The following is a 72,089-nucleotide window of genomic DNA, read 5'->3' as shown; positions in this document are numbered from 1 at the left end:
AGCTGAATATGTCAAAGCAAGAAGTTGCTAAAAAATTAGGAGATATGTAAATAACACCCATTCCAATAAGTGGGAATTTCTCATGATAGAGATATAAACTGAAAAGGAGGAAGGGCATTCTGTGTGTTGTTTCTACTGCAGTAAAAGCCGGGGTTTGTGCTGGAGTTAATGTCCCCTTCCCACAGGGCATCTCTGACTGCTGCAGTGGGTGCCCTTCAGGCACTGCTGGGACACACTTGCCCTGCAGAACCTGTGTTTTCCAAAGGCTTCCCCAGCCAGCCCCATCTTTTCCAGCCCCTAGACAGCAGCCAGGTCCGTGGTCACACTGGGAGCGCTTTCCCTGTTCCCTTCACTGAGGCCAACCCTACAGGAGCCAAGGCAGCTGAGCCCAGTAAAACCAGGCACAAAGGCATGAAGGAATTCCTTGTTTCAGAACCCAGTGTTAACTGCAACGGGATTTTCTTAATCCTTCTGTACATCCATGTAAGAGCTTTGGATGGCCCGACTGTGCTGGTCCTTCCTGTCCTGAGTGGACACAACCTCCTCCCCACGGCCCCACAGGGCGAGCCCTCAACATGTGCAGAGCCCTGCACACCCAGCCTGGCACCCAAGTGCTCCACAAAGGAGCGACTCACATGGTGCTGAGAAGAGGCACAGATTCCATTCTCGGCTACAAATATTTTTGGCTGCTCTAACAAACAGAACAACTCGTCGAGATGACCTAGGAAGCGTTCGAAGAAGAAAACACAATAGAATTTATGGTCAGAGACACACGATGAGGATGCCAAGACTGTAATGCAAGGAACTGGGATGTGCGGATGTCTCCTGGCCCAGGCACTGGGTAACCTCCAGTCCAACACTTAACTGTACTCACTCACCTCTAGAGGATATTTCATTCATCTTGTACATGAAATCAGCATATTTGTGATGTCTAGGAAAGACAGACAGGGGATATCCAGAATTCACTACATCAGTGATGGAAACACTACCAGCAATGTACCAAATTTTTAACAGTTTTTGAAACAGACTTTGTAGTTTTCTTTAAATTATGATAATTTTATTTTTACGGAGACCAAGATTTATGTTGAAATGTTCTCTCTTCCTCCCATGGGAGCAGGATTCAGTCCAAACAATTCCCCAGCAGAGCTGATTAATACAATTTTGGCTGTCCATCAGCTACTAATGCTGTCCTACTTTCCTTCCTTTCAATTCTGAGGGAAATCCACACCTGATTTTCTTAGTAAATGAAAAGTTCATCTATCTCACCTGAACGCCTACACAAGTGTTGCAAATTATTCTAAGGTGGGATTAGAAACCTTTTATGAATTAATCATTGTGCACTGCATTGGTAGAAACCTTAACATTACATCTTGAGTAATGGCTTCAGGAGTTACCAAACATTTCACAGCATTCTCCCAGACTGAAATTTTTCCCCAGCTTCCACAGCATCCTGACTAGGTCTGTGGCTTTTTTGTCACTGCCCTTGCAGCTTAGCTTTCCCCACCAATCTGGAACAAGTTCTGCTGCTCAGGATAAATGTCCCCAAGGAGCACAAGCAGGATGTCACATGGCAGTTTGTGAGGAGCCATTCTGCTGTTTGCAGCCCGGGGGAAGCAGACCAAAAGGATTTATGGTTATTGTTAAAATAATATTCAAGTAGATTTCCTGAAACACTAGAGGTGCAGTGACTGCAGACTGAGAAATGCTCCAGGGAGTTTGCACCACAGTATCTAAATTTTACAAGCAAGCGGCAAAGTCTGAGTTCTTTGATTTCTCATTGTTCAGGTGGAGACAAACAGAGAAGCTGGAGTGAGGGGTTAAGGTGGCTTCACATTTCTGAAAGTTGAACAGACCCGTCTCAGCCTCAGAACTGAGAATCTGAGAATGCCAGGTTCACTGGAGATTTTGGGAATGCTTATGGACGTGGGTACGCAGATGTAGTGAACTGTGCTTCCAGTGAACACAAATGAGTCTTGGATATAAACACTGATGCAGAGTAACCATCAAGTCCTACATGAATAGCAGCAGTACGTGACATAAACACCATGAACCCCTCCTGTACCCATACATGCAGGAACTCTTTTGCCTTCTAAAGATGCCCTTTCCTCTGTGCTGTGCTTCCTCTAGACTTCACAGTTTTGCTACTTCTCAACCAAAGAAGTCACTAATAGCAGTAATAAAAGTCATGCAGAAGACATTTAACGGCAAGGTACCATATCCCTGGATATGGAAATCATTGCTTTGGATTAATATTTATTGTTTACCAACTGCATAATAGGAAGGTTAAATGGTCTGCTTGACTCACTTTGTGAGGATGCATTTACACTTACAATGTTTAAGAAAACATTTGCCAATATCTATCTGAATAATATATACAGATTTTTAGATTCGCCTGTGGGCCAGTCCCTAGAGCAATGTTTCCTATGTTGTGCTGCTGTTTTTTGGTCACTGCTGTCATGCCATTCTCTCTCACACAGACACACTCTCTCCTTAATCACAGCAGAACTCAGTGGTCAGGATGCTCTGCAGGAGGAGTTACATGAGAACAGTGAGTGGTTTAAAATTCACACCTTGTCTTATGTTAGTACAGCTTTCCAGGGCCCAGATCTGTAATTCTAATTCACAGAAATTTTACAGACATGTTTCTACAAGCACTCATACACACTGCTCTGAATTTATACAGAGCAACCTGCATTGTTGTCCCAGAGCAGCTATGCTCTGGCCAGGAAAATTTAGGTTACTATATGTGAAAAAGAGTCCTATTGTTTATCCAAAAGCCAGGATCACATCTGTGCCGACTGGCAGTTAGGCAGAGCCATCTGTCATTTGGGGGTGTCCTAATGGGATTTGGCATCAGAAGATGAGGTTCTATAACCAGGTAAAGATCAAGGGACAAGAATGCCTTGAGGCCTCAATTACCCACAACTTCACATTGTGGTGCCTTCAGAAATCTGTTCTGGGAACCATGTGAAGTGCAATTCATTGATGTTTATGGTTCATATTTGCTGTTCCTGGAAGCAGAATAGCTTGTAAAATTAGCAGCTGTAGAAAAGGGGGAAAGCTGAGAAAAGGGGGAAAAAAACTCCACTTGAAATAGTGGGATTTTGATTTCATTTTTTGGTACTTCTGACTTTGGCACAAATCCAATTTAACAACACCTCTTTCAAAATTCCCTTTATTTCTAGGTGATCATTCTGTATTTACACCCTTTTTAGGGTTTATTTTATACTCTGTGTACAGTCTGTAGACAGAACTCTAGAGACCCCTGCTTCTGAAACCTTTTATCTTTTTAAATCCCGACTACTCTCTATATTGGCAGACATTTTATGAGTTCAGAATTGGATATTTTGTGAAATCAAATAAATAAACAAACGTATCACCACTGAGAATACACAATTCTGGTGGAAGAAGGTGGATAATTTCCCACCCGTTATTCAACAATAATCCAAAATGGATTATTTCAATTAGAAGTGTGATTCTGTGGACAAAGCACTGCACTGACACAGATAGCTATTTGTCCAAATTAGAGCTACAAAGTATCTTCTCTGCCCAGAGAAAAGCAGAGAAGTCCTCAGTAATATTGGTAATGTATAATACGATTTGGAGACAGGACAATTTGTATAAACTTGTCTAGGTGTTATGAAAAAAAGCTCTTTTATGAAAGAACACATTTTTGAGTCTACAGAAATGGAGATGCTACTAAAGCTTTAAGGAAAAACCAACCCCCAAACCTCTGCAATGAGATGCCAAACCAAATATTCCTCCTGACAGGAGACATCAAATCTTCAGGCCTAAAACGTTTCTAATATCTTCTGGTTTAGAATAATTTGTGAATTTGTTTCCACATAACTTTGCAGCTGCCAGTCTAATGAAGACAACACTAGCAACGATGCCTTGATTTTTTTCTTTGAGAACTGTTGAAGTTCCCAGGAGATGTAAAACCACTTGATTGTCACATGCTGTGAGGACAGACTGCTTGGGTGTAATTCACAGCTGAGAAACAAAGGCAGGACACTTGGTTATGTATTTAATTTCCTCTGAATTATTTCTGTAACAATTTTAGTGTGGATTAATGGGGATTTACCCAGAAGTTTTCCACTCAGACCCTTGGGTAAATGCAGCTTTAAGAGGACAACAGCTAACAAGTTCCTAACAAAACCTTCCTGTACATGATTTTTCCCTTGGCCACATGTTTGCTCCCTGCTCAATCCGCTTTCTGGGGCTGCCGTGCCATCTCTGGCTGTGCCCTTCCACCAGCCAGGCTCACTGTTGCCTGTCATCCACTCTGCACCACTGTTGATGCCTTAAGTTTGAGCTTTCATATTTTTCAGATTCTGTGCTGCCCATATGTGCAGTTCTGAGCCTCAAATTAAGTGTTAGCCAGCTCTCTTCAGAGAGTAGGTAAACAAAACAAACCCTGTTCCTGCAGAAGACCAAGGACAACCAGTACAACTTTCAGGCCCCAAAGCATAAACAACAGTGGCTGAAAAGAGGAACAAGAGGGATGGGACCTCACAACCTGAAGCTGTAATTGGACAATTAAACCCCAACATGCTGATGGACCAAAACTTATAAAAGTGTAAGACCTTGTGTCCAGTTTGGCATTTTGTGACCATTCTAAGTATGCCTTAGGTGTAGCCCAGGCCAGGCTCTTGTCCCACCCAAGGTGTACACTAAAGGCCCTTTAATAAATACCTGTTTTCTTCTCCAGCTCTGTCCCGTCTCTGTTCCAGGTCAGCCTTCCTAAGGCATCACTGTCAGGGAGTGTTTTCATTCTCCTGCTCAAGGCCAGCCCCGCAGAAGATCCCTGTGCCCAGCTGGTTCCTGAGGAGCTGTTGGGCTGAGTGCTCAGCCACTCCCTTAGCAGAGCAGTGCTCCCCAGGACAGGTGGCTGCGCGTGTCAGAGGAGGCTTGGGATGTTCTGAGCATCCATGGCACAAACCCCGTGCCAACAGACTGCCCCTTTGGTGCTTGTGATGGCTCTTTTCCCAAGCTAAGCATCACAGGACACAAAGGTTGCCTGGAAACTGGACCAAGCCTCAGGATGCTCAAGAGTTGCAGAGTGGCACTATCACAAGAAGGATGAGAGTTTCATATTATATTAGAATAGCTCAGCCTTTTTGGCATGTAACTGGAACTTCCTGTGCATGTTTTTACTGAGAAATAAAATTTTAAGGTATTCTCTTACCAAATTTTCAAATAGCCAAAGGTCAAAAGTAGAAAAAAAGGTAATAAATTGGAAAAAATCCAGGGAATAAGGACTCTGGTTTTAATATTTTAATACCTCCTGTTAATTTCACTCAGCTATACTAAAAATTAAAAAAAAAAAGAAGTGCATAATTGTGAGAGGAGCTTCCCTCTTTTCTAGAGCACACTGCAGGAAGTGCACATTAATAGGTGCAAGTTAAATCTTTACATACAGCTGCTTGAACAACAGATCTCCCCAATTGAAATATCAGCCCTGACTCTGTTAGAGAGGTGTTGGGTGGCACCTGCTGCCTCTTGGGGTGCTGTCACTTGTGCCCTCCTCCCCCTGCCCACCTGGGCAGGGCAGCAGCAGAGCCACCCCCCTGCAGCAGCAGAAAGGGGAAAGGATGTTCGGAACGGGATGCTGGGAGAGCCCCGAGCTTATCTGCAGGACCCAAGCAGCCCGCAGCCAGGGAGAAAAGCAGGCTGTCAGCAAATACTATTTTCTGTCTTTGAACCTGGAAGAGAATGTGAGGGACTTGTGAATGTTGCAAAGAAAGAGGAGCATACACGTCCAGTGAAGCTTTTCTTCAGGATTTAAATACTCCTTTCCCAAACTTAAGAAAGCTGCATTGTTCGTGAAATTTAATGTTCTAACTTGGTCCATTTTCAGAAGGTAAATCCTAAAAAGCTCAGTGTGGCTTTTTTAAACAACTGCCTCCACAAATCTCCAGAATTTTGTGTTTCTAACCTTGCTTTTAAGTGCTTGCATGACTAATGAAGTGTGACATTGCTGAGATTTGCTAGCATTCTTTTCTGTAGCATAAGTTCTAGCTGACAAAAATATGGCTAAATTTAGATACCTGCAGCAAACAAGAACCTTCAAAACAAAAGCAGGCTTAAGGATTAAAACTGGCTCTGACATGTTTGTGCTCAACACAGGCAAGTTCACATAACCCCTTGTCTTCTGCCCCAAGCGCAGAGTGGCGGGCTGGCTGGGAAAAGCAGTTTGTGAGTGCTGGCTGTAAAAGCATTACTTAGTCTGAAATGCTGCTGTTCCAGCAGGTTGTGCCAGTGTGGCAGGTGGAGCCTGCTGGGTCTTTCAAACACAGATTCCTTTTTTTTTTTTTTTTCCAAGTAAGTCATTAAGTAGGGAAAAACAGATGGAAAAAGAACTCCACTGTAGGTAACAAACTGATGCTAAGAAACATTGCTCGAATGGCTGAGAAGCCTCACACCAGCATCTCAAAACTCTAAATGCATTCAGATACTGCATTTCCCCAGTTTTCTATTGTCTATGTGTTCTTTAAATGGGTCAAATCCAGCTGAATCCTTGCTTGATTATCCTTGTACATTTCCTCACGTATCCCTGAAAGATTCAAACCACAGTTCAGTATTGGTCAATAATTGTCAAAGTGAAGTCAATTGATTTTATATTTGTCAAACAGACAAATATAAAAGGTCTGCAATGGGAATTACCAAGTTAAACCTAGGGGGAAAAAAAAAGAAAGAGAAGTCTGAAATCCTGCAGCTGAATTTCAAATGTCCAATTTCTCCTTTTATCTTCTGACTTCTTTTATTTTGCGTTATGCCAGACAACTACCTTAGCAGCCACAAGAGAATGATATATAAACACCACTGTTTTCTAATACTTCTGCTGGTAGAATTAACCACGTTATTCAAATGTCAATTTACTGCAAAGATAAATTCTTTTAAATCAAAGTACCGTTTCAAATTGAATTTTCAAGCCATTAACTTTACTAGGCTAGTCCTGCTGGCATATTGAATGTCTACTAGGTATTCTCATAACAAGGTCACTTTTTCTAGCTCAAACTTTGCATTAAAGCACCCTAAGAAAAACCAGTCAGCTCATGCAATGGCAGAAATTAAAAGAAGCAGTCTAAATAATCCAGCTGCTGTGGAAGAGCTGCCTTCTTTTTCTTCACAGTAAAATTCAGCCATTATTTTCTGGAAAAAAAAGCCACCCAGAAGATGCTAGGACCTCTCTGTAGGGACAGTGAATGAAAACTTCCATATTATATTTCCTATTTATTTTCTTTGCAACAGTGTTCTTAGTCCTGGAGAGAACACTTCCTGCTCTAAGTACATATTTTGAATTCACTGTCAGATTTAAAAACAAACAAATGAAATACCCAAACAGAACAGTGCTTCCAGAAGCATTTGTAGCCTCTTGTCCTGGAAAAAGGCAGAGCTGCAGCACTGTGGGAAATTCCTGGCAGGTCCGATGGCTTTGTGCTCTCTGTAATCTAAAGCTGTGCACACTCCAACCACCTAAATAATGACACAAAAGTCATCACTTTGGGGAAGTATTTTACTAATGAAACCATGACTTTCCTCATCATCTCATTTTTCTTCTGGCAGCTGTAGGACCTCTGACACTATCACTGTGTTTAATCAAGACATCTCTGGAAGTTTCAGAAATCAGCAATTAAAAAAAAAAAGAAGAAGAAGGAAGGAGCAAGGTTAGGGTTGCTCCCCACCAGCCCATCTTCCTCCTCCTCCAGGGCAGTCAGGCACATTGTGCCACCAGCAGTCCCTCTGGAAGAAGACACATCACACACATCACAATCACTGCTGGTTTTTGTCACCCGTGAGTTCCCCAGCACTGCTGAGCTCCCGTGCCCTTTGGTGTCCCAGGGTAAGTGGACTCAGCCCTGCTGCCCTTCCTGCACGAGCAAACGGCTCCTCACAGCAGAGCAGGCAAAGGCAGACGCTGAGGCCTTCCCTCTCTATCGGGGCAAAGGAGCCCCCAACCCCAATGGGACTAGCAGAGGCCTCAGCAGGCTGGAGATGCCAATGGGAGGATAGCCCCAGGCAAAACATGCTGCCATCCAGGCTCTGGCTGTTCTACTGGCCCAAGAGCTGAGATGAGCTCTTCTCTGGCTCAGTTCCCCTTTAGTACACAGCACATGGACACAAGGCAAGACACCTACTGCATAATCAGACCTCTCAAAAGTGTGAGCAGCGTTCTCAGCAATTCCTGTGATAAGCCAGTGTCATCAGAGACTTATGGCACTGTCATGCCTGGAGCTTGAATACCAGTCAAATTCATCCTACTGCCTCTAGGAAAAAATGCCAGGGGTCAGGAAAGGGCAGTGAGAACGGGTGAAGCACAGAGGAAGGTACGCTGTCCTCTAGTGCACAGGAAGAGCAGAGGCACAGCAAAGAAAAGCAGGGCTAAAAATATCAAGGAGAGGGCAGAGGTGCTCACACGGTGCAGGCATACTGGGGTCACAGAAATGCATTTGCAGCTGGTTCCAACCTGCACTGATGGAAAGACAGGTACTTGTGTGGGGAGAGTTGAAAAAGATGTTTTATTTCCCAGCTCTCTGTACTTCTCCGCCAGCCCCCCTGTTTTGTCCCTGCCAAAAATAAATTAAATCTTGAAACAAGGGACAGAGAACAGGGAAAGAGAACAAAAATGGGAATGGGGAAAGGTCTTAGAAAACCCAGTTTTTCACTGAGATGTTTAAAGTTTAGGGACATCGTTTTGAAAACAGAATATCATGCTTGCTTTGCTTTTAATTGAAAAGAACTCAGCCAGCCCAACTCTTAATTAGCTTCCAAAGGAAGAGATGGTTAAATTACTGATAAGCAGAAGACAGAATAACATAATGTCATCTAAACAAATAAAATCACTATAGGAGAGAATTAATTGTACGGCTCCATCCTCCATGACCACAGCAGAGCAGAAACCCCTAAACCATCGACTCCGGAGATGAGAACTGCAACCTCCTTTTGTAGGGACTGAAAACAAAAGGCAAAGCCGTAGACTCAGGATTAAAATTAGTTTTGAAGCAGCTGGGAGTGCAACACTGACAAGTCAATTCACAAACCAATAAAATTTTATAAAAAATTATATTATTAAAAAAACCCCAACCAGCTCAACCCTCCCAGTACCATTAAACTTCATCAGTTTAGAGTATGCACCTTGCTAACATGGAAAGTAATTAAGTGAATCCAACTCTCAGACACTGGGCTCTGTTTAAGAATGGATTAATTCATGATTTATTTAAATCGATCTAAGATCAGATTACCACTGAAAAAAGTGGATCTGCACTCCTTCCATTCCCTGGGTTTTCTCAGTTGCTCCCTTGAAAAGGCTGCTCGGTGGGACCTGAACTGTTTGATATCTTTCCTTTTACTTCATGGCTTAAATTTCCCTCAGATCAGTAATAGGATAAGGAAGAGAGGTGAAAGAGGAAGACAGGAGGGCTGAAATCTCCCTTTTAGTGGCAAAAGAAATGCAGCGATCCTCAAACCACTGCTGAAAAGGCACCTCACTTTTGGATGGGAGCGTATTGTAGGAAATGTTATGTAGAAAATGTTATGTGGGCTGCAGATATTGGCCATATGCACAGAAGGGTGGAAAGCAGCCCTTGTTTGCTCCTTGCTAACTTGTAAAGTCAAAGCCTATTTCTAAGAACTTCTTTCCTTGTTTGTAGTTGTCAGCAGGTCCTTCACCCACCCTCCCATCTATCTGGTTATGTTTACAGAGACAAGAGCTGCCCAGATGAGCACAGGCACTCCCGGGAGGGTCCCTCTGTTCATCTCTGGACTGTCAATGCTCTGGGCATGTTCCTGGGGGAGGCTGCTCTCAAGGAGTCAGGAGCTCCCTGCCCACTTGTCCCAGTGAGTGAGGAAGGGTTACGAACTCCTCTCTGTGCAATTCGAATATACTAGCAAAATGCTCATTCTAACTGGAAAAGAAGATGCTTTTCATCTTTTATCTTTCATTTCTATTGATGACATTCATGCCATAGTTCAGAAGACCAGCTTGTTCTTGGCTGAGACATAGTGCTTTTAATTTATAAATTATGTCTTCTTAGAAAAAGAAAAAAACCCCACTGCATTCTGCCAGTCATATTGTCCTTGTTTTTTAATTACCACCACCAAAGAGAAAAGACTTTAATGCTTAGAAGAAATGTGCACATATTTTCTACCACAAAAAATTTCATCAGTGTTTAGCACAAGGCATATAATTAATAAATGTACTTTAAAATCCCAGCTAGGCTCATTGTAGTTGTTTGCTAAGAGACACATACACTAGCACTGCCATACAGAATGCATTTTTCCTATTGTTTCTGGTTTTCAGCAGATAGCAAGAATGGGAATACAAACCGGTGTGGCAATGGCACAGCATCACCAGAACAATTGGCTGTAGCAGCCTCTTCCTCTACAAAGATTGACTCCACACAACAGTTCCAGGTGAAAAATGAAAGAAACATTTGTTTCAAGGCAGCCCAGCCACCCCCTGAACAACTGCCTGCTGCTCTCCGCTTTCTGCTCTATTCCCCACCTCGCCCTGCTTTTTTCTCACTTAGAACATGAGGATACTTTACAACTGCACTGAACAAACCCTTTCTTAGGTGCTGCTCCCAGATCTGACCCTTTGTTTTCAAAGAGCCGATCACTGTCCTGGCAAATGGCCGTGGGATAAAATTTGCTCACTAAGTGCTCACTGGCAGAGAAACAAGGCTGATAAACCAAAAGATGCTGTGCATGCACAGCTTAAATGAAGGGCTCCAAGAGACAAGGCTCGGTGGGTTTAGCTGACATTAATGTCCCCCGCTGTGTCAGTCTCCCCTTTCCCCACCCTAGATCTCTGCCCTACTGCAAAAGCAGCTGAAGGCTCACATGCTTACCCCAGTCAGTCTAAGTGTTTCAGTTACACAAATGTTTCCTTTAGGGCAATGAGGGCTGCCAAAATTCACCTCTGCCTTGTGTATCCCTAGAGATCTCCACTCTCATTTGTGTCAGTACAGCTGTGTGGAAGCTGAGCAGCAGAAACCTGTCTGGGTTAAGGCAAGGGGGCTTTGATTTTCATTTAAACCAAAGGGTGGCATCTTGCTAAGAAGTCAGGTGTGAGCAGGGACGACTGGGGCACAGCAAACATTTCTCTGGCATAACAGGAGAAGCACCTTTGAGCAGAGGCTGCACTGGTGATTTGGCAGGGACAGCCTCCGCTGGCACAGTCACATCTGCCAGGTCTCACCTGACACTCTGCCAACTTCCAAGGAAATAGCCCAGGGAAGGTCTGTTGGAAATTAGGCCTCTTATTTACAGTCTGGCTCACTGACCTTAATAACACACAGAGAAAAGGTCTAAAGTGAGTTTTGTTAGCACTGACTGGTAGGGATCTTTCCCCAAGCTGTGCTTGTTTCTCTGCGCTGATGCCATGCTGATGGCAGGCTGACCCATGCTGGAAGCCAGGAGGAGAATCCTTGTCTGCAAGCAACAGACATGGAGGAGAGAGCAGCTTCCTAAACACCATTCCATATCTGAGGAGTTCAGCTGCAGCAAGTTCATTTTTCATGCTGTCACATCCATGGAACCCTGTTCCTGTGCTTACACAACAGATTTGCCTGTGCATCCCTGTGCCCATTCATTCTCCCAGTTGTGCTTGGTGAGGAAGTGGAGGTTGGAGTGAGGAGCTCCCTGTAGTCTCTGAAGCAGCAAATCCCAGATATCATATACAATGTGAATTTTCAGTCCTGCTGCTCACATGAACTGCTTTAGACCAGTGTAACTTGTGACAGACCGATGGCACTTGCCTGGAATACCCTCTCCCAGGAGCTGCTGCTGGTCCTGCAGGGAAGTGTGAAGTAGGTTTTGCTGACTCAGTGGCAGGGCTGACTTCCGACCCCACACGGATGCAAATCAACTTGGAGCAGCCTTGGAGCACCAAAACCCAAACTTACATTTAAGGACAGGCATGGGCAGGAAATGATACAAACCCTGCGTATAGCTAAGCCTAAAAACAAAGCTTATTGTTATTTTCAGAATATTATTAATTCATAAACCAAACTTCAGAAATATGGCTTTGATCTTAAGATGTGCGTAGCTTGAAATAAAATTGGGATCTCCAGCTGTTTACAAATCTGCTAGTTCAGGAAGCAGAAAAACTGAATCAATTATTTGTTTCCCTGTCTACTCCCAGCTCCATTTGTTTGCAACTGCTGCAGAGCAGGGACATTATTTTCTCCCCTGAAGTTGTATAGGACCAAAGAACCTCAGATGCACACAGCAACCCAAGGGCAATTGCTGTACAAATTTGAAAGTTACTTGTCCTATGTACTATTCAATATAAACACAACCCTCAAACTTGTCTTGCCACCTGACACTTAAAGATCCTGACTGCCCATGGAGGGTGGGTTCCCACTCTGGGCTAGGAGGTCTTGCTCTTGTTCTCCAGAGCAGCCAGCCCTCAGCCGCAGCTTTTCTTCAGAAACATAATAATAATCTACTCTTGCCCTCAGTGATGATTGTCTGCTTTTTGTATTCAGTTCTAATTAGTTTTTTTAAAAGGCAAGGCAAGTTTCAAGCTGTGGAGTTTGTAATCCAGAGCTTATTAGCCTAAATAAGAAAGTTCAAATTAACACAGTACTGGTTTTCTTTTTTGTAAATTATTTACATCCTGATTATCTGCCATTCTCATCTTTCTTTAAAAGTGGAGAGTTTGGCTGTTAGTCTTAAATATTGGGAAATCTATCCAAAAGCTCCTTGTCAAGTTGGTCAGACCTGTCAGCTCTCAGTCTTGTTGAGGAACAATACAGAGATTCCACAGAGGTGAACATAGTGTACACATATCTATAAATAAAACCTTCTATTTCATTTGTGGTGAGCTAGAATTAGATATGCACCCACATGCATACAAGGCTATAAATAAAAATTAATATCTTGTTCATGGACTTGATTTGGACTCAGATATGCTAATTGTGTCTCTCTCTGTTTTCACAAGCATGCACGTATTTGCAGTATATACATCCTATATCTAGGACACCAGACTTCTAACACAAATCTTATGGCTCTCAGGTTATGGTCACCTGCAAGGATCTCACTACTTATGGCTCCTTTCCAAGGGGAAATAACAAAGGATGGAGGGAGGACACCAGAGTAGAGAAGGTTCTCACCAAACCCAGAGATGAAACACAAAATTCTCCTTAAAGCCTTTGCCATAACAGACTTCCACCTAGAAAGAGAGGGAGGAATAATTCTGGCCAGCCCTGGTGGGCAAGGCATCACTATGGCACAAGATTCTGCTGGGCACTGGCTGAGCCAAACTGAGAAACCCTGCAAGGCCAAGGTGTGCACACAGGGAAGTGCAAGGGGGATGTGTGGCTGAAGGCCTGCAAGAAGGAGGCTGCAACAGTGCAGCCTCACATGACTGGTGCCACGCCAGGGCATGGTAAAAAAGGCAGAGAAAAGGCATGACATGACTCTTAGCTGGCATTAGCTGCTCTCCCGCCTTCATCCCCAGCAGGTAACATCCAGCACTCCAGTGTGACACACACTTGATGAATAGCATTACTCAGATTGGTCGTGTCATTTCAAGTTGCTCGATCAATACAGCTCGACTTCCCACTGTAGTCCCCAGACAGGTAAAAATCCTTCCCACAGACCTTCAGCCATGAGTCAGCCTCAGCTACTGTGGGACACTTCTGGAACAGAGATCACCACAGGCTAATGTCCACCTAGGCACAGCACGTGCATGCCCGTAATAGATAATGATAGCTAACAGATGAATCAGAGACCGGACAGGCATGAACAGATCAGATAACAGATGGGCATCGTTAGACAATCAACACTAACAGCAATGGCTTTAATGGGAGGGATGGGTAAGGGGAAGGTCAAGGCTATCTCTCCTCTGAGCTGACCCTCTAGTACCTCCATTCCTTCCCATTGGTCTTCCCAAATTAAGAAAAGATGTCTTTCATTAATGGGTGCTTCTTCTGGGAGACAAACGTTGGCTTTGGTGCTGGGTATTTTCTGTCTGTCCCTAACATCAAGAGGACAGAGTGGACCCTGCTCTCAACATCGGGTTTACAAATACAGAAGAGGTTTCAGGTAACTTTTGCTTCAAGCATTTTTCATTTATGCCTACAGGACCTCTTTCCGCAAGATGCTTCTTGTTCTTATCAGGCTTGAATGAACTTAACTTTATCTTTAATCTATTTTATTTCATAGGAGATGAAATAAATGTTAGGTTGTACTGTGGCCAGCAGGAGCCTCCAAACCCTTAACTGAGAGTTAAGGCAGACAGGCCTGTGGAAGTTGCAGGAAGTTGACATTTGCAGAAATCCAACCCTTAGCTTTAAAGGAATTGCTTTGGACAGCTTTAGGTAGACTTGTAAATGTTATTATAATGGCCATTATATTGGCCACACTTAGTGTGGTTTTTAAAGTTCATTCACTCTATCTTAACTACTACCCTCAGTAAACTATATTAATTTGGTTGAAATTACACACTCCATGGTTGCTTGCTAATAAGCCCTGCATTATGGGGATTTTCACCAGCCTGTGATCTGTAATTATGAACATATTCAAAGTATTTACCTCGAATCTTGTTAAATTGATAGCTTTGGCTCTGTTTTGTTCAAGACATTGCTTTTAGAAAAGTCCTTAAGGAAGTGCGTCTTGTACATACAGCACCACTAAAAGAGCAACACATTACCACAATCTGAACTATTGCTCATGCATTGTGCAATCTGGAACGTAGCACAGCCAAGCCAGAATCACAGATGGTGTTTTACATGACAGCAGTCATGACTATTGGCCCTCGAGTCATTTGGAAAAAAACAAAACAAAACAACCAAACCCTCAACATCTACCAGGATCAGGTCATACAGGAGGGGACAGAAAAAGCAGCATCACTAGTTTACAAACATCTGATTTACACCCTAAAAGGTAATTATGGCATAGCTGGTATGAAAATTTCAAACAAACACTTAAATATCCAAATGAAGAATTAACCTAATCCAATCAATATTGCCTTTTCTGCACCACATCATGCCATTTTAAAAGAAGGTCCAGAGCAAAATTATTATCTTGGCAGGTTTTGGGGACCAAGTCAGTCCTAAAATTCCTTCTTCAAGCATTTGCATGTATAGAGACCTGGGTAGCTTTCAAACAGTTTGTGGTGCAGTTTGTTTGTCAGAACAGGTCTTCTATGTGATAAAGGCAATCCAGACCCAAATCTAGGGTGATTCTCTGACATTAAAATGAGGCCCTGAGCAAAATTCATAGACAGGCTAAGGAGCATCTCCCTAATGAAACAGGAATCTTCACAGATTTACCCAAGTCCAAAGCTCCTGGTTCAGGAGCGGCCAGAGCACATTTTGCTTTTGTTTTGCTACATATCTCAGGTTTGAAATTTATCAAGCTGAAATAGATAATTGATATGAGTTAGCATTAGATTCCAGGTCACTGGATCCTGTGTGCTGCTCTCAAAGCACCCAGAGTGTCGGACACTGGTGGATCCAAACCTAAAGCCAAGTCTCTGCAAGGACACCCTCAACACCCCTTACTTGCACAGGTGAGGCAAAATCCTGTATCCATGTTAAAAAGGCCAAAGTGAGCGCCTCTCTACCCAAGTACCAGAGATTTATCCAATTTCTCCAAAGTAGTTACCCAGCGAAAAGGAATCCATGTTTAATCCATCCTCGCCTCTGCCTGTGAATGCCCCCCAGAAACATCCCCATGGAATGCAAATGAGGGAGAATGGTGTTTGTAAGGAGTCCTCATGCCTGACACTGAGGAAAAATATCTCCAATGCAAAGCATGTCATACTGCTAGTGGGAATTGCAGGAGGAGAGGGAACATTTTCTGAGACATCTGCAGGGAATATTTTATGAATTGATTGTGTTTTCTCTTAGGGGACAGTCACATCGCTTCACTTGATTATCTCTGATATTTTAACAACCATTTTTAAAATGGTTTTCAAAAGAATGAAATTTGGAGTCAAGAGGGCATGTGATCCCAAAGGAGGTGTTTTGCTTAGGTAGCCACCCATAACATTGGGGCATCTCAAACAGAAGTAGGAAAAATAAAGGAGTCTATGCAAAAATTAGAGGCTGAAAAACTAAACTGGAAAAAAAAAAAAAATTTCTTATTTTTTGAATTGACAAGCGTTCTGAGAAATTTAAGCTAAGATAATAAAAAAGAGTGAAGGGGCCATTAAGATAATTCCCATAGTATTTCCCTTCAGATCACACTGTCCATTGCAGTGCAGCCCAGGATAACTGGACTAAACCCAGCAGAAGCAGCTGCATTTCCCTGCAGGTATTACTCTCCAGTAAATAATTAAGCCAAAATTGGAGCCCTGAACACACTCACTCTCTGATCAGACCACAAGACTGGTCACTGCCACACTGGCACTGCTCTGCTAAATTCTATTGGGTTTGTTACACTCATAAAGGTGCAAGACCAGGGTAATACCAAGTAAACAGAAGGGCAGTAGCTCAAAGTAGAAAGACTTCTGATCATTTAAAATTTCCTTTCACCTCTGTAGGTTTTTCACCACAGCTGCTGAAAGCTCTTCTAACATAGACAAGGTCCAGGCATTCTGGACACTGCTCTGCAGGTCTCCATGAGCTTATCCAGCCACAACCAAATCCTGTCAACAGCCTCACTCTCACATTCACCTCATCAACAGGCAGGGAAATTGCAGGGCCTGGATGTACAAGTAGAAATAAGAGAGAGCCGCTGGAAACATACTGTCCTAAAGAAGTACACACTTAGTGGATTACTCCTCACGTTGCTTCCAAGTGTCTTTTAATGACAGCTCGAGAGAAAACACCAAAACACTGCAGTCTGATGTGGCTTCTTGATACACATCATGGAGAATTAAGAGACAAAAGGTTGAGGTAGTTTGATGAGGTGGTGAGAACCCATCCAAACCAGCCAAAGAGCAGGGCAGGAAGGTTCCCAGAAAGAGGTGCTTTTCCTTCACTCTCAGGACAGTCCTGGAGCTGCTGGCCAAGGCACAAGCCCTCTTGTCCCAAGGCCAGAAGTACCCTGTTCTCTTACTGCCTAATCTGCCTTTAACTCCTCCTTACCAATCAGAATCTGTACAGGTTTCCAGGAGAGAAACAATCTCAACCCAAGCGCTCCCTGAGATCAATCCAGCTTTCCCAGTTTACTGAAACCCACGTGGTGCCCCAGGGACGGGCTGGAGAGCCTGGCTGCTATGCCCTGCCTGCTGCTGTCCTCACTTGGAATGAAAATCAAACTGCTTCTGCTGACTCCCACTCCTAACCATTTGTAGCAGACAAAATGAGAGCAAAAAAGGGATTTCACTGAGCAAAGAAAACCAGGAGGGCACAGGCGTGGGCAAAGCAGCTGAGGAACAGAAGGCAGCATTTGTTTTGACTGATGCAACCTGACAAAAGGCAAGGAACGTGTCCATTTGCACAGCTGCATTCTGCTGTGGATGTGGCATGGACCACACCAAGGATATTTAATGTAACAAATCGGTAATACAGAAAGGCAAGGTTTTTCCAGTTTCACACATAAAAATTTAATACGTATCTATTTCAAAGAGATTCACACCGCCATTTGAGGCAAAGCCTTTTTTTTTTATAATTAAACATGTGATGGGATTTATTGTGCAGAGTAGCACGGGTTCATGTGGGATCAAGCTGTGTACAGTGACAGCACCAGTTGTTGTGCTTTAGAAAGTCTAGTGGTTGAAACCTGGCTTAGTAAACCACAAAACATAAAGAAATGTCTGTCCACAGCTGGCTTAGGTTCCCAGAAATGTGCAAGGCATGGTCAGAGGAGGAATGCTCAGGGAGAAGCAAGCAGCTCCAGTGTGAGCCTTCACTGCTTTTGGTCCCCTGGGGAAAGCAAATCACCATCTGGTTACCTTTTTGATGAAGGAAGGGTTAAAAACCAGGTGTCACTGGAAAGAAAGTTTAAGCTTCACTGAAGAGACACAGGAAAACAAAAAAAGGCACAAGCCTAACTGCACAAAGCCATCTGGGACTCTCACTGCACATGGGCCTGAAGTGGAATTGCACCCCCCCCAAACAGAGCTGGGGCAACTCTTAACTGAGGCACAGGGACATTGGGCTGCCTACACAGGAGGACTCCCACTGCCAACACAGCCAGGACCAGGCTCTGATCTAGGCTGCCACAAGGATTCAAATTTACTGAGCACTAAAGCAGAGGAATGCTTTAGAACCTCTTAAACACACAGTTTGTTTGTCCTTCCCCAGCAAGGACTGTCAGACCTTACTTTCCTTCTTAACAGGTGAGTAATTGCTTTTCAAATTTACAGCAATCTGTTGATTGAAACCATATAATTTTGAAATTATTATTATGGCAAACTTACATTATGATATTACATGATTCAATCTGCCATTATTTTTCAACAGCAAAATATTTTGATTGAGTGAATCCATTTCCTTAATCTTCAAAACAGGACAGTTGAAATAGCAATTTCCCAAGAACAGCAGAAGCATAAAATATCCTCTGGCAGCTTATCTGCTGGGTTCACTGCATGGACTGCTAGAGCACTGCCAGGGTGGGCTGTTTTCCGTGGACTGTGGGCCTTATTGCATGTGCTGTTGGTCCTTATTGCTTTAGAACCTAATTGCTGCTACACTGTTGAACCCAAGACAGAAGTGTTTTGTTGTGTTTTATCATGGCTTTTGTTGTTCTTGTTGCTGTGGTTTAAAAAGAATTGAACAGACACCCCTCCCATGCCCCACCACATAGGAAGCAACCTTAGACCACAGCTGCACTGAACTAGTACAGAACAAAAGTGTGGCTAGTGGAGAAAACTGACTTTTCAACCACCTTACACACTGTCCCTCCTCCTCGGGGTTGGCAGAGTGCAGTGGGGCACTTTTCAGTCATTTCTCTATGAGAAGAGGCATCAAATTTTCATCGTATACAAATGAGAGGGTGCCCAGCCACCTCTCCTTGCAGTTTCCTCCCATTAACATCCTGTTTTCTGGGCATGATTACAGTCTCCAGGTTCTAAAACATCCTAGGAATACATTTAGGCTGCTTTGCTACAGGACAGCAAGTCCTTGCTCGCAGACTCTAAAGGAGACAGGGCTGAAAAAGGTCCGTGGGGGTGTGTCCAGCCATAGGGCTGGCCCTGCAGAGGAGAGATCACCCAGCAGTGCCAGGATCCACAGCAGCCACAGCTTTGTCGGCACTAAAGCCAACATATCCTTTTCTGATCATTCGTTATAATTAATGTGTCCCATAAAGTCCTGATGAACCACTCTGCCGCCAAAATGTACATTTCTGCAATGCACCGGATGTTTAAAATGCAGAGGATGTTTTCTAATATAACTTTCCTTTTCTTTGTCACAACTGAAAATGCAAGGAGGCCCAGCTGCAAGAGAGTATGACAGCAAATGCTTTTAGGTTAAAAATTTACCATGTTCTACATTCTTCTCACACGAATGGGACAGCATCAATTACTTTTGCAATGTGCAAAAATGTACAAACAGACTCTATTCTCCTGGGCTGAGGCTTTGTACATACAGTAGCTAGACAAAGAAGCTGGCTTGGGGCCTCAAAATGTATTCCAACTGATTCCCAGCTCCTCTGCTCTGATGACATTTTCCCGTGACAGGTCTTTTTTGCACTGCACAGTTAGCTTTGCTGGGAAAAATTGAATTATTAGCTTGTGCACAACTCGCTCAGATGATGTGATATAATATGATATCGCCCTGTCAAAAATACATCTTAATTAGTTAAGACAACAGGCATCTTCCAGACCTGGCCTGTCGGATAACATATCCTAGCATAAGAGAATCTTAAGGGTGATTTCACTTACAGAGCTTCAGTGAGACTATATTTCACCTTCTACATGCAAGTCTTTCCTTTACCTTCTTGAGGGCTGATACAGCTTATCTTCAGGTCACTGAATATCATGAGACATCATTCTTAGAGCTTTAGTAATTTTTGTTTAAATATTTAAACAACAAAACCTCCGGGGATGCAGAATTGCAGTAGAATACCTACCAGAAATTTAAGGTGGAATACATGACAGATCCGTTTTAATTGTTCTTTGGTGGTCCCTGTTCCCTGTCTTCCTAGAACAGCATTATGCACTGAGATAAATCCCAATAAATTTAAACATACTATTATGATAAAACAGAGGGATCACAGCACAAAAAAGTTTATGCTTTCTAGCACCACCAGAGCAAAAAGCCAATGAAGACAACCTTACAAACCCAGGCAAGCAGAACTGTTCAAATGGAGCAGGGACCATGAACCCTGCAATGCCTTTATTGTGCCAACACAGCTCTCAGTGCAGGCCGCAGAGAGGATGGCAAGGGGCTCTGCTGTTTCATTTCTCTTTTTGAAATTAACCTGAATGTCTGGTTTGTTGGCTTTACAATAATTGCTTTGGGGACAGTCAGAGTTGATTGATTTAGTGTTCACTGTGTTACATTTATTTAGTAATGAAGGACATATTGAAATCTGGTTTAAGGTAGCAAGACTTGTACTCAGACAGATGCAATGCCAACAGCATTGAACACCTGGGCCTGGTACCCAGGAACACAACAAGAAATGAATCCTCTGACATCCAACACAGTGCAGGTTTTATTGGGGGGGCGGGGGGGTCAGAGTGTGTGGGTGTTTCTGCTAACTAGGGGAAAGGAGCCACACAAGCTGGACTGCAGCCACTCCACTACTGGGAGTAAACCACCCCAGACAAGCTAGAGCTCCAAAATGATCAGCTTTAGTATCAGGCACTTCTGCACTATATGCTAATCACACTTATTTTGTCCACTCAACTCACACAAACTGCTGGTGTTGTGGTGCTAATAACCCATTTGCTGTTCCTATTCCCTCTGTGCAGTAAATTGCTGACCATTACTCATTCTGTAAGTCTCTTAAAAGCAAGAGAAAAGACACACATGTGAAATGTTCAAAACCAATGCAAACAAGAATTCAACTGCTGTGAAAGGCTGCAGCTGATAAACACTCTGCAGGACTGGCTGAATTCCTCTTGGGTTCCAGTTGTGTGTGACACAGCTCTACCTGCAGGCAGTGCTCAGAAGGTCTGAGCAGCAGCAGCTCTCAGAATATCTGACTTTTGCAATGAATGAATTGGAATTGTAGGGTAATAGGGAAAATGGACGTGAGGAATCATTTGAGCCTAAGCTGCACAAACTGGGAGACCATTAAATGCCAGTTATAGCTGTCTGCATGAGCTCATTAGCCTCCACAAAGCTCATATAGCCAAGAAAATACCAGATACATTGCAAGTATCACAAGTTTGATTTTGATCGTAGCCTAGCTAAGTCTCCTCTCTCTTACATGCACACATGGAGACAACTTCAAGGTGTGTCACATTCGAGGGGGCTCAGGTTGGTCTCAGTGTCAGAACAGGGACTGCACAGGCAGGAGCTAAAATCAACACTCCAAGCATAAGCAGTGCACCCACAGAAACTCTGGAGCCATCTGCAGCCTGTGGATGAGCCAGCCTTACCCTTGCCCAGACACCGGGGTGGAGGGAGCCTGCTTCTCTTCCTACATCCCTTCCCTTTTCCTTGTAAGGGATCGAAGAGTTGGTCCTTTGTAAGTATAAGATAAGGTTTCTCCATAGCCTCTCCCACTACTAAATGTCTTACTTTTATTTTACCAATCTTTTTTGGTAGTAAACCTGTAGGCGTGAGGGATTTTTATTCTCTGCAGAGCCATGAGGAATGCAGGAATATGCATTGTCACTGCTTGTCCTGAAGCCCCCTTTCATTGCTGAATGGCAGGTTCCTTCTAAGTGCCTCTGTATTGCTGTGGGGCACTTCACAGAGAGAGCACGAAGTGTAATCATACACCTGGATGGGTAATGATATAACTGTTGCTGTAATTTTTCTTTTCCTTAAGTCGTTATTTTTTATTCTCCTTCCCTGGGAAACAGGGAGAGGTTGTTAAAAAGTCTTGAGCACAGTCACACAGTAACTGTAATGGTAAGAGACCACAGAATTCAAGCATTCACATCAGAAAATACCACAGCATACTCTGGAGGGGGTAACAGTCTATTTTTTCCTCAAGAAAATATTTTCTATAATAAATATATCTGGACAGTTTACAAAGTCCTCAGAGGCTAACCAGTTAGCTGTAACAAGTTCTACACCTGACACATTTTTCTTCAGGGTAACTTGCTTCATTCAGAGTTTTAATGTTTAAATAAACTGCTGCCCAAATCAATAACCTACGAAATCATTCACTCTGGGTAAGTCCTTCAATCCTTTCCCCCTGTTTTAAGTCAATTTATATGCTCTGCTACAGCTACCTCTGGCTGCATTTCATTACCTTCCCACTCCATCTTGTAGCAGCCACTCTGTAGTTTTGGCCACTGTGTTCTCAGTGAGGAGGTCCAGGATACTTTATTTTGTGCCAGCTTGTCTCAGACAGCTGAGAAGTCCTTCTGTCTTGTCTCAGGGTTTTAGATCACTGCTGTGTTCCAGCAGAGACGGTGAAATCTGAGGCCAAACAGCTGGAACGGATCCGCTAGACTTTCCTAGTGACAGTAACTGAAGAGGTATCATTGCTGTTGGCTTTGATAATCTTAGATAAAGCAGGTGTGGGAAGAAACAAACCTAGCCTGCATTGATCCAATCCTATCTTATTTCCTTCCCAGCACCAAGTTTGTAGACAGCTGCTCCCCTACTGTGACATTTTTAAGATACTTATAATGTCTATTAACAACATAGCTTTCCAAAGACTTCACTGAACTGTTAGCCCCTTCAGAAACCCTGTAGCTTCAATGATAAGCAGTCCTAAGCCACAAAGGTGTTTAAGTAAATGTTTTAAATCAAGCTGGTAGGTATTACTGTGCTAACAGAGATGGGAGCACTCATACACTTGAATCCCTTCCATAAATGCAAAGGCTCTTTCTGTGGTCAAGGGAGCTCACTTGAGCAGCAGCAGGTGTACATCATGCCCGATTTCCACACCCTTCCCAGGCACACATCACCACGATATCCACACACCCAGCTACAAGCTTGGCCTCATAATCTGAGGACACAGAGGCTGCAGAATGTGTTTCGTCTCCAACCACAGAAAACCGGCAGTGGCTGTACAGGTGAACAGCCTGCATGGGATCAGTCCCAAGCCTCGTCTTTTGCCTCTTCACCCCAAGGCCATGAAGCCTGTTTCCAGTAGTTGGAAGCAGCAGAGTTACCGAAGGGAGAGGCAGCAGGCAGGAAGTGCTGCCCTCAATGCCCTGCACAGCCTCAGGCTCCTGCTCCTTTATCTGAGGTTCTCAGCTGTCCATACGAACATCCAAACAGCAATTCTGTACCTCTTGGAGAACACTCCACACACTCTGAAGACCCTTTACAGCACAGGTTTCTGGTGGAACCTACAGGAAGAAACAAGCCCTTACCACAAAACAGGAGATGGAGAGAAGAGATCCTACTATTTTAACACTGCTTATTAGTGAATAATTACACTCATGCTACCCTCCATCTTTTTCAAATGCAGGAAGACCCCCCCCCTTTAAAGCCTTAACTGAAAAAAAGTAGGAGTAAAAATAAATTACTTTGGGAAAGATTTTTTCCATTTATGCCTCCCCTTCTCTATAGAAATAGAGTTGCATTTCTCTGTAGATGAACAGGAATCATTAAAAGGAAGAGAAACAGATTTCCCTCAGGCTCACTTCTAAATACACTGCTAGCCTACCTTAAGTAATGGCCCTCATTTACCAAACTGCTGAGGGCCTGGCTGTTCTCACTGATTTCAGCTGACTCCATGTGAACTGCTGCGTGCTCTGAAAGGCCCTTACTCATCACTTAGAAGTTTGAGGTTCCTGCTTCTGAAAACCTGCAAAAATCCTGAAAATCACCGGGCAATACCTTACATGAATTTTTGAAATCTCTCCAGAAGCAGAGCAATGATGGAAATACTCAGAGCCACAACATCAAACACGTGCCTGCGAGCCCCAGATGAGCAGGGGATGGTCACCCCTCCTGCTTCTTCCACCTCCAGCAGCTGTTCGAGGGCACAGCCCAGCCCTGGAGCCGCAGCAAGAGCTGCAAGTACACAGAGCTGCTGCTTCTTGTCTTAATCTCTGAGGATGACAGGTAGGTCTGAGTTTCTTCTCTCTCTCCATTTTTTCCACCAATACAAGATGGAGAGCAGCATGCTCCCATTTACAGAAAATTATTGCACTTAACTACATAACCTCGAGAAGCAAGTGTTTGGAAAAAGTACAAATTACATGAAAAAATGAAGCAAAAATAACGAGAAAAACTCTCCAGACCAAGGAAACATCCAGAAACTACTCATTTGCTGCTGCTCACTTTTCTGAGACTACAAACTCAGAGATACAAGAAAAAAGAAAAGAATGACAGATCTTTAGGTTGGAATATTTTTTTTTCCCCCAAGAAATCCTTCAATCGTTTTTCTTTTATTTCTGCTTTGGGAGAATGAATTATCTGGACTTGATTCTGCCTGTCAATCACTGTGGACAGTAGCCTTCCCTGGCAGCCCAGTCATTAGGAGCAGTTAATACATACCTCTCCTCTGCCATCTTACAGCAGAAAAGCTCCCAGCTAATGAGTTCCATACCAGGGCATGAGGAGGTCACCTCAAGGTAAAATACCAGACAACAATACTGGCCAGAAATATATCAGAAATTTTTGCTTTACCCATGGCTGTAAAAATGGGTTTTTACTACCAAAGAAGCAAATTAAAAACACCTTCAAAAGCCAACTGAAAAATATTAGAACTTTCTCCATTGGGAGAAAAAAAGTCCAATAGAACCAACAAGAACCTTCTCAGAGATTTGCCCAGATTACCAGGAAAGCTGTGGAAGAATGATTTAAGAAAACATCACAAAGCACCAGGAAGGTTCTCTATCCAAAATACTGTCATCCCAGAATAAACCTGTCAGTTTGTTACATATCCAGGTGGTGTTTTCCTGTAGCTTTTTAAGATATTTGACATGCTGTTCTACCCTTGAGATGTGACACTGTGAAGATGGTACCTTCTTACTCAACAGATCATCTCTGCATGGATTTTCAATCTCACCTCTGCTTACATTAGGATTTCATTTCACCATGATTATGCTACAGATTTGATAGGATTCTGAAGGAGTTATCTGTATCCTCAGGTTCACATGTCACTGGAGAACAATCCTTTGCTGGAGCATCTCGGGAAGGGGCTCAGGGACCGAGTCCCTTTTCAGGGGGAGGCTCGTGTTGGCCACAGAGCACAGCAGCACAGCAGCACAACAGCACTGCCAAGTTCAGCTCTTTGGACCAGCTGAGCAGCCTCATGGGCTTCAACTCTGACACCACTTACACCTCTGCAACGTCTGGGAAAGTCACAGGGTGGCACAGGTAGAAATGAGAGCAGCATTTGCACTGCAAAACATTCCATGTGTGAACCAAGCAGCAGCCCCTTTCAGAAAGCCAATTCTTCTGCAAAACCCCGGGTCTTACAGAAAGATTTTAAACCAAATTCAAGGACTCAAGTGGCAAAATTCATGTGAAAACTTATACAGGCTAGAACGTAGCCCTCCCTGATGCTTCTTTTGCAAAACTGCTTTGCAGTAGAACAGTTCAAAGCAAGTCAGCATCAGCACAGAGCGTATTTTCAGAGAGAAACGGAAAAAACAAACAGATCCAACATTTCTGTGTGGAGTTGCAGGGTTTGCTGCACTGGAGCATACAAACCATCCAGTTTCCTTCCCTGCTTCTGGAAGCAGCTTGCATGGCATGGCTTGAACAGAGTCAGAAAACAAAGCACTCCCTTGTGCTGCATTGAGCCCTTTGTGCCGGACCACGTCCCTGGAGAAGACCTGCCCTGGGACCCGTCAGGTTACCTGACAAAACCTCACAGCCTTATGCTTTGCAGTCCAACTCACCATAATCTGATCTGAAACCAGGCTCAGAAAATAAACTCAGGAGAGGAATCTTGAACTACTGTTTGTCGAAGGAGAGAACGTATTTCTAATCAAACAGATAATTGCACTTTCTTCTTTAAAAAGCATAAAGTAAGAGATCAAAACATCAACAGAGCCAAGTGTTCTGCTTTTTGTCCTCTTGCTCAGCACACTTTGTAATGGCACTTCCACTTGAATTCAAAGTCTGCTCACATAATCTAACACTCACTGGAAAGTAGAGGAAGGCAGAAAGACAAGGACAGAGAGTGGGAGAGTCCATCTGAGTCCAGAGAAGTGTGAGTACACACACATGTATCAGCCTGCGTTTCCTAGCATACATCTTACTGATCTTAACTCACCACCACCATGCCCAGCTAATCAGAAAAATGGCTTTGTACTTCCTGCAGTATAGAGGGACAGTAAAATCATTTTCTCGGGAATATAAAGCCTCAACAGAAGACAGGATACGAGAAAAAAAAAAAAGAAACACGAAAATAAACTACACTGTATGTTTGTTTGACATAGTGCTGGACTGGACTCTGGAAGTGATGCAATATAAAAAGAACATGGGATTGAGAACAGGTATAGCAAATCTCAGTTTCCTCTGTTTTGTTGTTTACTGAGAAGTGAGCAGGAAGAGAGTGGCATCCTTTTACGTAATCTGCAAGCCCTTTACATTTCAACTTTTAGAAGTCCCCAGACAGAAGACAAGCATCAGTATCCATGCAACTTGGGCATGCATATCTGTACAGAAGGAGCAATCTTTTCAGGTTCAGCAGGTTTTGAAGATGGGGCTCCCTTAAAATGCTTCAAATGCAAGACACAAGTCAGTACCCACAGCTGCAGACTGCTCACGTGGTTCGTCTCTGCCTTGATTCAGAGGATTATTAATGTGATTTGTTACTAATACAGTTTCCAGGATCAGCAATCAAAACCTGGCATGTCCATGTGTGTGCCGGTAATCTGTGCAAGCCACAGGACTGACAGGAGAACTGATAGAGGCCCAGCTAAAGAAAACTGCTGAGGAAGCCCAAAGAGCCCTCAGAAAGGCTGCACACCTGAGTTCATTTTTCATGATTTGGGGACCACATTATTCCAGGAGCTGGCAACAGAACAACTGAACATTCATATATTCACAGCTGTATAATATCCAGGTGGAAAAAAAAAAGCTTTTTATCATGGAGAAGTAATTTTACAGGAGCACTTACGATTTTTCCAGCACAATGCACAAACACCATGGTGGTTTCTGACACGGGCACTACCCAGACAGAATGAGAAGATAAAGAGAGACACAGAGAGCACAAATGTCTCTGGGGTCTGGATTTTCACATATTAGGTCATTGGTGAAACAATGGAACAGGACCCAGATCCTTGGGAATCTTCTTCAAGGCCTTTTCCTTGTGTCATTGTAGCTGAGAAAGAAGCAGGATTTCTAACAGGCATAATGATGGGATTCCGAGGAAGAATATTTCATGGCTGGAAACCAGCTCACAGCAGCCTTTCCATTTCTTATTTTAATGTGTCATCTGTTGAGAACAAATAGAACCATCATGATATTAAAGTAATTTCTCTCTGACCCGTAATGATCTCTAATTCACTGGACTCTGCAATTTGCTTTGTATTGGAGGTTAAGTATAGCTGCTGTAGCCGAAAACTGAAGGGTGGCATTATCTTACTCTGCTGTGTATGTCTCTCTCTGCGGCGCATGTATCTCATCTCTTATTAGAATGTACAGAGAAAGGAAGTTCAGGATGCATATTCATAGTAGCATGTGCTTATGCTCTGAAGATGACTTTAATATAAAGCCAAAAAGTAATATTAGCTTTGTCACGCAATTTATTCTTGAGGAACAACACTATCATTTGAACAGGATAACTCTGCTAGCCCAAAATGGGTTTTCACTTCTGTTCAAACCACATTTCTACTGTGAACAATGTGAATTGCATAAAAGCTTTTTGTAACACCCAAATTGTATTCAAAACATATAACGAGGGCGACTCTGACACTGCTTTGATGCAGTAGACACAATGGAGATGGGAATATCAACATATAACTACATTATGAATGTATTCAATATGTTTCCCAAACTAATTGGTTTATCATCTAATTGCCGTTTGCAAAGTAGAGCTGACAGGACCAACAGTGGCCTCATCCTTTCATTCACTTTTTGGAAACCATTTGGGGCTCAGGTCTGGGTGTAGCAGGTTAGACAATGCAGATTGATGAGGCAGAAAAGCCTGAGAAGACAGCCTGCTTCCTGAGACAGGATCAGAGGCCTCTGTGTGGGATGTCTTTCATGGTAAAAGGCTTTCTCAGGGAACGCACAGCTCCTTGCTGCCCTACAGAAATAGCTCTGGTGGAACAAAAGTATCTTCAATTTGAGCAGTGTGAGAGCAGATTCTAACTGAAGGTTCAATCTTCAAAATCACAGGATAGCCAACAGAAAAGAGCTCCCAGAGTAATTCCTGAGGTTAGACCTGCTGCTCCACAGCACTTTGGCTCCGTGTTCAGGATGTCCCCTTGATAAAGAATTGATTGCAGTGCCAGCCAGAGACACAGATGTCAATAACTGAAGAGGGTCCTGTATAACAGGCAAGTTTTCCTGCTTTGTTGAAGATCCCCAGTTGTCCAGCAGAAATGTGCCATGGATCACTACCCTTTCAAGTAGAGACATGTGGACATAATCATGGAATTCATGGCAAAACTGAGGATTTAGGAGGGCATATTTGGCAGCAGTTCTCTCTTCACCAATCCAGCGAGCAGTCAGTTAGCCATCAGTTACTATGCAATTTCTCAGAACAACGTTTTAAGAAGACCTGAAGCTGGTTTGTCATAGCACATATTAGTAAGCAAAATCTAACCACCAGGAGTGCCAGAATACCCTGAACAGAGGGGATGTTGAGCCTTAGTTTTGAAAAACAGGTGAACTGAAGCACATCTGCAGCTCCTAGGGATCTGTGCAGGCAGCAAATACACACTTGCAGATGTCAGGCTTGTCTGCCAATGCCACAGCTGAAGGACAATTGCCTGCAAGGCTTCGGGAAAGGACTTAAATTATTTTAATGGCCTTTCTGCTTGCTTGTCAAACACTTTTCTTATCTGAGTTAAATGCCATTAACAACTCATTTGTTTAGTGCTCAATTAAAAACAGAGGGGAATCAAACTAATCAGTTAAGGTTTGAATTGCATCCTTTTCCAGTTTGATTCACAGAGATTAAGCCTAGACTACGGCTCGCAGATCTGCTTTATCCCTCATGAAGATTTGTTTCTCTTCCCCTGTGTCCTAGTGCATCTCTCCTTGTGGTAGGCAGAAGTCAGCTCAAACAGCCTGAACACCACCCTGTTGTTGTTGTTGGATTTCCAGCAGTGCAGGAGATTGCTTAACATTAACATCCTCCAAATCTCATCATTCACTTAGATTTTAAACAATAGATAAGAGATGGTTTTATTGATAGGTAGTTTAGCAATGCTTGACAGAGTTCTTTACCATCAAATTTCACCAACAGTTCAAAATGTTCCTATACAAAGTGGCTGCCTCACCGAATTTTTTATGGCCTGTTTATAGGCCTGAGAAAAAGGTCTTTAAAATAAAAACGCTGATGCAACATTAACTACAGCAGGCATCTCTAGAAAACATCTTTTGATAACATCTAAAATCACTGGGGTTTAAGGGTGTTGTTACAATGAGAAAGGAGGGTATTTAGAGCTGCAGGTGGCATTGTTTCCAATCTAAGAACACGACTGGGTGCAGAAAATGATGTGGCTCTTATTTTCAAATAATAAGTAAGACTATGATATGTGTTGCTCTGAAAGGCTGTAGGCAGAGAAACAGGTGGAAAGGAAAGTGTTGCCTACAGGGATGCAGTGGTGAACAACTCACTTTCAAACCCCAAATCCACATTCTGTACCATGACCTTCAAAGACAGGCCACATGGCATTGCATAGAGCTGCCCTGGGACTTTACTGAATATTAGAAAATGTGCTACTCAAATGTTTGATCCTTAAAGTTTTCCCATGGATCCATATGTCTGCACCCCCCGGACCAGAAGAAGTTGGTCTCTATAGTCCCTTCCACATTTCTCTGTAGAAATGGGCCCCCCAAAGTACAACAGGAACAGGGATACCAAGCCAGCAAAATGGACACACAAACTTTCCAAAGCTTTTTCTTTTACACACACGAAGGATTAATTTCTTGAATGGAAAGTACCAAGCCAATGTAAAAAAAGCAAAGGGATAAATGATTTATACACACAGACATTTCCTTGCTTGGAGGAGGAGCAGGGTAGGGCTCCTTCTCTAACAAGAATGAGGGACACCAGAAGCAGGAAACAATCTCAGTGTGTGTGTCAGGCTCCCTTTTAGAGACCGCAGCAGTTTGTCAAGGTCTAGATAAGGATACATGAATGACAAGAGCTGAGGTGACCAGCTGGAAAAATACTGTCTTGTTAAACCTGGGATGAATCTGTTCACTAAGAAACCCCTTTTTTCCTGAAAATAAACCCCTCATTCCTTCTGTTTCAATCTTTGTGTCTCACATTCGCATCACCATCCTACAGTGCCAGCTAAGTGGGGCTGCTTTAGGGCCTTATCAACCTCATCATTGTTCAATATTGCCTCTCAAATAAATCAATCTGACTAAAAACAAACACAGCAACAAGACTTACCACGCATACTTTCCATTAATTTTTTGAGGCAATCACCAGTGTGGCAATGGCAATGGCTCTTGTCCTTTTTGTTCTGAAAACCTGACAGCTTGGAGCTGAGCAGATTTTGGACACTGCACGGTAAGAAGAGAAATCTGCACTCTTTACACTCGCTGGTGGGAATTCAGCTACAGCAATCACTCAAACTCAACAATGTCTGTTTGACCACTGCATCAATCTCAAAATATCAAATATTGAAATGTTAAAAACTGAAATGGCACAATACTGAAAAAAATGATTACTTTGAAGATTATGTTGGTTTTCTTAAAAGTTCCAATGACTACGAGAAGAAAACAAAAACCTGAAATCACTGGGTTTTGTAATAATTTTTGTTCTATGGGTTGTTTGCAAATAGCTCTTTTCTAGAATTACAGACACAATATCCTACATCTGATCCTGCAAATAGGGATGTGATCTATTTAATTTAGATGTTTCAACTTTGAGTGTAGCTGTCAATACCAGAAATAAAGGAAAACATCCACACAATTTTGTTTTGGGGTTTTTTCTTTAGCTTGCATCCAATTTACATATGCATGTAATTATTATTAAAAAAATTACTATGGAAGTAAAACACCACATAATAAATATATCTGGGTTGAAGAACAAGCACCTGGGCATCTCTAATTCTAGTATTCATTAATATTTAAATGAATAAATGGTTTAAGAGCTTCATATTCTAATATTCTCTTATTCCTGCTTTCCGCATGCGGTAGAGGACAAAATGCTACCAGGCATTTCTGATTTATCCGCTTGCAAAGCACAAGAAACTGCCAGGCAGAAATGAATTTGAAAATAAAATGCCCCAGTGCCACAGAGTTCTGCCCCAGTGTCACAGCGGAGCCAGAGCTCCAAAGGCATCATCCAAAGGGGGAGCTCAGCTGGGCTCAGGCAGTGCCCCCTCCTGCAAACATCGACCACTGCACTGCAATTCCCACTTGTTGCTTCAGCACAGAAGCCAAAGTTTTGAGGTTGGCTTTTTTTCCCCCCTGTTCTATTTAACATTGCAAATCAGTGCAAAAAGAATTTGCCAGATCTCATCTGTCAAAACACTTATGGATATCGTGTGAAATATGTGTTTCTACACTTCATGTTAGATGCAAAAACTGTGCTGGGGGAGACCTGAAGAGCAGTTAGCTTGAGAATTCTGACTCAAAAGATGAGCTCACCATTCTGTTCTCTATGAAATTGGTTAAGAACAGCATTTCCACAAAAGCCAAGATTTTTTTCTTTACTCAAGAAGCCTAAATCCTTGTACTGTTTGGAAGCTGCTCTTGATCACACACCATATATCCAGCCTCTATCCAGATACAGGGAGAAATTGGAGAAGATGAAACCAAGGATCATTCTTATTGTTCTCCCTTTTTCTCTCTATCTACCAAAGGACAAATCCTACCCTGTGAGTCTCAGAGGAAGTACAGCATTATCAATGCAGGAAAAGGAGGTTACAAAGTCAACAATAATCAAATACAAGCAGTGAGTAACGAATGGTGCTGCTGTAAGAAACCTTAACAGGCTGAATAAACACCGGACCACAGATCATTTCATTAATACAATTGCTTTGTCTTATTGCTTTTCTAACCTTTTTTTTTTTCTTTTGATTTATATTATGTGATAGAAGCCTGAAGACATTAGTCTTGATCACCACTCCTCTCCAGCATGCTTTTAAAATGTGTTTTCTATTAATCATAATTGGGAAATCAAGGCTTTTCTCCAAGCTTTGCTTCTAGCTTTTGGGGATTGATGGAGTTTGATTTTATAGCTTTTCCTTGGAAGGGCAGGAGTGATGAATCTGTACCAGAGATTTCTTTTCTAGCTCCACTGGAGGCTGAGGATGGCAACAAATATTAGAAACAGTTTGTACAACGCTCAGTTTCCCTGCCAGTTTGTCTGTAGCCTCTTCTTTTCTCCATGGCTCCTCAGCAGTAAAAAAAAAACACTGAGAGGAAATTTTGAAGTGAAAAATCGTGCTACAAATCCTACAGAAAGAATGAACCACACTCTGGGACCTCAGCCCACGGGGGGAGGTGTAGCCATCCATTACCTACCCTACTGCATCAGAGGGGACACTTTTTATTAAGGTTTTATGAGGTGAGTTTTGGCAATGTCCTTGGGATCACTGACTTCCTGCCAGGCAGCAGAAACAGAGCCACAAACCATAAGAGAAGCTGTGATGCTGGTGCTTGCAATGCAAGGGGGACCTCTACATCTCCGACAACATTTATTTATTTAGGTGCTCCATATTTCAGGGAGGAAAGATGGGTATTGGTTGAGGTGTGCTTGTAAACATGATGCTGTGTGCTGGACCTCTAGGTACAATACATGGCCACATAAATCTTACTCAGTATGAAAACATTTGTATTGAATACTGCCCACATATAAACCTTAAATACTCCAGCACTTTAAGAAAAATCTATATTTTATGGATTAAAATATGCATAAGTTTAAATTTATCTGTGCATTTCTTCTTTGGAAACTGTTCCTTGAGAATAACATTAATATTTATTACATTTTCCATGTCTGAGCAATTATATGGGCATAAATTGTTCAGGAGCTGATTCTGCAGGACCTGAGTGGTTACAAGGTATTCTATTTATGTCAGTGGAGTTGCAGGTAAGGACCTGTGCTTGGCCTTTAAGACAGCCCCTTCCTCTAAATTCCTCTCTGGGCTTTGTTTGCCTGGACTCTGGCATGCTTTGATACCTCCGAGAATTTATTCTCATTTTCTACAAGAAAATACAGATCTTTAAACAAAAATGGAATGAGCACATTGAATTATCGGGTTAGCTGTCATCCTTGATTTCCTCACTGTGAGCCCAAGGAAGGAAGCTTTCTATCAAGAGCACACTGTCAGTTGCTAAATACTTGATTGTTTTCCAGAACTACAACGCAAATTGCTACTTGCAGCAAATCTATAAAGCAAAAGACATTGAAATGCAATTAAAAATAAGATAAAGGCAAAAAAACACTATGGATCTATGCTATCTGCATCCCTGAGAGAAACAGCGAATCAAATTACACTGAACGGAAAAGTAAATGATGAATCTACTAAGTGAGAATGATTCTTCCCAAGACGAACAAATTAACTCCACGGTTCCGTTTCAATATGTACTTCCTACACCACGAAAACCCCTCTCTCCTTCTGGCTTCAAGAGAGTGTACCCTCAGCTGGCAAAGACAGAATGCTAGCCACTCCGAAAGGTGACTTTTTTGGACAAATGAGGAAATTTTAATGAATTCCCCACTCTGCAGACGGCTGTAGTATATGTTAGAGCACCTGCTGCAACTCACTTCATATCACATTGCAGTTATGAAAAATAGTTTGCTATTTTGGAACCCTCTGGCAGCCAAAGTGAATCACTGAGGGCCCAAAGCTCATTTATCTTTTGTCAGAACTGAAGCCAAATGAACGCCATCTTGCCCAGCAGCTGAAGAATGGGGGAAAAAAAAACACTCTGCAAGTAAAAATAACCAGAAGAGTTTGCAAGAGTTGCAAAGACAAGTGACTTCTGGCAGGTAATAAAAAGCTTTTCACAGCTCACTCAAGTTTTTCAGACTGAAGTATTTCATTCAAGGTCCTGAGTGAAGCAACTGGGAGTGGGGAAGCAGGGTGGGGCAGGGAGGGAGAGCGCAGAGAGATGATCTGGAAGAGGGAGGAGAGCAAGTGCAGAAGGACAGTCTGAGCCACACCGGCACTATCACGGCCGGGTGACTGCTGGCTGCGCACAGAATGACAAGTTTAGGATTTTAGAGCCAGGTGTCACACAGATGTGAGGCAAGAACGGCCCTGACAGGCACTCCACTCCCCCAAAGCAGCAAAGGCAAACCTGAACGATGCTACTTGGCAAAGCCTGGGAAAGTTGTAGGACAGGTGGAAGACATTGGGTACTATAGATTATAAACACAGGGACTAGCTGCTCTTTCAGTACTTTTAACCAACAGACACGGTATCTGTGCCACTCTCAAGGAGCCGCACTGCTTTGTCTTCCCTTATGTCTGTTGAAACCAGTACTTCCACCATTTGGGGGTTGACTTCCTCCAGGATTTTATATAGCTCTTGATGGCTTGCAAAAGCAGACTGCAAGGTGATAACCTCACCACATACACCACAGTTGTTCATATGGGATCTTTCTCCGTGTATTTCCATTTTGAATGTTTCAGCGAATAACTGACTGAGTTATTTTACTCACTGTACTTATTGAATGGAGGCAATGTTACCTGTGTTTGCCCCTAGCAGATCTCTGTGGTCACTGACATAAAGCAAAACCAGTTCTTCTACAGTCCTGAAGTCCAGCAACATATTGGCATTTTTTCCTTAGAAAAACACAGGAACAACATAAGGAGAGGCAGGATCTTCTACTAGATCAACTAGAAAAGTTTGAAATCCAAAAGGTCTTGTCACAAAACGCCTTTTCCTCTTCCAGCTCTGCTTGCTGGTCTAAGGAAAGACAGGCCTGCTGTAAAGCCTGCATTTTTAAAGTATGCAATAATCATATATCCGAATGTGAGGGCATCTCAAGAGATGCAGACACACTCTCTTTCCTTTCTTCTTTCCCTTATGCCTGCTAAGGCACATGTTGACGAGCATGTTCTGGTTGCACATTCAAGCCTTAGAAGCAACTATTTTGTTCTGTGGCCATGAAGGATATGCAGGAGTCCTTGCAATCACTGTAAGAGGAATTTTAAGGCAAACTATTTCAGGGAAAAAGATAAAGCCAGGCATTAGCCCTGTTTCATGTGTGTGACTATTACACAGGGTTCACACTTTCCTCTCATGCTTCCTAATGATCTTTTTCAGCTATGAAAGACACTATTCAGGTATTATTAAATACATATTAAAAAATGAAATACACTAACTATGGAATGATCCTCAGAATGAAGTTACACTTTCAAGTTCAGTAAAATCTGAACACAGTTGTTTTACTTTTTCCATTTCTTTTCCCTGGGTGGGGCCACAAACATAGTCCTTGGAGTTTATCATACAAAGAGCATTAAAATAAAGCATTGCTCCTTGTTTTCTGCAGAATTAAGTGTCCCTCTGTGTAACTGGATCTTCATGACTAGATGCCCCGATACTCATGTTTACTTCATATCCAAAATGAAAACATATGGAACAATACAGGGAATCAAACAAAGACAGGTCAATGCTTTTAGGTAGAAAAACTCAGAATCAAGATATCACCAAATTATTTAATTTATTTTGCTTACAGATCTTTTAAAACTTGTTCTTTCTCTAGCTTACAAATTACCATTGACTTCCAGCCAATGAGGCTTCTCTTGATTTCCCTGGGACCCAGATCAGGGCTTTTAATTACCTTTGATTCTTTGACATTTTGATAATGTGATCTTAAACATTTCTTGTACTGAGTTTCAACTGTAAAGCTGAAGAGTTTTAAATAATTCTCACCAATCCAATTGCTTTACTTGCGTCAGTTTAAGTACACCACAGACTGTTCACAAATTCAAGAAGAGTCTCAGAAGAACAACAGGAAAGCAGGAAATGAGCAATGCAGCAGCATCATTTACAAACAGAATAATCACACAGCCTCCCTCTCAAAGACCTGAGAAAATCAACATGGGATTCTTACACAACAGTGTCAGTGTTCCTGACACTTTGAATCACTTCTTTAAAAATCTATTCTATGACAAATCATATAAAGAACAGAAAAGCAGCCATTATAGTCCCCAAATCTTCTTCGAGCTGCATGTCAGCAATGACATTTGAACAGTGGAATCTTATATCCTGGCTTTAACTTCAAATTCAAATTACAGGAAAAAACCTTGTCCTCCATATACAGCTAAGCAGCACTAACTTGATAACTCAGTTCCTGAGGTGGTTTCCAACATGTTCAAGTATTCTGCTCCAACCCAGATTCCCTCTGCTACATCAAAGGTGAATGGAGTTACAAAATACTCAGATTACACCAAATTATTCAGGTTAATCATGACAGGAAGAGTATGAAGCTCTTAAGAGGGAGCCTGGTGAGCAAGCAACATTGTCAAACGTGAGATCCAAATGCAATTAAATGCCAAATACTCTACACTGGAAGGAATAACCTGAATCCCAGCAACATCTCACAGGCTCTGCATTCCACCATGACAGACGTGTACATCTTTGCAGATAACTGAACAAAGAAACAATCTCAAACAAAAGATAATAAAAACCCTAAGATGCAAAATACATTATACAGAAAAGAAATTAGGAAAGAAATTTTGATTCCGTGTATGTAATTCAGAAATCTAATCTCCTTTATTGGATTGGGGTTTTTTGATGTTGAAAAGAGGTAGGAAAACATGATGAAGTGCTTTATGAGTGGCAAATACTAAGAATGACCAGAAGCATTGAAAAAATCCTCACCATATATGGAGCTGAAAGAGTCAGGGGTTTAATCCTCAGACAACCTAAATGCAGGGAGACATGACTATTTTGACCACAGTAAACAGAAATAAACAAAAATCTGGTGGGAAGACTTCTGGTTAGAAATATATTTCTCCAAAACAGTTAGAGGAAAATAATTTTCTTTTTAATTTACAATTAGATTTTACAGCTTATTTCCAGAGGGTGATAGCCAAGAACTTCACAAAATTCCAACAAGCTGAGATACAATGCTGGGGAAAAAATCCTGAAGTAAGGTATATTCAGAAGTATATTCATCTGGCCTAAGCCAGCCTTCAGCCAGGGGTGGGCAGAGAGCAGCTTCACTAATGGATGGTCACACACAGGGCTAAAGCAGCCAGAGCATCACTGCTACAGACAGTTTTTATTCATTAGCATCAGTGATTTCATAGATTACAATCTGCATTTCTGTCTCTGCCACAAATTTCTTTCATCACTCTCCTGCTCCTGCACTTCAAACTTTTCTTCTAGCAAAATAAAAATAATCTTAATACTTCAAAGAGGAAAGCTGTAAGAATGATGGCTGCCACTTTACCTCACGCCATGCTTTGGGGAAGTTTTCAATTAAGAGCAAAAAAAACCAACAAGTGCATCATGCAGGAAACTAAAAACAATTAATGGTATCAACATGACTACAAGGGTTGGGAGGCATCTCAGAGTCTGAGGCTTCATCCTGTTGCCGTTCTCCATGCCCAGAACAGATCAGTCAAGATACTTGTGAGGTGAACTGAATACTCAGAGGACTATTCTTTAAAATGCTTGTCATGGACCCACTCTATGCTTTTGTGTTTCAGCACTTCATATGTAACAATTCACCTGCCCCCTTCCTTCCCCAGTCACTTCTTGTGCTGGAATTGCAGCTCCAGCCTGAAGCTGGTGTGGCCAATGGGCTCAGTTTGTAAGGCTCAAGGAATTCTCTTCCAGTTATCAGGCTGAGGGATTCAAGCAGAAAACATCTCATCTCCAAACAGAAAATACAAATTATTTGGATAGAGCCTTTTAGATTTCTGATGGTGCTCCTGAGTCAGACATTTTGACATGTTTGGGCTCACAAAGAAAGCCACCAGCAATTCCAAGAGTAAATTGTTCAGCTACAGACAGAGGTTTGTCGGCGAAAGGGGCAAAGAGCACCCATGGAAATCAAGGGGGAAAGTAGCAAACCTTCCCACAGGGGCTACACTGGGGAGGGGAGGGTGTGCGAGGTAGACACATCCCAGTCTGCTGTTTCACAGGACAAGAAACTCTGTTAACAGGGATTTGCAGGAGATCCTGATATTGGCTCTGTACTGCCACGTGACCTCACTTCAACAGAGCTCCCTCTCTCTGGGAATAGATAATATTCAAATTGACAAACAAACCCTATGTTATATCTACATAATGCTACGCTGCCCACGCTACTGAAAGCTTTTTAGCTGAAATTCATTTTTGGTCTTTAGCAGAGTTATTCAGGTGCTGCAGCTTGTTTTCATTTCACTTTTTTTACATGGAAAAAAAGACTCTGCTTCCCCTCCCCCCTATTCTGAAGCTGTTTCACCACTCACCATTTAAAAAAGAAGAATGGGATGTGTCACTTGAAATTTTCTCTTGAAAACATTTATTCATTGAAGAAAGCAGCGCTTCTCTCCCTTCTTTAGAGCCTACAATATTAAATTAATCTAGGAAAATCAGGCATGTCAAAGTGGCTCTCCCTATAAACACATTTCAAAGAGTGAAATGATAGCACGGCTCTGGAAAAGGCCAAGGCAATTCCAGCAGAAATGAGACTACACCAGTACTCACCCTGGTAGCACAGCCTGTGAACTTGGAACCCAGTTCAAGGAAGTACCATAGCTACGGTGCATGGAATTTTGTGAACTGTGTTCTGCTCTGTCTCCTGCCAGAGAGGAAAAATCTACTGTGTTACTCGAATACTGAAATTCTTTCATATGCAAATATGTCAGGCAACAGCAGACCCTCCAGGGCACTGGCAAAACCTGAGAGGCACCAGACTCCAGCGAGCTGCTCATTAAAGGTATGTTCTGATCAGGACAGCAGTCTAAAGGGATTCAAGCTGTATCCACTCTCTTCCTTCCCACAAAATACAGGACATCTAGACTCGCAGAAAATTCCTGATCAATTCTAGTTTCCTCATCAGGAAATACAAATGCAATGGATTGGTCAAAACCCAGAGAGCTTTCCTAGGAATGTATCGAGTTCAAAGACATGCTAATCAGAAAGAGTTTCTTAGGTCCACAGCGGATCTCCAGGTCGGAGAGAAAGGCGTTCTTCCATCTCCCTTGTCTTTAGCAGCCTGACACCTGCGGGACGCCAGCGGGATGGGAGTGACTGATCCCACACACACACCGCGCCTCGGATCTTTCCTCACCCTCCAAGCACAGGATTAATCCCCTCTGCAGACACACCAAGGGATACTTTCAAATCTGAAATCCTCGTGGCTAAATACATTTCCTACACAGCTCTGAACTACCTCCCATTGCAAGTTTCCTTCTGCCAGCACAAAGGTTATGCTGTGTCATACTGACATAGCACACAAAATAACACTTGGGGTAAAAATGCCCTTCAGACAAGGACAGGCTGCATCTGCCTTCAAATATAAGACTGGGCCTGTTTTTCAGCAGGATGCTCAAAACATTTCAGGGACAATGGATAAATCTTTAAACCAACACGATGTGAAATAAAAACAACAAAACAACCCAAAGACCCCCCACGACTTTAGAGCTAGGAGAAAGGAGGTACGGTTGCCCTAGAGCACACAGGCAGCCAGGGAGGCAGGAGAGAAGGGCTCTGCATCTCCACTTCTGACAGAAAGAAGCTCCTCCTTTTTCTTATACATCCTCATCACAAAAATTTGCTGCTACCTCTGTGGGCAGAGAGCCTGTTGTGTGTTGTTTAAATGATCTGGCTCACACTTCTGCAGAAAAGTCTTCCCAAATAGCTTTAACTACTAAACATCTGCTGGAGGTGTTTCTTATGCCAGAAAAATGTCACATCAAGAAGGTCACTCACATTGTGCTAACACCTTACTAAGTTATTCTTTCTTTGTTTGGCTTGATGCTCTAATATTTAGAGACATTTGAAAATTTCTACTCTACTAGCAAGCAGCTTGTTCAGAATTATGGAGTGAAGGTTACATTGAAAGTGTCCTTTTCCTTTCAGATGAAGTTTGTGTGCAGTACTCCAAAGCAGTCTAAGAAGCTCTGTCCTCATTAATCTAAGTTTGGAGTCTGAAAGTGTAGTATCAAAAGGCTTTGCTCCCCTGCCTGTGCTGCATAATTTCTCTCTCTCTCTGCTCTCCTCCTCCCCATTTTACCTTTGTAAAAGGTAAAATAATAATAGGTAGCTTTTTAATGTTCCTGTGTTGGGCAACAACGTGAACCATGCACAATGAGATACAGAAGAGAGAGTTGTCTGTACTTACAACTTCAACTCCTTTGTAAATTCTTCTTGTTATGGTCTGTTCTTCACCACTTTAACATTATTCCCCAACAGCAGAAAAGCAGAGCTCACTAAGCACGGGACTGTGAAACTTGCACGCTGTTTCTATATCAAAACTGAATCCCTGCTTACAGGAATTACTCACTATTTACATAAAGCAAATGATCTGTCACACACAGAAAGAAATTTGGCTCTCCACGTTATAAACGTGGCTGTGTTTACAGACAGGCTTTGAAACTCAGCCCTGGGGACTGCATTGGGTTTCTGATGAGGTATTTTAAGAAGGGTATGAGTCAGTACACCAGGGCAATAAGAATCAGAGAGCAAGACAGATCTCTTTCTAGTAAGGCGGTGGACAGCAACACTGCACATTCATCCAGCTTTGTGGATAAAAGGAGCAGAATTTAGCTAATCCTCACACACAGAAGCAGTGCTATTACAATTGCTCAGTCAGCCATTCTGGGGTGAATCTGGATCATTTGGGTTTTAAGACTATTATGATGGCTTTACATTTCACTGAGCAGACTATTACATGTATAATTCAGAAAGACAGTGAATACTTAAATGTGGATTCCAAGTTTTCTGTGCAGAAGAAAACAGTGGACAGTTCAGACCTCTGAGGATATAATCTCTTACCAAGTATTGGGACAAAGCAAAGTATTTCTAGTAAAATACATACAGCATTTCCACACACTTCTGGGAAGAATAAATAGTCTTTATACGACTTGTTCTGTGCCCTTCAACTCCCCTAATCCTATAGTAGAAAAAAAAAAGAAAAAAATTTCTGAATTTATATATATAGGAAATTTAATTTCTGTGTTTTACTGCACTATCCTAATATACTCATTGTTTGTTCACCATTTCTTTATCCCTCCAAACTTTACCTCCATATCTTTTATTTATTTTTTAATCAGTGGATTACTGCATTTTGTACTTCACTGTTTCAGAAATATAAAATTCTCATTTGCTTTTATGGTTAGAGCACAACACCAGAAAAGTAAAAGGCAAATTACTGAAGAGAAAGAAAACTTCCAAAGACACACCTATATCTGAGAGCTTTTAACCAAATACTGCAAACGTAGTCATATTCAGGTGAAAATAGCACAGGACATTTTAAAAGAATAAGGAACAGAAGAGAGAGGATAGCCTTATATTTATTTTCATTCAAAGCACGGATTCTTGCCACCACCACAAAACTGCCTCTGTCCAACAAACAAGTCATTTTTACAATTGCACAGCTACATTTGTGTCTTCCTGAAAATTCCCTTTTGAATAGTTGGTTTGCCTTCCTCACATTTGGCCTTGAAACCAGATGGAATATGGTGGGAAGAAGCCAGAGGAATCCCTTCAGCAGAGAGAACTGATATAAGGCAATCGCACCCAGTCCAAAGGCCCAGGTCACAGTTTCCTGCTTTCAACAGAGACCAAAATCAGGTCCCCAGGGCAGCGTAGAAATGCACATCAGGCATAAATGCTGCTTCTTTGGAGCACTGACTGCAGCTGAGTCGCCAGGTATTTGCAGCTCAGCAGTTTCGTGAGGTAGAGCAGTTTCTGGGTGTTTAGCATCCTTCCAAGGATTTCTCTTCCACAAACTTGTGCAGGCTCTTCTACGACAGCTCTGCTGGACTTACAGAGAAGTGTCTCGCAAATAAACACAAAGCAATTTTCAAGCCAAGAATCTATGGAAAGAGGGGAGGCATGGCCTCAAGTGTACATGAGGAACCTACAGCCTCTTCCAGATGAAATTTGTATCTGCTCTTTTATAGTTCATGCCATGCAACAGAAGTGAAAGCATGAATTCATGCTGCTGAAACATCTAGGAGATCACCACTGACCCTTGAGCAGGTAAGGTCTGAGGGATCACCACTGTGTCTAGTATGGAAATGCACAAGGAAAGAGGTAAAGCTGCCATCTCCTGTGGCCAGGGAAAACAAATCACAGGTGAGTTTTAAGTTTTCGGACCTGAACAAAGCATCCTGACATACACAGTCACACCCTGGCAGAGGGTCTTCATCTGGGAAAAAAGGCGTCAAGCAAGAGTGGACAAGCCAGTAAGTGACCTCCAGGTTCTGCAGCTGTGGCATTCTGGATGATTGCAAAACATCCCTGTTTGAACCTTTAACGAGGCTGCTTTCTGCACGCACCCCAGGTTATTTAATTGACCCGCACATGCCCAAATCATGAGCAGACTAGAAATTCCCTCTTCAGACCACGTGCTCAGCCAGCTGAACTCCACCAGTGATAGCATCCACGGAAAGGGAAGCAGCTTGAAACCCCATAAGACATTCCACATATAGGACGTCAATTGCTTGTATCCACTTTTAAATGTCCAAAGCATTAGTGCTGATTTACTGTTTTTATGAGACCCAGCTGACGTTTAACTGAAACAATTTGAAGTGTTTGGTTTTTAAATCCTTCTGCAAAGTCTGACCTCTTTTAGTGACTCTCAATAATATTGCTTTATTTCCTACATATTAACACATTTTTATTTCAAAATTGATACATCCTTTTAAACTATTTCTTAAAAGATTAATCATTATTGACAGTAAATGCTGGGGCATTTTCCCCAGTCTTTTTGGTCAGTCACCAAAAAAAAATAAAAAGAAAAAGAAAAGAAAATTGTTAAGATGTGTGTAGGGATCACACAAGATACAGGTTCTACATGAGACCACAAAGACTGCAGTATCTCATGGTAACAGCACCGTGAGGCCACACACTGTTCCAGAAGACAGGTATCAATGTGATGTCTAAATTAATCTGCTCCTTATGCCAAACTCCCATAGGCATTGAAGAGTTCTGCATACACAGAAAGAGTAGATAGAATATAATGTGAAAATAAAGTGGCAACATCAACTGATGTTCCTTGTTCTCCTGAGTTTGTCAAGGCTTTGCTACTTGGCAGCTTTTCATACAATATTTATTATGGCTGCAATTTTTCCCCATTAACATGTTTTAATCTGGGAAAAATGTCACATTTTTCAATTTTAAATATACGAAGCCTGACATTTTTTGTGAGCTCATCTTTAGTAGATCGCTTTTTGTTCTAACCTCGGAGGATTGGAGAAAAGATGCTTCTCCTATCTTCTTACTTCTTTTTCCTTTGAAGTTCGTACGTTCCCTGTATTTTGGGTTTGTGTGGTATACAGATTCTCACAATAGAGTGGAAGTCACAGACAGTGTTCAGGCCTTAAGCTATTATCGCTCAAACTACAAGTGGATAGAAAACCTCTTTGCTAATATCAAAGACAGACCAAGTCATATATCAAAGAAATGGGTCAGAGCTGACTCCTCGGGCAGCCTAGATTCTCTCTGGTGGATCAGCATTTCAAATTAGCAGGTGCACATGTGCACAGTGTACAACAAACTGGATAATCTACTACTTGACAGCTCAAAAACATTAGCATTCAGTCAGATGGTACTTTATCAGTTACTCCACCACAGATGATCAACATTGCAAGCAGCATGGGAAAAAAATCTAAACATGTCATGAGAATTCTTTTAGGATTCACCAAAAGGCACTTTCTCTGAGCTAATATTTTTCTTTTTTTTTTTTTTTTAATAGTCAACTCATACAAGCTGAAATTTGTATCTGCTTATCTAGAGTTCATGCCATGCATCAGAAGTGAAAGCATAATTTCCATCCTTCTACATGAACTGAATTGTTGTTATTGGGTTTTCCAGACGTGAGAATCTGTCACCTCTGTCAATGTCTGTGTATCTAAATTTGTATTTCAGCAGTCTGGCTTACAGGTCTGAAACCATGCTGAGCAACTAAAAGGAAAAGGTATTTCTTTCCCTCCTACAAGGAACATCCTGTTGTTATGATCCAATTTTCCTTTCAAATTTTGTCACTAGTATTTTTTAATTAGAGGTGTAATGCATCTAATATATTTCATAGCCTTGAATTCCTTACCTAATCTGTTTCCTTAAAGTTCACAAACACCAGTTTACCATTTAAATCTCTGTGGAGATCATTCATGAGATAATTTTTTCTCTGTGCAGGCAGACTACCTTTACTTCAAATCATGAAGTGTCTTTTAAAGGTAACATTTACATTCACGAATATTCCATATAAGAATTCTGTTCTGAATAAACAGATAATATTGCAAAATAAATATGGCAAGTTCTGATTTCACAGTCTTTAGAGTGCAAGATTTTTAGCCTACATTTAATGTCTTGAGGAATTGATAAGACAGCACTATTTTACCATTAGTAGATGAGATTCAACAGGATATTTGCTGTTTTCAGCATCTTTTCCTCTTCAAACGCTGTTTAATCACAGTGTAAACACATTCACTGAGCTGCTTATACATGGTATTTAGAAAGCAAATTCAACTTAATATGCATTTTTGATTTTGATATAACTCTCCCAAGGCTTGCCTAGACAGGTGAACCCAAGTGAAGCTTTTCTGTCTTATGGACAGCAGAATTCCCTGCCAGAGAGCAGAGTGCCTCACAGGAGAAAGCCCGAGGACTCCCAACCACATATCCATCAGCCAGCTCTAGATCCCGATTCCGTTACCAGCCAAGTCACTTCCATGGAGCACATCTCTCCTTGTCAGTGCCCATGGCCTTTTCCAAAGCTTTGTGTCAGCAGCTGCATGCAAAACAGCTGAGAGACATCATTAAAAATACATAGGAGTCTCTCTGCTGACGGCATGCTGAGAAATAGCCAACAACTCTGGTAGTGCAGGCTCTGTCTCACATTCAGCTGTCAGCCACACTGAACAGGGGGCTGGACATTATGAGCACTCTCACCATTTGGGCATCTCCACTTCCCCCATATTTTCTGTCCTGATGAAGTTCAGCGTCAGCCTCCAGCTGGCAGAACAGTCAATATTCACCACCGAGTGTTTCTGCCTCAGCACCACAAGACAAACAAGAAGAGGTTCCGGGACATGTTTAATTCCAGTCCCTGGTAGGAGATTATACTTCAAAACCAAATGCTGCTTTTGAGCATTACGTATCTTAAAGGATGAGGATAGGTGGAAATTATCATTGCTGGGAAGTTTATATCTGGAGAATTTACTAGCTACCTTTGAATTCTGCTAAAGAAAGCGTAGATGAAGAAATGTTAAAATTGTAATTATATGAAATCTCAGTTAGCCACATTCTGGCGCATCTAAAGTTCTCGGACCATTCCCTGTTGTCTTTCAGAAAAAAGGGCAAAAGGGGCTACCTGGAACTGTGGTAGATGATATTTGGACACTTCCCTGAGGCCCCCTCCCCCATCCAGGGGCTACCATTTAAAGATCTACATGAGGACACAAATAAAGTATGAAGATGCAGAACAGAGTAGCATAGAGTCTAAAATTAAATCCTACACTGCACAAGGAATTTGTCTGTCTTCTGCACCAGCCCCCCAGAGTGCAAATCAGACCTATTGGACAAGTACTGGAGTCAGCAGTTGTGGAAACTGCAGTGCCACTTGACACCCAATTTTCATCTAATACATTATAAATGTTATAAATATTTTACTTCATAGGCAACAGAAAGGCTGCAAATATTTTACCAACTGACTGCTACAGGATTTTGTTTCAATTCATGAGGAAAAAAACATGTTGATTTTTTAAAGAAATGCCACTGGTTTTGCTATCCTTCTGTAAGAGTTACCCTGCCTTCGATTCCAGCAGCCCCTTCTGCCAAAGTGGAGGGCACGACACAGCTTTTGGCAAATCTTCTTAGGTCAAGCACGTGCAGGAGTCATAGAGATCCTTAGTGGAAGTAAAGAAGGATCAGGATGGAACTGGACTCTTCCCTCTTCCAGACCGCCTTTCCTTGACCTTAGCTCCTCCCCTCAGCAATGTTTTAGCCCCAGAAGTATCTGAGTCTACTTCAGTTGACTTTCTACCAGTGCCACTGTCACCTTCATTCTATTTATGATTTTCTTCACACTTTCTACATCATCAGCTCCATTTAAAGAGCACCAGTGCAGGTCATTTCCCCAGTTACTGCTCATGTGGAATGGAGAAGTTAAGGCTACTTTACACCAGTACTGGTGGGCTCCACCCTGGTCCCAAAGCATTCAAACAGCTCTCCTGGGGGCTCACAGCCTGCCAGTTAGATCAAATTTAATCCAAATTTCACTTCACAGTTGCACCAATACAGACAGAAAAGCCCTTACATTAGAGCCAAGGCATTTCTTTTTACAGCTGCCAAGTTCTTCGGAGTAGGTCTGTGCCATCCAGTGGACAGAGAATTTGCCTGGGGTTTAAAGAAAACTTCCCAGAGTCCCAGCGTGTGCCGAGAGGGTTCCATCTGTGTCTCCCCTCTCCACAGCCTGTACTATTCTATTATATAAAGTACTCAGACAGAACAGGGCTGCCCTCAAGGCCACCTGTACACAGAATGTCTCACAGCAACTTGTCCTGGATGCTCTGGAACAGGAAACACAGATTAGCTTAATCTAACAAATGCAGATCTGGTTCTTGATAACTCACAAAGGAGAAGTTCCCAAAACTTCAGAACCTCGTGAAAGAATGAAGAGCTAATGCCTACTACTACTTTTGGGGAAGTCATTAATCCAATTTCACTTGGATTATCTTCTGGTTCTGTCTTTCATGCCATATATATATATATGTATATGTATACATATGTAGATAGGGGTATATATATGTATATATTTGTTGTTTTTAGGGCATTTTTTGTAAACATCTGCAAGTCCCAGTGCTCATGAATGGCTCCAAACAGGACAATCTCCCAAAAGAGCAGCCACAGTGTGTACCTTGCACAGGAGCTGGCCTGCAGTAACTCTCGTAGAACACTGTGCCTGTGAAAAGCACAGACTGGGGCACACCCAGACCTGTGAGAGAGGAACAGGTGACCCACAGTGCCCACAACTGTGGGAAAAGAGCCTTTACTGCTCTGCAAACATCAAGTCCTCTTTACTTGTACAGGCTTGCTCAGTAACTTGCTGAATTCTTCTCTGGCAAGAGAGGAGGCAAAAGTAAGGACACGAGCTCACTCTGTGCCTCATTAACTCCATCGTACGCCTGGAAACTACAGAACCTTGGGACTCAAGGTGGGCTTTGGATTGGAACAGAGCAAAAATAAGGACTTATGGCTAAAGATAAGGCCTCATATACTCCAGGAGAGCCTCTCTGTCTCTCCACCATCTAGGATATGAAGAAATCCCAACCCTCCTGGAATGCTCTTAAGAGTAGATACAGCCACATCATCAGATGCCTCACACATATCATTTTAAATAAATGCACAAACAGATGAAATCTGACTGTAACAAGCTACATATATTCAGATAGCACATAAATATCAGCTGTTATTTTCTTATAAATGCAATTGCCAACATGTAATAAATAAAAGAACAAACCAACACTCTACCCTGCCAGGCAAGAGGGAGCCAAGACAAGAACTCAACACTACAATTTTATCCTGCTGCCACTGATGAGCTTCACTCAAAACTTGCCAGGCATAAGCTTGAGGTTTAAAGTAACAGTGGCTGTGAGCTAGAATTAAAAGCAAAGCCAAGAACCTTTCATTCCTTCAAAGTAACTGCACCGAGTTTGAAGTACTCAAACGGGCAGAACTTGGAGTTTTTTAAAAATAGATTTTTCCATTTTCAATCTAAAAAAGAAAAGTTTGTTTGTTTGGTTGTTTTTTTGTAAACTTTGCCTACATCTCTTTCTCAGCTTTTCTGCTGAGAAATATTCTTCCTCTGTGTGAGAATATTTGTGTTCCCTGACAAGAAAAACCATACAGTCATTCGTATCATTTCTTACAGTCAAGTACCTAGTTGAAAACCCAGATCCTGCCTCCAAAACACAGCTGCGATTGGGAACAAGCCCTAGAAAGAAGTTCCAGGTGTCAAGCTAACTTGTCTGCTGCTTGGAGGATTGTTAGAAGATGGAGCTACCCTGTGATTCTCCCTTCTGCAAAACAGAGAGTAGGGCTTGAACAGAGGGAAGTCTGTAAAAACACTTGTTGAGTTGTTGTTGATTTGGTTTAAAAAAAAAACAAACAGAGTTCTTAAGCTATTAGTGGCTGATCACTCGAAGGAAGTGTGCAGTTGTTTTGACTGATGATTGAATTTTAAATATTTATGAGGGATGAAGTGTGTATCTGGAAATGTTTGGGGGTGCTGCTGTTAGTTGTATGCTTCTCACCAGAACTCTGCAGAAACTGAGATAGTATCAGTGGGTTTGATTCCAGGATAAAATATTGTAAGAAATTGTACAGACAGAAATTCTGTATGTGTGTGATATCTAAGTAGTTTAAAACTAATTCAAGACTATTTTCAGAATATTTTGAAATCAGCTTTTTTTTTTTTTTTCTTAAAAAAATTCTGGTGACTTGCTATTTGATGTACTCTTGAATCACAACTTTTCAAATGCTTGTTAGCATTCAACAGGAATTTGCATCACCTGTGTTCCACCGGAACTGTTTAAAGCAAGGAAAACCAAAAAGCTGGGGTGGTACTAGTAACCACTGTGGTACCTGGAGAGAAATGATGGCCAGGTAGCCTCAGATCAAATTGCTAAAGCTGTTTATTGCCTACCCAGACTGATCCCACAGCTTTGGACCTTGCTGGAGGGCAGACCTTGGGGGTCTGGTATTTTCAGTCCTCCTTCCTCAGCAAGAACAGAGGAGAGGCAGATCCCAAGCAGACCAACTCCACATTCTTCTTCTCTGTTTCCTTTTCCCCCAAGGCAGGAGGGTGGCAGAGGTAAAAATAGTCTGTTCATGTCTCCTTCTGAGCTGCCATAATGAAGAACATCCACTCAGATTCTTTTATCTTGCATCCAGCGTTTTGGAGAATTTTACACTGCCCCAATGTGAGGAATTTTTTAGACTAGTTGGCAGATTTAAGGAGCTCCCCAGGGAGGATCCATCACCTAGGAGATTTGGGCATGTGCAGAGGTCACAGCTTCCCTAGGGACCATCCTGGATTACCTCATTTTACAAAATGAGATAAATCCTGACACTTAATGCAGTTCAGAGCTCAGCTCGTGCCTCCTGCTGGCAGAGGGGCACGGCACGACTGGTGCTAAACAACACCAGAGAAATTATAAAATAAATGAAACCCAAACCTGAAACTATACTGTTGAAGCCACAGTTCTTAGAAGTCTGATTAGATTGATGAATAGTTGAAAGTTTAAAAAAAAACAAAACCAAAACAAACAAACAAACAAAACCACCTGCACCTCATATTGTTATTGTACTTTTTTTGGAAAAATCCTTTGAACGCCTAAGAACTTCACAGAAAATCCTATATGTTATCTCCACACATTTCCCTCTAGTATCATGTAAGGATTTTTTTTAAAATAAAATATTATCGGAGCCCAGGATTTTTCACAATCATTTGTGTTTTGTTAAATACTTATGAAGTAATCTGAAGAACTAGTCTGTAGCTTTCTGCAGCAATGTTTTCACATAAAATGAGCACATTTCGATTCAGTCTCTTAAGACATATCTCTAGCTGTATTGGTGGGCAAGTATATTGCAGATTATAGTATCATGTATTATTGATCCATTGCAAAAATTCTGTGAGTGGAATTGAAATTCTCAGATGGTTTTTTTATACCTTTTTTTTTTATTTTAGACATCTTCACCAGGGCTGAAATTGTTTATCATAAGCTTCAGCCTACAGCAAAATTCTAGACCTGAGCTAGGATCCATTAAAATCCATGTTGGAAAGGCAGGCCTGGACACCCCAAGGAACAATATGCCACTGCAGCCAGAGTATTTCTCTGTGCCCAGTGACAACTAAAAAAATCCTTCAGATATTAATCATTTCCTGATGCTTACTTATTGAAAAGTTTCAATAATGATGTCCTGTGCTTGGAAATTTTCAGGAATTATTTTCTGCTACCATAAGAAATATTTAGGATCAAAATATTCTGCCATTGGCACCTTTCTGTGTGGTATTAATACTAGGAATGTATTTATATTTAGGTTTCACCCACGAGAAAAAGATTCTTGTATAATTCAGTACTACACTTAGAGACGAAAAAACCTCTAGGCCACAATATGTAGTTAATATTCAGAATTAAGTCAGTTTATTATGCATCAACTGGTAGGTCAAACTCAGCTTTGTGTGCTGTAATTTATAATACAGCTTTATGCCCAAAGCAATATGGAAGCCCTGAAGCGACACAGTGAATTATTACAACTGAATCTGAACACTACCTCCAAAAATTTATACAATTTCTTCTATTTCTATTGCATGCAGGCTATAAACATGATGTCAGATAGCTCCGTGCTGCAAGGACATCTAAATAAAATAGCAGTTTCATGACCAGTGTCAGCATTTGGCCGACTGCTTCCTGCAGTTAGTGAGGGGTAGTCCAGCTGTTTCAGCTGATTTAACTAATTCAACAGAAGTGATACGAGGAGCTTTTAAACTGATGACCTTCGAACTCTCTTGCAGATTTTTCTCTCCCAATTGCATAGCAAATAAAATGACACATAACAGTTCTGCCCATGCTCGGGCTTTATATTTCTATTTTGTGACCTAAAGACACAAGTATGCTTTTGGAAGTGCTCAGGAGCTGGAGCACCCTTCCTCCTCCTGCCTGCACCCTGGGCTTCTGCCTGCTCCAAAGGGGACAGACATCCAGGGGCAGAGCCAGCCTGTCCTGGCAGTGCCATCACTGTGGTCAGTTGGCTTCTGAATAGTTAACTGTCCTGTACACAGCAAAGAAACGGGAAATGGACATCATGGGCCCAGTTAAATCAGTCACAACCTCTGCAAATGCTGGAGAAATGAGCTGCTTCCCTCACATTTATCCACACAGCATCCAGAGACAGGATAACTGCAAAACACACCGTGCCTTTGCTATCCCTGAAAACAGACATGGTTGTGTTTCTGCAATTTCAAAATTTAGTTTAAGACCGGGGACTTTTAGGCCAAAGGTGCTTTGGAAGTATCACTCTGAAGAGTATTTTCAGCCATGATGTTCTTTCACTCCCCACTCTCCTCCCATCACTGAGCTCTACCCATAACAGGTGCATTAGCACTGAGTTTGCAGCTCAGGCTTGGTAGTCACTTTCGTACACTCCTTTCAATGCTTTTAATCCTCCAGTAATATGTCACCCTGTGAAGAAATACATTTTAAAAATAACCAAACTCTGTAATCAAACCCCATCAACATTGGCTAATTAATTCTGAGCATTTTGATGTTGCTTCTCACCACTGCACAGCATCTCTCCCTGAACTCGCAAAGAGCCTTATTTATACATTCCTTGGAGCAGTTCTTCACTGCTGTATCCCTGTGACTGCATTAGAATGGATTTACACATCCTCCTGACTTACACCTCTTTGAGACATCAGAACTAGTCCCAGGAGGTTTATGCCTCACCTAAATTAGTTCCCAATGTGAAAGAATCTGCAAATAAACTAATTAGAGATTAATTGGCTAATACATATAGATAAGTTAATTAGAGATTAATTAGTGTTTATATAGTATGGTCCTTAAAAGATGTAAATTGCTCTTAAAGTACCAAGTATCACATGTCAGGTTTTATGGCTGGGTGACAGCTCTTAGTTGCTGTTGTATCTACCAGCTCACACATCTCCACAGAACTCCTCCTGTACAGTTTGTCATGATGAATTTGATCTTCTCATCTTGAAAAAAGAATTAACTGGAGAAAAGGAAAATAATCAAATCAAATCATGGTGCACTGTTGAAATGCACACACCTCCAGAGAAGAAAAAGAAATGTCCCCTTCTGTTGTGCAGGAGGGGTAAAGTAAACCTGGCAGCTCTTGCTGAGCTCTAAGTTGTGTGGCTCCACACCCTGGAGCACACCAGGTCTTTCCAGAGTTTGGATCCAGATGTTTCTTCATGAATTCTTCTCCATTAACCATCAACCTTCCTGAGATATGGGCAGGAGCAAGAATGTGCCAGGACAATCTAAGAACATGAACTGCCCTCCTATTCTGCCTGCCTATAATTTCTCACCTGGTTTCAAGTGCTACAAATTTTATTTTCCTGGATCAATCTAACTCCATCCAACAGTTGCTGTAATTTCTCAAACACTGCATTCTATGGACTTTGGAAAACTTTTGTTGATATATGTTTCTATTTATGAAATATATTGTGAGTTTTCTTTTATCAAGGTTTTCCATCTCAAGGATTTATGTTCCTAGTTAATGTTGTCAGTTCTGAACAGGTTACTAGGATGAATTTTGAGGAATGGGGGGGCTATAACTGAGCTTGAGTCAGCCCCTGAGAGAGCAAAGGTTGAACTGCAAGCTTTTCATACTATGGTTTCCAGGTCCTATATGCTCTTCTGACTCTAAACCTGGTTTTACATCTATCAGCACAGGCTGAACACAAAGCTAGTGAATATTAGCCCATTAATGCAAAACTCCAAACACAATGGACATTTAGGATAATTGTGTGATTTTACAGATCACTTTGCTGATGTGCACACAGGGGGAGCTTCAGTGACCAGACAAAGCTACAGGTTTCAGGTCAGTGAAACTGAGCAGACTCCAGACACACAAACCTATAGAAATAGAATTTCCTATTGATCAAAGATTATAATTGTAGACCACAAAGCACAGAATCATAACTAATCTGTCGAGAAAAAGGGAAAAAAAACCCTTTTGTAAATCTGTGCCCTGAGAAGAAAAGCTTTACAATCTTGGCTCTAATAGGTATTAATAGAGTCAGTAATGCAAAGTTAAAAACTCTTCAGAGGGAGTTTTGAGCAGAACAATTATTGCAGGACTCAACCTCAGCCAGGAAAGGCTTTCCTTGCACAAGAATCCACACAGCACCAGCTAAATGAGATGAACCCCCTGTTGTTTTCAGCTAATGTGCATATTCCCCACACTAGCAAAGTAATCAGAAAAAACTTTTCATATAACTCACCTAAACGGAGCTCCTCAGTCAGGCTCCTGAACCTTCTTCTGGCTATAAACAGAGTTCCTGCCTCAGCATGCTGCTCGTAAGCACCTCTGGGAATGATCAATTGGACCAATAATTCCTTTCAGGTGTTTTCAATTTAACAGATTTAAATCGAGTTTTATTCTGCTGGCACAGAATAGGGCTCGTCGTGATGCTACCCACCAGACAGTCTGAATAACTACCACAAGGATGCACTTTTTTCCTTCAGTTTGGACTGCACAAGCCAAACACTACCATTAGCAGGCAAATCCACTAACTAGCTGTGAAGAAGCTGGTGAATGCAGGACACAAAATTCTCAAATTATCTTTTCCTTTGGTCTCTATAAGAAGAGTTCTACCTTATTTACCATTCTGGGACAGATGACAGACGTTTGGAAACAAAACTTCCATAATAAAAGCATATTCAAAGGCTCAGGCTTGCTAGAAAAATCCATATTCATCTAACAAGACAGCACAATAAAACTAGTCAGCTAAAGAAGTTTGTTGAACACTCAAAGATGCAGTAAGAAAAACAGAAGAATCGAGAATTGTCCTGGGCTATTTTGGATACCAAGGATTAACAACCCACATGTGGTCTAAATAATAGAGGATTTCAAACCCAGAAAGTAACCACAGATGAGCAGCAGGACAGGAACGCCACCTCTAACACCCCTTCCATCCACACTGGGGAACAGCATTTACCAGCTGTTTACAACTAAACCTCGACTGTTCTCTACTGATATGCAGAATCTAGCACAGTTTTCAATTAGTTTAAATTCACTTCCAACTTTTTTTTTTTTTTTAAACTTATAAGCATCTGATCTGCTTAATCATGAAACAGTTACGGTAGGAAATTGGATGTGGAGCTGAAAATTCATTCCATTTACAAATTTCTTGCTATGTAATTTGCCAGCTTTCTACTTTCTCTGCTGTAGTGTTTCTACCACATTTAACAAGGAGTTGACATAAACTTCGGAGCATCTGCATTTGTTCAGCTATCCAAAAAGCCCCAACTCCTCAGGTCATTCACTCATAAGTCTTTTTTTTTCTTTTTCCACCCCCTGTGCTCCTGTCCCCACACTTTGCTGACAAAGGATATTGGCAACAAGGGGCGACCTGACTATGGAACATGATCAGCTTCAAACATAGGTAACACCAAATCACACACAGCTGTTTCTGTAACTGGGGTTAGTCTCCAGCCCCAAAAACAAGTCAATTGTGAGGTCAGGAACATTTGGGTTTGCCTATGCTCGTTTGTGAACCAGGATCACCTGCTGGAACAGCGCTGGATGGGGTGGCAGGTGCAGACCTGGCAGGGTCAGAATTCACCAGAGCAGGGACTGTGGGGTTCACCATTCCTGAGCGCAATCAGAGCAGGCCTAACTCGGGCAGGAAGGGACAGATTTTCAGAAACACAGCAAAGGACTCACTGAACCATTTTGCAAAGACCAGCAATAACTTAAAGGCAGCAGCTGAATACAAAGTTTTCAGAGTGCACACTTTAAAGATCCTCATTTCCTCCTAGCTTGCCTTTCTACCCTTCCCCCTTTCTCCTTCCACACAGAAAGCCCGGCAGATACATAAAATAAAGAGTCTGTGCTATTTCTAGTCAAGGTTAGCAAAATCCCTTTTTGTATTTTTGTCTTTAGAGAGTATCTTTTAAAGATCATTATTACCCTTACCAGGATGGTCTTTCTCAACACAAAGACATGCTTTTAAATCAGCATCCCGTTTATTGGCGCAACTCTGGCAGCTGAAATAAATAAACAAAAAACCCCCAAAACCCACCAAACTGAACCCCCTCCAAAAAAATCTTTCTTATGGAAGAATGTATTTCCCTGGCAAGGCTGTGGTTGGTGCACATCCATTACTGTTACCTTGGCACATGGGAAAATTATTCCTGGATCATTTCTGATTTTTCTCTTAAGTTCATTTAATTGTGAAATTCTTCAAATCATGTTCCCTATCTGGACTGTTCCAGGCTTTTCCAGGACATTTGTAAATGCTTTCATTTCCCCTCAGTGAGTACAGCCATCTTTTTCAAGTGTAGCCTTTTCCCTGCAAGCAGGCACCACTTGCTGAGCTTTCATACCCAGAGATTGTAACATGCAGGAGAAAATGTGCAAAGCTGGTGCAGGACGAGTAGAAGCTCTTAAGTGTGTGTTGCTCATTAATTAGTCAACACAGTCTCCAGCTGCCTCTCTCATTCAAGGCTGTTTTTCTTTGCTTTTCCTTTTTTTCCACCCCCACTCCCACTCCTGGGAAAACCAGTTCCATATATGCAGCCTGCTTTAAAGAGATTTCTGCTGTGTCTCTGATATCACCTATATCTAGTGCTCCATATAAAACCAGAGAGCACATGCTGACTCCTTTTCCTTGGAATCATTTGTAATGTTTTTATTCTTTTTCTTTTTCTTTTTCTTTTTTTTTTGACTGCTAAATTCACTGCTATTGCACAGAGATGTACTTTATTATAGACAAAACGTGCCCATGAGTAGAAAACAGAATCAAGGCACTCTGTAAAATAAAATCATGTTATCCACCCATAAACATGGGGAATCAGTATTGTCACTTGTTTCACAAGAGATTTCAAAGGTGTCAGTGCTAACAATCAGCTTTAGCAGTGCTCACCACTAAGCAAAAAATATTAATAGCTTTTGACTCCCAAACCTCACTATGTGTGCTAGTGAATAAATAAAGTGTATAAATGTGGAAAGCGAATTTTTCCAGGGCCAGGTAAATAATTGCACTGCAGCCCAGAAAAGGAACTTGTATCCCCTGGAATACACTCTAGGGCTGTAACCTATCATCAGGGAACTGTAACAATTGCTAACATTTCTCCAGAGGCAAGCAAGAACTAAAATATTGCCATTTCTCTGAGCATAAAGGCTCATGCATTGGCATCATACATCTAGATGTATAAACATACACTGCACAGTGAAATTTCTCCTCATCTTAAATAAAAGCTGAGGTTATTTTAAAGGTAGCTGAAGGCTGAAACATTTATTGGTTATTCCATTTATCTTGTTTCTCAGTTTAAAGAACATATCAGATAGAAAATAATTTGAAAGTTCACACAGAACATTTTGCTGGGATGTCAAATGTTAACACAAGAGGGAAGTTTAATTGCTCTGCTTTTCAACCTAGTTCTGATAAAGGACTAGCCAGCCTCTAAGTGTCCCATTCAGAAATGCTTTTGGATTGTTTATGTCTTCTTTCACCAAATTTCTATGAAGGACAATCTTGAGCCATCTGGTGCCTATTTAATTTTTAACCACCTCTCACTTGGAATATTTCTTTCTTTATACTTATTTTGTCTTAACAAATTGGCCATAAGCTAAACTGCACCATCTGTGACTTCCAGTAAATACAACTGTTGCTAATGAAATTACCCAGCTTCATCATTTTGATTTAAATGCATTGCCTGCTTTTTCTATGACCTTTCATTGCTTGCCATCAAATCACAGCTTTCACACATTTAGATACACACTCATGTAGGTCAGGCTTCAGGAATAAATCTTATCTGTGAATCTCAAGAAGCCTGGCCAAGCTTGCTCAGCAGGCTGGCATGAGCTACCACAGCCAGGGCCATGCTAAGAAATCATTATGGCATTTGTGACCATGCAGCTCAGGGGCTCAGCTCAGTGTGTTCCATGCTCCAGGGCAGATCCCCTGCCATGTGACCAATTGGTCACTGCTTCTCGTTCTCTTGCCTCCCATTTGTTTGACTGACTGAATTAATGATTCTGGATGCACTAGCCCAGGCTTTTGGCTACCCTGTCTCTTATTCAATCACAGGACAAAACTGACCAGATTGAACTGGAGGAAGAGACTGGGACCATTACCTTAAAGAAAAATAGAAGGAAACCAAGGGAATCAATGGAAGAGTAGAGGTGGAGTAGGGGTATATCATCACACAAATTATTTACATAGCATTTTATGTGTTAAAGTAACTTGGCGAGATTCATTTCAACCAGCAGATTTCCCTTACTCTCACATTAAACTGGATGGTGCCAGGCTTTTGAAAGCTGCACCATAAATTATATCAGAAGGAGAAGATACAGGTGAAATTTCTTGGTCAGAAAGCGATTTACTCAAGTAGGTATTCATTGAGTAGGACACAGATGATTCAATGGCTGTTTACATGGCTTATGCAATGGTTTTCATTCATGTGTTTGATACCAACAAAGCCTCAGTCCTTCAGAGAGATGTGGTCCCAGTGAGCGGGAAAAAGGAGAAGGAAGCATCTATTTCACAGGTACAAGAATCTGTTTCAGAGGTCCCCAAGGTGCCCTGCTCAGGCTTTGGTTCCCTACGGATGCCCAGATACCATCCTGAAATTGCCATGGCCATGGCCAGACTTTCCAGCCTCACATGCAGTGGCACAAACAGTATTCTGGTATCTGTTACTGAAAACACCACTGGGTCAAGTGTGAGAGCAGATCTGAGAGCATCAGACACCTGCTGCATCCCTCCCCAACCTTCTCCTTAGAAAACTAGGAAGACCTGTCAAAAAAAACCATGTGCCGTTGTTCTACAGTGTGGAGAGACCAGCAAGAGGTGAGACATGAATGCTGGAAGAATTAAGGAATGAGCAGCCAGGTTCCTAGGACACATAAATTATTGGCTCACTGTCAAGCCACATATTTGCACCAGTTTGTGAACCCTCTGCCATGGATGAGGAACTGAAAACCCTGGTGCAATTTGCATTCTAAAATAGCCCTTATTTCCAGTTACTGTGGCAGACAGTAAAGTAAATTTAATACTTTAAAACAATGTATGAAACTGAAGAGCTCAGGCATTCCCTTAAATAAGAAAGAGGAAAAGCCAACAGAAACTTGCAAAGCTCAAAATACAGTTCATAGTTAATAATTTCTCAGCAATCCAATAACTAGCCAGCACTACAAACGTAAAGGCACAAAGAGAAGCTCCTCTGTACCTTTATGCTCCCCACAGCAGATGCTCAGGATTATGACAACAGGCCAGTGCCGGCACTGCAAACAGCTTTGGGTGTGGCAACTCATTTCCCCAAACCATCCACTGCATCCTTTCCAAATGGACACATCTCCACAGGACTCCCACTCAGCGCTGCTCAGCACTTCCTTCTACTGGAGTCAATAATGTAGCAGGGCCACAACCCAGCCTTGGTCAAACTCCTGACAGGTCACATCATCATGCAAGTGCTACCACAGATGAGCTGGGCTAGAGGACCCACGAGTTAGTAGGGGAGTTCTGTTTCTCCAGAGAGCTATGTTTGCAACCAGATGGAAAAGGCAAACAGAATAAGAGCAGATGGCAATTGCACTGGCATTTATTGTAAGATTTCAAAAGTAGGTACGTTTTGTTAGAAAAAGGGGTTTTGTAAATATGCTGGATACTTTCTTCCTATCAAAGAAGGTAAATTACCTTTGTAAATACACTTACTAGTTTTATTTAAACTTCCAAGAAGCCTGGTACTACCAGCCAGTCTTTGCTGTTCCTATTTCCTATTTTCAGCACAAAATACATTGTTCTATTGCTCCCAAAACAGCTGTCAGTGCAAACTACAAGTGAACACACTTTATTTGCTTACTCCACTAGCACAATCCCAGTAGCTGCTCATAAAAAATTAGAAAGCTCAATAATTCATTAACCAAAAAGCACTTTTTGCTTCAGATATGACATAGTACTTTAAGGAGACCAGCAAAGGAAAGGCATTCATACTTTATGTCTGGAATTAGATATTTTATATTGGGGTTGGACTGGATGATCTCCAGAAGTCCTTTCCAACCCTATCAATTCTGTGTTTCTGTGATTTTGGCAGTGCAATAATTTTCATGATGTCTGGCAACTTTAAAGTTTCTGTAGCATCAAGCTGATACACAGAAACCAGTCTGTTAAAGGAAGCAGGAAAAGAACAAAAAGAAAATCTGTAAAAGAACAGCATTGTTCAGTGCTGAAGACTTCCAGAAGCTGGCAATACTTTTGTGTACATCCCACAGAAACTGTTAAAATCTCCCAAATACAAGATGCTATATGGCCATCAGTAGATAAGCTGGCTTCCTGTATATTTAAAGTAAGAACTGAGCTGAGGAAAGGAAAAAAAAAAAAAAAAAAAGGAAAGTGTAGACTCCAGCCAAAACCTCATATCCTCATTTAAATCAAATACACTCAGCAACTCCCTTCTGCATGGAGGTGCAATATTCAAGAGGTAATCACAAAAAACCAAGCCAGGACTATAAACCAAAACTTCATATAGGGAAATGGTACGTTTCCCATGGGAAGAAACAGAGCAAAAGGAATGTGCTGCCAGAACTGACTTGTTATGAATAGACACAGAGACATCTGAAACCCTTAAAGGTTTGGGCTTCACAAGTTCTAATCTATATCAGCATGTCAACAACTGATAACAGAAAATCGTGCTATAATTCTGTATTTTTTGTTTGATGGAACTGGGTTTACTGGCAGAGATAAGGCTCTGCAAAGCCCTTCCCACAGCAGACACAGCTAAACCTGCCTGACTCCAATTACCCAGCACTCAGGATGTCTCACAACGCACCCCTCTTACAGGGCTGGAACATGATGACATTTAAACCCTCACAGCTCATGGCTATTACGGCTACATGTATTTATTTGGAACTGTAATTTTTTTTTAATATGAAAATAAAAATACTAATCTTGTTCACTAACTCCCAAGAGATTGAAAGCTGTCTTGTCCTGCAGCCGTGAGTGATATGCATCCAGCTGAACAACAAAATACTGTGTAATCAAATGTGTTTTATCTGCACATTTGAGTATCAAACTTTATCATTGTGCCCAAAGGAAAAAAAAAACAACTCTCCTAAAAGTACCTCAAGTAATTAGAATGATCCAAGAAGAATCAGAAACTCAAATATCCCAAAAGCAATTACGAGCAGCTATTTTTATGGCAAAAGTTATTTTATGAAAATTATTATGCAACTGTTATCACAGTTTATCAGCCTCCAATGTTCTGTGTGCCTTTGTATTTCCAGACAAGGAAAGGAGACAGGCTGATTGCAGAGAGCTGAATCCAGAAGAATAATCTGGGGTAGGGAAAGTTGTGAGTGTTTTGTAACACACATTTATCCGTTGTCAACAGTATCAACTGAGGCACATCAAGATAACAGGGTGACAGGGCTGTATACCCAGGCAGCACAGCTTCTCAGAGCAGCATTAACTCCTTCCACAGATGCAGCCAAGATGGAGCTACAAACAGGTTTTACTGCAAGTAGGAGAAGGTGAGGCTGCATCTTGGTTGAATTCAGGTCCAGCAAATTTTGGTTCCATATTTTAAAGTGAAAAACTAATTTAAGAAGGAAGCTGAGGGGAGGATTAAGCTATGTACTGTTATCTGAGGTATTCTTTGGCTGAGGGGAGGATTAAGCTATGTCTTGTTATTTGAGGTATTCTTTGGAAAAAAAACTGTAGGCAGTTTACATATGGTCTCTCATGAAGAGGTTTCTCCAAGAGACGAGTTTATCTCTGAGTTAAACAGCGTACACAAGACCAAATACCGGTTTGGCATTGCTAAGATGACAGTTTTTTAACAGTTTTTTTACTTCGTCCCCTGCCCTTTTCTATAACCTCCACACCATAACTGTAACAGGTACTGACAGGATAATTAATTACCCCTAAAGACAGACTTGTTCAAGGCAAAACAGACCCCAGATCTAGGTTTCAAAAGTAGCTTTGCTAGTACTTTTCACTCCTGTGAAATTTAAAAGTTCTAAATTATGGAACTGGAAGTCTTTCTAAATACATTTTCACTACTTAATGAAAGTCTGAAATGGTACAACAGAGCTGGCATTTTAAAGGGCAAGCACTCCGACCTTCAATTCAGAAGGAGAACATTTCCCTCAAAAAAACTGAGAACACACACTATTCCATTAACATCAATTATTCTTAACATTTCACAACACTAATTTTGAAAGTTTGGTGCCCTGGCTTTATTATTCTTTCCCTAATTCCCATTTATATTCATTTGCATTTTACATTTCATATTACTTCTAATGTTAAAGTTTTCCTTCTTAATTCTTACCTCAACCTTATGCCTTATGCTGCTGTATTGATACAGTATAGATGCAATAGAAGAGAGGTTTAAATTCACACTTTTAAACCACTAAGACAAATCTATTTGGATTCAAACATTAACTTGGAATTTTCCTCTTAACTCAGTCCTCTGCACCTTGAAAAGAAAAAGTTGGCTCAGTGTTTGTCAGGGCAGATATGTTAAACACATTGGTATTATTGTGTTAAGATAGCTCATGATTCTTTTAACACAAATTAGCAAAATCCTAGGAAGTCAAGGTAAGACGCATCCAACAAGCTCAGTTTCTGCAGACTTCAGTCAGTTCAACAGCATCGCAAGAGGACATTCCATGTGTAAGCCTCAATGAGGAGCTTCTCATTTCCCAGCTGCTGTCCAGTAACAATGCAGTTCATGAAATAAAGCTGTAGTACAAGATTCTGCCGGCAAAAAGGGCAGACTCTTCCTCTGGGAGCCACCAATACCTGATTGGCAGTTTAGCTCAGCAGGTGAGCAGAAAACCCCTCTTTGTCAGTTCTGCACATCAGCCTTACCTTAGGAAGAATGTAAATGAATTTTGAACTGATCTTATTTAGCATAATCAATTTTTTCACACTGTGAAACCACTCTAGTTCTTTTGCTGCATGAAGAATGCATGAAAACCTCATCACATGCTCTTCACAAAGTATATGGATCTCTCCACCCTCTTTGTAAAGGGTTACGAGTGAGACTTCACAATAAATTTTCCAGTGGAACAGAGGATCCCAGTCGGGAAGGGTTGCTCCACAGCACATGGTACTCTGAGGAGGAACTCTACTCCTGACAACACACAGAGCCAGAACCTCATACACCCAAGTTTAGTCATTGCCCGCACTTCTGTGTCCCTACACATGTCCCTGTCCATACACCTCATCACCTGCTTTCAGAACACACTAATAATATACATTTGACTCTTAGAAATACCTAAGAAGGTATATCAAAATTTGCCAAATAAACAACCCTATTATTTGCTGAAATGTTTGACTTCAGAAATCTTAAGGAATAGTGTTCAGGAATATCCTCCATGCTGAGGAACTCTCAAGCTTTGTGCCTAAGTGGCTTAAGGACAGCTACCTCAAAACCTAAGACAACCAGACTGAATTAGTATGTTGGGAAGGATAGCAGGCCCCCAGGAACTGCTGTTCTGATATTGTAACTTCCTAAGAAAAGCAAAAGCAATTTTTGATCTGTGGTTCTAAAAAGAAAATTAATTATGGTCTGGATGAAACTTAATGTGAAAATTAATTGACAGTACTTGCTGAGTAAGAGAAATATTCTAAATGTAGATCTTATTCCCATTTTTAATGGTTTCTGTAACACTTCCATAGCTATTTCTACAAGTAAGAACTGTATTATCTGTCATCACCTCAAGGCAGTAAGTTCAGGCAGGGTAAAACCTAACTCGCCTTTTTCACCCTTCTTTGTCCTTCCTGGGAAAAAATAAATAATCTGTGTTTATCTCAAAAAATATTTCTAATTGTAAATTGTTTCACGTGTGCTTATTAAAGATCTCTGTTGAACTGAATTTCAACAGGCACTTGAATTTCAACAGCTAAGCCTGAAAAAAAAAACCACTTTGTACATGCAGTGGAATATTTAAAGTTTTGTTCTGTTTTCCCAACTTAGTTATTTTTAAAAGTTACGGGTTTTAAAAAATTATTTAATTTTAATACCTCTTCACCATTTATGGCTCTTTCACTTATGATTTCACAGTACAATAGCACAGAGAAAATTAACTTTGTCTTCCTAGAAACAGTAGCAGAGCTCAAATAACATGCAAGATGTTCTCTCATGCTCACAGGTCTGAACCAGATGCCTTTCACATTTAAGTGATCTGCGAGGGTTTGCAGGGGCTTGCAGATGGAAGATGAGTATATTAGTAGGCAGGAAATTAAATCCAGTCATGACAGGAAACAACCTTTTATTTCTATCTATAAACTCTTATTTGTATCTCCAGAAAGATGAAAGGAATACACCAGCCACCCAACTGCATTACTAAAATGGCTCTATCCCCTTTGTGCATCATCTTTGACTTTTCAATTTACCATGCTTATCAAAAATAAGCAAATTTGATCCTGCTTCCTTTCATATTTATACGTGCCATTAATCACCTTCTTCACTATGTATCTTCCAGAGATTCTGAAGCGCAGACACTGAATGATTTCCAGATCTTCTGTTTAGAACCTAAAGGCAAACTCATCAGTTCTTCCCCAATTTTCTCTGCAGAAAGTGGGAGTTTTCCTCCAGAGAAATGAATAAAACTGCATTTATATTACAAATTTGCATAAACTCCCTCAGTTTTACAGCTGTTTGGTACTCCTGGTAAATATTTCTGCATTCAAAGAGAAGCAGATCCACAGGTAGAACATACCTATAACTAGCTAGATTTTAGCTTAAGGTAGCTGGTCTATACACTTCTTCAGGAGCAACTTCTTCTTTTTTAAAGTTACTATCTTTTAGATCTTCAAATTGCCATGCAATATTCCTATTTTGGGAATACGTATTTTTACTCACGACGGAGAATTGGATCTAGTAAAACACTGTTTCTACTTTAAAAATAAAACCCCCAGAACATAATCAGCAGTGTGTCTGGTGATGCTTTTTCAGAGCATCACTTACTCATTATTTTGTGTAGAATGTGTGCAGGAAGACAGTTTGATGTTTAAGTGGGACTTGACTCAGCTTTCAGAAAAATAAGCTTACAAGTACTTCATCAAGTCTTTTTAGGGATTAGTTTGTTTCAAATATATCCTTATTTGCATTTCAAGTTACCTAAAAGAAACTGCTATCAGCGTTTCAAAGTGGATAAAGCCAGACACTTGGTTGTGAATCAAGACATTTGATTGAGGGGAAGAAATATCCATATAATAAAAGAAAGACATAGAGTCACAACAAAAACAGAGATTTGCTGTGCTACAAGATTCTCTGTTACACCATGGCATGAGAATTCTTACCTACTGAAGGAGGTGATAACAGGGAAATTTCCATGGGACTGAAACCTGAAAAGAACGAGATTGAAAGAGGCTTGGATCCACTGTGCAACTTCAGCAAGTTTTCTTCACCCGTGTGCATTATCTGCAAGTCCTTAAATTTGTGATGGGAGCAGGGAACAAAATGATAACTCAGGGAATAAAATTATAGCGCCCAGGAAATATACTGCAGAGAAAAAGGAAGACAGCTGGTGCCTGTAGCATCCCCTTGCCTTGTCTTCCTTTCTGAGCGAATCTGGAAAGCTTGAGGAGAAAAAGATCATTCACAAAAGAACAAACTTCCTGTCATGTTTCCTACTCTGGTTTTTGCTGCTGGCTCTGTCCCCAGGAATCTGTGATGCTGTGCAAATTACACGAGGCAGAAACTCTGTGGTTTCTGTTTATTTTTTCATTTTATGCGGGGTCCATCTTGAGTAATGTGATCCACAGAATCAGAGCACTGTTAATCACTACAAGAGTCCCTGCAGTAAAAAACAACAAAAGATGGGTAACTGAGGCTCTGAAAATGTCATCATCCAGTAAAGTGTGCACCAGACTGTTGCCTGCCCCAGCTGTCCATTCCAAAACCGAAAGGAATGCCTCCACCTTGTCTAAAAGTGGCATTCCAAAAATAAACTCTGAACTGTGAATGATGAATTTCCTCATGGAAATAATCATTTCCATATTCAGTACAGTGTGAGTACTGCATAGTAAATAGGACATGAGCCTGTGCAACAAGGATAAAATGAAACACTGAAAAACTGCTCATTTGTTGAGTTCTGAGGATCCCACACAGTAAATGAAATGAGGTCCTGCAGAAAAGGTGTGTAATTACAGAATTAAATATCACCTTATAAGTGCCTTTTCTCATAAGGAGGCCAACCTGAGGTTGTCTGGGAACATCTTAATTTTAACGTGTTCTAATTTGAACATTTGCCTTCACAATATTAGGGACAAAATTAACTTCACTGGTTTATATGAAGTGCTTTGCACAGCTAAAAAGTTGCAAGTTTCAGAATCTGGGCCCACTTCACTGGTTAACACACTCATGGCCTGATGCCACTCAATAACTGGGCTGAGTCCACTAAAACAGAGGAAGTGGACTAAATTCACACCCACTGAGCACTCCCAGGGTGAGTATCTAAGAAGTGAAGACTATCTACTCAGCACTGCTGAAAAAAAAAAAAGAAAGAAAGAAAAAAAAAGTTTAGTTTTTCAAAAGAATTATCTAGAAAAAGGGAAGTGGATCTGGCAAGAGTTTGACATTGCTGAAGGCATGCACAGGTGGATGAAACTGCAGGCCAGGTCAAAGGAAAGAAGAGATTTATGTTGTGTGCAAAGAAAAGGGCAGAAGAAAAATAGCCGCTCGGGCAGGGCTGCACTGAAGTGAGTGAAACAGCTGTTCATACAGGGAAGGAATGGTCAGGTAAGACAGGTTGGAAATAATAATCATAGGGCCATCTGCTGCCCTGGGACTTTGCACCCTCAAGGTATGAAACAAATTTTGTCTTCTAGGAGCTCAAGCAGTGTAGCTGTTACAAGCCTGTCAAGTAAACAATGCATTGAACAGGGCATTGAAGTTATCTGAGCTCCCTGCAAAAGTTGCTAGTTGAACTTCAAGTCAAAACTAAACTGTCCTTTTAACCGAGTTTTCTATTTTAACTAAATGCTCTGTGAACACAGAAGAAATATACTACATGAAGTGACACTACCATTTCCTGCTTAGATGGAAGAATTAACAGCCATTTATTTTGTCACTTTCTAAGAAAGATATGTTCTCATATTGAGGCTAGCTTTTCATTTTCACCAGGACTTTTTTTCAATGATTTCAACAAAGAACTTTAAATAGCTGGAATCCCTGCTGCAGGTATTTCCTTGACCTCTTATCATTTGGTTTCAGACTTTAGAAAGCAGTAGAAAAGCTGTTTTGAGACAAAAACATTTTCTGAATTAATTATTGCTTTCATCCAAATCATACAATTTGCTACTGTCTTGAGAAGAAAAATAATGTCTCATTCCATCTCCAGAAATTTGTGTAGCTCTGTGAGCTGTTTCTGAGATCACTGCTCACGACCACTTGACTGGTAAACCTGTACTGCACTGCAGGAAAAAAACACGGGAGGGACTTCAGAGCTGCAGCGGGACCTTGGATGAATTAAAACTTGGCCAACTGGTCTTCTTTAATAAAGCTTGTCCCAGGCTGCAGGTGACAAAAATCTGTTTGAGTCCCCTCTCTTGGTTAAGTAGTGTATGGAAGCATCAGGAGGCTGCAAACCAGCTGACATCCCTGGTAGCCACAACTCCCAATTTTACCTTTCTTCATACTCTAACCAGCTAGAGAGGTGAAGAGCATGAATCACAGAATCATTTAGAGTCATAGAATGATAGTGTTGTTTAGACTGGAAAAGCTCCCTGAGGTCATAGAGTTCAATCTTTAACTCAGCACTGCTAAGCCCACCACTAAACCATGTCCCAAAGCACCACATCTACATGCCTTTTAAATAACTCCAAGGATGGTGACTCCAGCACTTCCCTGTTCCAGTGCTCAATGACCCCTTTCCTGAGGAAATGTTCATAATATCCAATCTAAACCTCCTCTGGTGCGACCTGAGGCCATTTCCTCTCGTTCTGTCACTTGTTACCTGGGAGAAGAGACTGATCCCCACACCACCACACCCTCCTGTCTGCAGTTGTAGAGAGGGAGAAGGTCCCCCTGAGCCTCCTTCTCTCCAGGCTAAACACCCCCAGCTCCCTCCTCTGCTCCTTATCAGACCTGTGCTCCAGACACTTCCTCAGCTCTGCTGTCCTTCTCTGGACTTGCTCCAGCTCCAGAATGTCCAGAACTGGACACAGCACTGGAGGTGTGGCCTCACCAGTGCCCAGCACAGGGGATGGTCACTGCCCTTGAGCTGCCAGACACACCACGGCTGGTCCAGACCAGGTACCTGGGCACACCTGGGCTTATGTTTGCATGCTATTACTATCATTACTAAAATGAGCCTGGTTCTGCATTCCTCAAAAAGAGCTGGAAGGGTTCTTTACCATGGTACACAACTGCTCCTAGCATTTCAGGCATCAAATATCTTTGCATTGGCTCAATGGAAACTGCATTTGTCGGCCTGAAGAACTGCAACAGGCACATCCCTTCTCCAGCTCCCCTGCAAAGGAGCCTTAGGGTGTTAGGCTGGAAGAGAACAGACTCCAGGATAGGGTTTTTAAAAGAAATGTGGACAGATATGGCTTTGCATTTGGGTTTCCTGCTGTTTGCAGCCATCTCTTAGAAAAGGCACCTTCAAAATTATGTAGCATCATGGCATATCAAGTGCAAATGAAAAGGAAAGGTCATTTATTGAATTTAGTTTATTTATTCAAGTTGACCTGCTGGGATGGGGAGAAATGAAAGAAGGAAGTGGGAATGACCTTGCATTAATGAAGATCACAGTCTACTGGAAAAATATCCAGAGACTTTGCTCTAAGTAAGGAAACCTGCAGCTGCTGAGTCTTGCCAATACTAATGGCTATCATCATGCCCATTTGTGAAAATAAGCCAACTCTTAGATAAATCAAAGTAGCTGGGACAGAGAGACTCATGATGCAACCCTTATATCCCAAAGCTAAGATGAAATACACCACCACTATCTCACTTAGCAACCACTGCTAAAAGAGTGTGAGACAGAGCCCAGACACTGGGATTAAAGGGCAGATATCAGATGACTCAAAATGGCCAAAACCAGCACAACAGCCCAGGCCAGGCAGTGTTGGTTCCGGGATTTTTGCAGAGTTGGATTTTGTTTTGGTTTTTTTGTCCAACACCACCGGACAACAGCTCCAAAGTGACCTTTCCAGACAGGAAACTCTCCCTCACATCAGCTATTGCCACTCAGCTGGCACAGAGATAAAATATCCCAAGTCAGAAATAATTATGCAAATGACACAGCAGTCAGGCCTTGCATCTCTTAGTGTGCAGTCTCGCTGACTGGGAAATCCATTTTAGCAGTACCAGGAAAATTAGTTTGGGATAGTCACACACAACTAGAGTTTATTAGTAAGCCCAGCACACAGTGTGTATAAATGTTTCAGCATTAACAAGGCAAAACCATGGAAATCGTGTTCCTTGAGTAACATCAAATTTTGGACAATCTTCAAGCTAGAGGCTAAGCCAAAGGCAAATACATTTGCTGTGGGCATTATTTAATACAGATTTTCAGCTTTTCTTAAAAACAGGGTATAGCAGATGTTTAATTTATTGCATCTGAAAATTTGGAATGTATATGGGAGAAAACTGTAAAGCAACAATCAGAAAAGAGTGACTGAAGTCACCAAGAGTATCTTTACCCAAGATTCTCAATCATGAAGCATAAAGTTTGAGTAAGCTTTTTCTATTTTCCATGCAATTCAATATATTGTATCACACAGTAGAGAAAAGGCCTCTGGACAATCTACATGAAGAAACAACTGGTGAGATAAGAAAATGAAGGTTTTAAAACTCCTCATAAATCCTGTGTATTTCCACTTGATAACCTTTTTTTCTGGAGACAAACCAGTGATAACTCTTCCTTAGAAAGTTAGGATACCTACAAGTTAAAAAGGTGAAGCCACATAACATATTAATTTTTTTTCCATTTTGCTCCATTTCTACACTACTGGTCCCTCACATTTCTTTAATGTGACATTTAAGATATTAATCCAGTTTGAATCCAGGACAAATCAAAGCTTTTAAGAACAGTATTTTTAGGATTATAAAAATAATTGGTCAAGTAAGGATTCAAGCTTCCTCAGTTTTGACCTCTGATCATATTTTCATTCACTTTTAAAATATAAATACGGAGATATACAGAGAATTGTCAGTTTAACAAATACTCCAGAACTCCAAGGAGTACGCTGCTCAATGCTAAAAACATTCATGTATTAGTGATTTTTAGATCTATGTTCAGTCTGAGACCTTTTCCCAATAAAACATCCTACAGGTAGTTTTACCTGTGAAGAGATCCCTTTAAGGATCATAGTATTTGAGGGACCTTGCATGTTAATGAAAGTGACCACCATACACATGACCACATACACATAAATATTTGACCTACAATGCAAAGATGCATTTCAAGTTATTGTTGAACTTTTACAGTAGAAATTCTTTGTGCTACTGCTACCCCAGAGAATTTTTTACTTAAATTATCAAGCAAGAATTTTAATTTAAAATATCATAAAAGAAATAAGTAATCACATTTTTATACATATAAAATAAATAAATAAATTCCTACTAGGGACATTCCCTGAAAGCAGTGATATTTCAGGACTTTTTAAGAATTACTTTCTTGGTAATTTTCGTTTATATCTTTTTATACCTGTTTATAGAGCATGCAGTCCTTGCTGAACTGGATTCCTTTGCTCAAGGAAGTAGGCTCACACACATCATCAAAGAAATGCCAAACAACATTGCAAATTTGCCTTGCCAATCAGTAACACAAAGAGAGACTCTGCACTTTGCATTTTTCTCTCCAGCCTGGGGACAGGGGACAGGAAGAAGGAAAAGCCTCATGATACCAAAGCTGCACAAAGCAGCTTCCCCTTGTGTTCCATGTCCCTGTTTCTTTTTGGAAAAAGGAACATCTTCTAAAGCTCCAAGGAGCACAAATGCAAGGACAAGTCCATTCCTCTCCCTGACCTCTCTAGAGCCGAGTCTGCTTGCTTCATGCACATGCAGAGAAATAGAATTGACCTTAGGCTCCAAACCAGCTTCAAAAGATTAGCTTGTGGAATGAGAACTAAGACACCGGGAAAACCATTTTTCAGCCTCACTTAATTCCTATAAGCAGTAAGAGATACATGCATGTAATGTTTCTTATTGTCTCTAGCCATCAGGACAAATTCATTCCCCTTCCCTGTGGGGCCATAACTGACACTGGGTGGAATCAGACGGGGTGACTGAAACAGCAGCTCTGCCATGGGTTCCTGTGTCAGCTACAGTAACAGAATCAAAATTCATTTAGTAAAACAGCACTTCCCAAAATCTTCCCGCTGGACATGGAGAGCAGCTTGTGTCACTTTGCCTGCTTTGCCACCAGCATCTACACCACAGGCACCATCAGGACAGCTGAAAACGGCCCTTGTCAGCTTAACAGATACTTAGCATCTGACATATTACTATAAAATAGCTATCAATAAAACAGCTTTTAAACAGAGACAGTAGAAGACTGCACCATATCTTCAGCAGCCTTTTCTGGTGTGCGTGTTGGCAAGCAGAAAAAGAGGAGAGGACAGCAGAGCAGAGGACTGAGAGCAACTGTACAGCCAACTGAGTTGGATTTGCTGCTGATCATGAACAAAAACTTTGTTCATGAGTTCATGAGTTGCTTTTTCAGTAGAAAGCCAAATACGAATTAAGGCTCAGATATGACCACGCTACAGGTCAGCAAGGCTGGAAGTTGCTGGGATCATACACTGCATAATACCTTCAGTACCTGCACCAACTCTGCACACACACCAAGAGCCGCTCAAGTAGCTGGAATATGAGCTATGGAATAGATTATCACAGGTACTAATTTCCAAGTTATTCACCAGATGTCTTACCAGATGAATTTATATTTCAAATATGTCTTTTGTTCTAATCAGAAATCAGACCTGTCCCTTGCCAGTTCCCACATCAGAGCATGGAAACCACTAAATCATCTTTGGCAAGTTTCCTACCACAAAACATGTGCCGGACAGGCAGTTGGGTGTGCGATGGCCACAGCTGATTAATCTTCATCCTCCTATCACCTCATGTTCTCCAGCCCTGCAGTAGTGACATTATCCTTCAGTTTACCTTACAGAGCAGTTAGGAGACACTCAGCTTTGGTGCTCTTCAGCTTTGCCTTACAGTGCCTCTGAACTTCTTGGAATTGTCAACACTATTGAATATGATATTTATGGCACACTTCAAGCTTATGCAAAAAAAAAAAAAAAAAACAATTCATGGCAAGTTCTGCCTATCTTATTATTTACATTAATGCATATTCATCTCAACTTGCACAGGAATGCATCAATTTACAGGGGCAAAATTTGTATTTCTTCGCCACAAAAGGTATAGCATATTGCAAATTTTCACACTGCAAAATGCAGTAATTTTTTTTGTGAGTAGAATCATTATGTTTTGGATACCCTGGTGTGTCTGTATCTAGTAAAAGACTTCTGATTCTCTGGCTAGATCCTTAATTTCCAGACATATTTTTTAGCTCTGTTCTCCAGTTTCTTGCTTTAATTAATTTAAATTAAAGTTCTTGCACACTGTTTCCACTAGGAGAAAACAAGAGGTAATCTGGTCTTTCTGTGCTATATAACATCACTTATAAAGTGAACATACAGAGCAATCATGGCTGATTAGGAAAACAACTCATCACACACACCAAAGAGAACTTTTGTTCACAAACCAAACCATTTTAACTTGTTAAAATGCTTAGGATATGCTTGCAGACAGCACCTTCCTATTCATCCTGACCCCAGGAGAGTTTCCACCTGGCTGCCTCCTGCTGCCCCCAGGCTGCCCATTTGGTTGTGCCAGTACCACCGTCTGCAAGGCCAGGCTGTGCCTTGGACGAGAAAACTGAACCAGGTGAAGCAGTATTTTTTTAACACTTATTTGCCTTGTTCACTGCATAAACAGTGGTGATGCCACAAGAGAACAAACACTGTGGGCAAACATTCAGCTCCAGCAGCATCAGGATGACTACTTACTGAAGCAGTCACTGTATTTACTCACATGGCAGTGACTGGCACCTGGGGGAATTGCCAGGGATCGGCTATCAACTCCAACTGTAATGCAATGTTCTTGGTGGTGGTTTACAA

This window comes from Chamaea fasciata, unplaced genomic scaffold (assembly GCF_029207755.1).
Source record: "Chamaea fasciata isolate MVZ Bird 193981 ecotype frontalis unplaced genomic scaffold, bChaFas1.0.hap1 SCAF_14, whole genome shotgun sequence".
NCBI classification, from domain to species: Eukaryota; Metazoa; Chordata; class Aves; order Passeriformes; family Sylviidae; genus Chamaea; species Chamaea fasciata.
This window is presented reverse-complemented; position numbering follows the sequence as displayed.